Source organism: Scomber scombrus, chromosome 8 (genome assembly GCF_963691925.1).
Source record: "Scomber scombrus chromosome 8, fScoSco1.1, whole genome shotgun sequence".
Classification (NCBI taxonomy): domain Eukaryota; kingdom Metazoa; phylum Chordata; class Actinopteri; order Scombriformes; family Scombridae; genus Scomber; species Scomber scombrus.
The window spans coordinates 26,832,950-26,903,821 of NC_084977.1; the positions used below are offsets into that span (position 1 = coordinate 26,832,950).

Sequence of the window (70,872 nt, forward strand, 5' to 3'; positions counted from 1 at the left end):
TTAAATATATGCACCGTATTATTGTCAGTTTTGTAATATTGAAATTAGAGGTTCATGTTAGGTAGCCTAAAAATCAGAATCAAGTAATGGCTGACAAATCAGAAATGTGAGCTGCAGGATTCACAGATGTGGGGCAATCCTGATTCTCTGTTAGCAATTAGAGCAAATTGGTTTATGTATAGCACATGATTAGTAAATTAGTTTTACCTAACATTGAATAGGAATGGTGCCTCTATTGTACATATACTTTGTACATGTCCAGAACTTACTTAAATATTTGTGAAATAATATCCAACAGGTTTTGTTTTAAGTCCTAAATAAGCAGCTTCACTGTCTATCTTGGCCTCAATCTCTGAACTCTGACTCCTCTTCCTTAGAAAAATGAGATGGATCATTTTGGCTTTTACAACAGCTAAACAGACACTACTAAGAAACTGGAGTAAAAAAGCATTCACATCTTATAAAGAATGGGCTACAACAATTTAGCTGACCGGTTCACTTACATGAAGAGGTCAATTTAGGATAACCAAGGGGCTGCATTGCTTAACCCTGGAGAAGATGTCAGAGTTTACACCTGATAGGTCTCTTATTAAGTTAAGCGATCCTTGTTTCTGTCTATGTTCCCTTGTTCAAACCTTTAATAACATGTTTAGTATTGTTTTTAACAATGAAGTGATATTGTGTCTCACCGGTCTGAAAAGTGGCTGAGGTGGTGTTCACCATGTTCTTGCAGCCCGCTGACATGGGCGTCACATGCACAACGTAGTTTTGGGCACAGTTCAGTTTGGTGATCTGACAGCTGGTGTTCTGGCTGGTACACATCAGTTCTGTGCCGTTTTCGCTGATCGCCGTGGCCTTGTAGGAGTCGGCACCAAACACTGACGACCAAATCACTGTGACAGTGTGTGTGGTGCAGCTGTAGTCCACCGATACTGCTGAAACCGGTGTCAGCTCTGCAAATAACACAGTTCAAAACAGTTTTAGTTTTACAGGTGAAAACAAACACTTTTATGAACTTTACCATCAGCTGGGTGATAACCCTGATTTTAGAGATGGTTTTTGAGTCAAAGATGTTCTGTTCTTCTTGAAAATATGACATTGAAATATCTCATATTCCAAATACTGTTAAAAGACCTAAATAATCAACTTTGATGTCTGTTTTTCTCAGGTTTATGTTTACATGAAAGCTTTAACAACAAGTATGTTTTCAGGACATCCTTTTCCCCCTGAGGATCATATTCTGCATGTCTGAAAGGAATGCCTCAGAGAGAATAGCTGACCTACATCCTAATCGTCAAGTTATTGATATTGGTTTGGCTCTGCCGACTCACTGTTGGTGGTGTATGTGTAGTCTGATGGCTCGCTTGGCACCAGGAACTTGCTGTATGACGACACTGATATCAGGTAGGTGGAACATGGGAGAATGCCTTCAAAATCCAGCTTGGTGTCTGTAACGTTGTAGGCAGATGGTCTGCTGTTGGGTTCCTCAGTATCTCGAATGGTCACGTAGTACATCAGGACGTCTGTCACCGGCTCCCATGTCACCCTCGCTGAGCCTCGGCTCGTCTGTGTTGCTGTGATGCCCCCCGGAGGCTGTCTCACTACAGGCAGATGAAGACACTTAATTAGGGAGGATTTTTTTTGCTACACTAGTTTGAAACAAAGTACTGTGGCCTCTTTGATCTCAGGTAGCCATTCGATTTATGAAGTCTGTTTTGCCATTAAAGCCAATTACAAGTCAAGCAGTATCACAAAAATACTGTGCATATAATCTTATTCACCCATACTCTCTTCGTAGCCTTGCTGATAGTTTTCTGTTTATGGTGAGGTTGAACATGAACAATTAAACTGAAATCTATCTGCATTGTATAACTACTGTGGCACTGTTGGTGATTTTGGTTGAAGTGCCTCTTTAATAAAAACCCCAAACACTGATGGTTGATAAAGAGACATACTGTAATGTTTGATGCCCCTCAAATCATATTTAGACTGATCCTGAAAATCAAGACACACATTTTAAGGTGTATTTTACAACAGTATTAATCTGAATCAATGAGTGTGTTTACATGTGCAGTAGAGTCCCGGTTTTAAGTCTTATCCTGGTTTTGATTATATTCCTTTTATTTACATGGAACATGAGAAACCTGGTGCAGTTGTGTCTTCATTTCTCACCATCTCAGCCTCCAAGTTCTGCATCAACAGAGGGTGTTATGAAACCTGGGTGACGTCTTGACATACACCAGGTTTCTATCAGAGTATTCCAGCTAGCATATCCAGGTTTCTCAAAACCCTTTGCCTTATCTAGTAAGGTCTTATCCAGGTCCCTGAAACCAGTTTACCTGTTTACATGTGGAAGACATAACCAGAATGCTGAGGAAAAAAAACCTCATCATACTTGTGTCCATGTAAACAGTCATTATTGTGGCATTGTAAGTGATTCTTTGGTATGCACTGTAAGAGTATAATTCTTATTGTCAAATGGATGTTGTTACTGATAATAAAATACACTATAAATAAATCCTTTGAAAAATTATTACCTTGATCGTGTTACTTGCAGGTTTTTCATTGAGGTTTGTATGTTACTTCAATCAACTCAATTGATTGGTGAAGTAACAGTTCAATCAAACTCAATCATCTTTCATCATTGTGGACTTTTTTTAAGATTCTGATCTGCGTTTGCACACACACAGACATGTCCTCGGGGGAAAAAAAACTTTCCATTTAAATTTTCTAAGCTCCAAAGAAAATGAAACTGGCGACTCACAGGTGGTGATGGTCTTCACTTTGCCTCTGCCTCCTATGCCGGCCTGGTTAACCGTGTAGACGTAACAGTCATAGTTGGTAGAGGGCTTCAGATTTCCCACCACAGCGGTGGAGTTGGTCGTGGTCAGGTTGAAGACTTCTCCAGAGGCCTGAGAGGTGACCTGCAGGTAGTAGTGATCAGCGGAGGGCACCGCAGTCCACTCTACCATGATTGAAGAGCTCGTCAGCCCCCGGCCAGCTTCTATCTGCGAAGTGTCGGGGACTGAGAGGAAAGAGCAGGGGAGAAAGCATTGTTTAGGATGCTACATAGATGCGTTGTGTAGCTTACGTACGTAATGTGTGTGCGTAAAGGCGCAGTTTCAAACTCAGATAATGCATTATTTGCTATTCTGTTAACTCGTTTGGGAGCTCGTTTTGTGAAGATCATTTTAAAATCCAGTATATATATATATATATGTGTGTGTGTGTGTGTTTATCTTTATTTGTATTAATAAATGCATGTGACAATTTGATATCTGTGCTTGCTACCCAAATACAAATATTAATCCAAATAATTAACACGTTTGAAAAAGTTGTTACAGCGTATTTAAGTTGTTGTGTGGACCGTCTTCCTCTTTACCTGTGGACGCCTCAGCTGTATCCACACACTCCACGAAATAAAACTGGAAGACTTTGAGAGTCACCCTATAAACTGTTCCTGGTCTCAGACCCTGGACATCCTTCTCTGTCGTTGTAGCTGGCAGGGTCACCACAACTGGTGCAAAATCTGTATTGTTTTTCACCCGAAGGTCTAGGAAATAGTTTGTTGCTCCAGAGTGTTTTGCCCATTTTACCAGAATTGATGAAGGGCCTGAAGGCGTTACTGACAAGATTTGGCACCCTGAAAAAGATGGAAACACATGACACTGAAGCAAACTTTACTGAGTAGTAAACATTACAAACACACACACAAAAAACAAATATCTGTTGTCTAAACAACTCGCAGTGACCTTCAAAACACATATGAGGTCTGAAATATTTTAAACCAAATGTCCTTGTTTACTTACCTTCTGCACTATGAGGTATCTGTAAATAACAAAAACAATTTAATCAGAAAACATGCTGTTAATATTTTAGTAATAAATCAGACCAACAGTTTTAATTGTCACAGGTTTCAACATAAAAAATGACATTTACCTGAGTTAGAGATACCAATGCTAAAGAAAAGCCTATGGCTCCCAACAATCCCATCTTTGACATTGAGTGCGGGATTACAATTAGTTTAGTATACAAGGGAGTCAAATACAAAAGGTGATCTGGATTCTTTTGAGCTATAGACCAGGGCGCGTGAGAACCAATCAGTATTTCCCAAATGGGGACAGGCTGTCCCACCAACAGCCTCAGGCAGTCAGAGCTGCCCTGAGAAGGAGGAGGAAGGGATGGAGGGTGGGAAGGAAGGATGAGAGTTTGGTAAATGTACCTGAAGTCACAGATGACAAGAAGGTCTCTCTCCCTCTCTTTCTCTCTCTCTCTCTCTCTCTCTCTCTCTCTCTCTCTCTCTCTCTCGCTCTCTCTCTCTCTCTCGCTCTCTCTCTCTCTCTCTCTCTCTCTCTCTCTCTCTCTCTCTCTCTCTCTCTCTCTCTCTCTCTCTCTCTCTCTCTCTCTCTCTCTCTGTCTCTATCAGTTTGTATAACCTCAATCAAGGTAATTGTGTGTCATCACTGGTGTTTCAATGTGTTACTCTTATTTCTGAAATGTGTAAACTTGAACAAGTCTTGTCAGTTTTGAATCTAAATATCCAAATACCCCATATACTCATATATCCAAAGGCCCTGGAGAGGCCACACTTATCAATGTTTTATCTATGTTGTATGTAATGACTTCTCCTTATTCTATGGCAGCTGCTTATAAACATGATTTTGGACTGATGGCATGTTTCAGAGGTCCATTAGAGAAGGATATATTGCTTCTGCTAGGGGTCTCAGAGATCCAAGCTGCTACATGTTTGATTGGAGTAGACTGCTGCACACACTCACACTTACACATACATGTCAGTTGTGTTTTTAATGTATATATCTATATTTAGTTTATATAAGTGTGAATGAAATATTTCCTTACTTTACAGTAATTTACATATTTGTCAACTTCATTAAATGTGCAGACCCAGTTTGTGGTGAAAGAAAGGGTTAACATTTTGATACATTTCTACATATTGAGTTTCAATATAATCAGAAGAAAAGCAAACATATTTTAAATTTAAATTATCATCATATTTGCATCAGTATTGTGGTTAGACACTCTGGAAACAGTCAGTACTGTAAGTGAACTGTGAATTTGTCAAATTATCATTTCTAAAATCAAGAATGAACTGTCAAGCTCAGTCAGATATTTTGCATTTAAAATGAGCACAATAAAATACGGTTATGGTGTAGTAAAACTACCATTACATTTCCAGGGTTTATATAAAAATTATAACTCAACAACTTTAGATCATCACAGAGAAAATGGAAAAAAGCTCATGTGGAAAAATTGCACATATTTGTCCATACTTTTAATTCTATCTCCAAAGTCAATCAATGTAACACCAGCGGAAGTAATTTTTGGGACACATGGACTCAAGGGGAAAAGGTATCTGATGATCCACTTTTAACATCAGTGATTCAGTTCAAACTGATCACAGGTGCCTGACAAGCGTTGATCTTATCACAGCAATGTCATAACGTCTTTATTCAGAAGCCACAGTTTACATGCAGCTCGAACTTTCCCGACCTACTAACACAACCATTGTGTCATTGTGTCAACCCAAGCCTGACATGTAGTTCAAGTATGTCATCAATTTCTCTCTTTTAATGTCATTGTTATAGTCAGAAGTCCACACATATTGTTTTTGTCTTTTAATCCTTCACCCATATTTTTTACTGTAAATATCACAAATCTGAACTTCACACATGGCCGTGTTTCTGCATTTGCTGGGTTTTTTTTCAACCGAGTAACAATGCATGAGAACAGAGATAATGACCTGAACCAAGGAGATAAAAGCTTGGGAGGGGCCGCCTGAGCAAAGGAGACAAGTGTCACTGAAACCAAGGTCAAGAATGCAAACTTGAGAATTGGGACTACATTTAAATGGGGTGTACTGTACGTATAAAACACATCATGCTAAGAACGGTTACTAAGTTGGGTCTTTCTCAGCTTAGCTTTTGAAGGTTTGAACATGTTTAGAACTTGATTTCGATGAAACCAAAGTTTATTTCCTCTTAGACTGACTAATCCCCAAGCTGACAGTATGTAGGCTACAGTACATGCTCAAAGGGATCTTTTATCACAGGAGAATAAAGGACTATCACCCATCGTGTATTAGAAAAAAAAGGAAGTCAACATGAAAGCGGATACGGACCATAAACCTGCCAGGAAACTTTAGCCGCCCCGCTTAAACAATAGAGCAATTTTGAAGTGCAGTGAATAAGGACAAGTGATGACCTTTATATTTCATTGTATTTTCAAGCAGCTGCGATACCGTCCTGCCATAGACACTGTTTCAGGTCACAGGTATTAAGCATCTTATGATGCAACAATGCATACATTTCTCAACTCATTTAAGTAACAGCTCTGTCGGCACCTAATCCAAAAATAATATTGCAAGACGACAAGGTTAAGTGGATTTTTGTCTGCTGACGTCTCTGAAGCATCATTATAAAACAAATGGGACATTGTCTTCCGAACACTTGAAGATGTGCTGGGGACACGTTCCCAGTCAGTTTAAAAACCTGTTGCTGCTGTTTCTAGATGAATAATGATAAAGTCTAAGTCATAACTGTAGAGGAAGGTACTCAGTAAGTGATTTAGGGATTCACAGGGCAAAAGACTTTAAATGATTTTTAGATGGGTGAGTCAACCTTTGTTGACACCCTCATATATTACATTAAAACGTGTTTAGCTGTGAAATAACACGGTTACAATGTGAAGCAGGTTTACTTTAATTATGTTTCAGGACTGATTGCTCATTAACAGGATATCTAAAAAAAAAAAAAAAAAAAGTTATAATAATAAATCATTAATAAAAAAATCGGTGGAAAGTTTGAACTTCTGCAAAGAAACAAATGACTGTTTTTTTTAATCCACATTTGTGTTATTTTCTCAGCACCTACTGCACTAATTAAAATGAAAAGAAATACCTACTTTAATTACACACATTTCTACTATTAAAGAATAGTTTAGATTTGGAGACTGTTCAGTTGGTAGAGACCCAATTGCTTTCCTATTTAGAAGGACAAATTCTGAAAACTGTGAGGAGTTGACTTATGAGAATTTAGTCCTGAGATCATGAAATTGAACAAATCAGTGCAGTGGGAGACACCAGCTGGCAAACCCACTATCATCCACCCCCCCTGAAGTCCTGCCTTAAAGCCGTACTCCACTGAGCTCAAATATTTGAAATAAAGCTAAAAAAAAAAAGCAGTTCTCTCTAAAGTAATTTAGATCACATTCACAAGAAATACACCAGCATTTTCTCAGCATTTGCACTTTGACAAAGCGATTTTCACAACTCACAGTGACGACATCAGATCAGGTCAGATACACTTGATAAACCCTCAGGAGACAGTCACTGGTCAAAAGTGGGTTAAAAAATAAGAAGAAGAAGAAGAAGAAGAAGAAGAAGAAGAAGAAGAAGAAGAAGAAGAAGAAGAAGAAGAAGAAGAAGAAGAAGAAGAAGAAGAAGAAGAAGAAGAAGAAGAAGAAGAAGAAGAAGAAGAAGAAGAAGGAGAAGAAGAAGAAGAAGAAGAAGAAGAAGAAGAAGAAGAAATGGGGCATCCTGGTGATGAACAGACTAAAAGGGGTCATTTGAGCCATTTGCTCTCATCTTTAGTTTGGTCTTAGTTGTACTACTTTCCTGAAATAGTGTCATCAGTGTGTGTTGTCTTTTATTGTATACAATAAATAAAAATCCTCAAAAAAGAAAGACATTTATGTTTGAATATATGTGTCTGTTTATTAAGTTCATTATATACATTTCAGTTGTTGGAGAAAGCCTGCACGTTGTCATTATATAAACATTCTCATAGTGGTAGTTTTTCCTACAGTGATATGTTATGTTAAGCTGCTAAAAAAGAGATTTGTATGCGGAGAACTCCAAAAGCTATGCGTCTCAAATAAATCCTCCCTCTTTGGCTGAGTCATATTCAACATTTTAGCTGTGAATGGCCATTATTCCCCACAGAGAGCCACCAAAGTATCATTATTGACAACCAACACTGTTTACTGTACACTGGGAATAATGGCAGGGCCATCCCTTTTGTCTTCAGAGGGGCCAACTGAAACCTGTGTCGTAATAGAAGGGGCAAGGCGGCACATGTTTCAAATATGGTTGCCCTGTGAAGCTAGTGGCTGGGTGTTTTAAAAGGCAAGTAAGCACTGCAACATTCAGACATATTTTCATTGTCATTAGGTGTGATTGGCTCATTGTGAAAGGGAAGTGAAGGTTATGAAAAGTTAAAGCACAAATGCTGGCCTGTCTTTCCATCATAAGTGGAAGCAATGTGCTGGATAGGTTAAGATTGTGCATAATTATGTTTTAAGAAGGAACGAAAAATACAAGATAGACAAGATAAACAAATATGTGTATTGTCAAATTGTCTTTGGTAGGTGAGTGATGATGATGAAGATGGTGGTGCATAAAGACGGGTTTGGTTTTGTACCCTACATCATTAATAGCAGTTTTATCAGAGACCCTTACAACGAACAATGTATTTAATAACATCTAATCACACATTAAATATTCCTTTAAGAATCCATATCATAGTGGCTGATTATATGTACTGTAATTTAACCCTTTCATGCATGGATTATGATAACTTAAGTGGGGATTTGTATTAAGTGTATTTATACAAGACAAGGCATGAAAAAAACATTTGAATTGATTTGCCATCAAATTACATTACATTACATCATAATAACAGAAATAAACTCATTTGCAACCAAGAAAGTTACTGCAGATGAAGTGGTAGTGTATGGGAAGACGCACTTGTGTCCACTGTGGTGGTTGAAGTGCAACTATGCCATCAAAATCCATTCATACATGAGAAAAAAGCTTTTGAATTACTGTCCACTGTAGTGATCACTATGCATGAAAGGGTTTAAACAAGGTGCGAGATCTTGTTAAATTAACATTATGACTGATCTTTAAAACTCTGTTCCTCTTCTATTATTTAGTAAAGTTAATGTGTATGTGCAGAATAAAAAACAGACAAAACACAAATATGATGAGGGGAATTCTTTATTAACAGAAATCAGAAACATGCATCAGGTTCACAAAACCACAGCGACACATATTCCAAACTGTTAAATTCATCCTGAGAATAAGCAACAGCACACTCTGTATACTGTAGACAACACATGAGGAGAAGCTGTCATCACTCATCCTCAGGAGGCTTCCTACTTGGGGCCAGAGCTATAATTGTTTAAATTATTATTTTTTTAATTTAGTGAGCTGTCCAATTAATAATTCTCAAAATCAGGGGCAAAATGTTTTTTTAAATTGATTAAATTGACTGCTGGGGTACTGTTAATGTTACTGAATTGAGTTTTTTTTTGTCAATATCAGGTATATAGTATATTTGTATGTTTGTTTTTTACCCAATAGCTCAGTTATATGCTCTTTTGGAAATTAATTTGCAAGTGCACAAATTAAAGAGAGACAATATTCTCAGCACAATGTATAAATTTAATTCTTGCTGTTTGCAACTTTTTTTTTAATTTAACAAATCCATACCATGTTTTTTCCTCATGATAATTGTTATGATTAGTACACACACTCATTCACACTCATTCTTGTCCTTTGTCATCTTTAAGTGCTTGATCATGGTTGACTGATGGTTTTATTTGGCCTCATTAAAGGGAGTCTTTTTCCACACTGAATAACTTCTCAAACACTTTTTTGTCATTGCTCGTCATGTTGTCACACTGTGTGTCATTTGGTAGATTATCATGTGTGTATCATGGTAAAAAATACTGGCATCTTTTTATGTTTTCTTATATTTATGGCGTCTATCAGCCTGGCTTCATTGTAGAGGAGCAGGAGTGATGCAGGAGGTACAGGAGGATGAAGAAGATGGAACTTGTGTTACGTGACAGAAGGCTGTGAAATAAAACAAAACAATGATTTAGTCAGATCACTAAAGATTTAACATTTTGTGTGTTTTAATGTTAATTTAATATGTTAATTGATTTATAAGTGTAATATCTGCAAAGCCATGAATCAATTTGAGATTTATCAGCAGAGGGAGACACCGCAATACAGTTAGGATGTTGCTGTGAAAGAAAACAATGAGGGAGGATAAAGTCTAAGTTTCTGCCATAATTTAAACATCTTTCATCAAACACACCAATAAAAACATCTTTTGGGGGGACAATGTTGTTACTGAGAACAAAGTTGTTTAAGAAAACTTTACATTTCCTCTTTTCTATCAACCACTATGATTATAAATCATCAAATTAATTAATATATCAGTATATTTACTCACCATCTGCTAGTCCAGACTTCTCTTCCCTCTGTAAATCACTGGAGAGGAGGTTGAAATGATATTAGATAAATCATCCAACATCAGTTGTTATATTTATCATTTAAAATAGTTTGCTGCAGTCTATTTTGTTATTAGAAATGATTAATAAAGAATATAACTAAGATGTGCCTACATTACACCCTGCACATTGAAGGAAATTAATCATACATTATCCAAATTGTGTTGGCATGGTTTTGAAGTAGAGGGGACACTGATGAGCTGCTGTTGTCCTCAGTTCTCTTGTCAGTTTTGGTCAGATGTTACTAGAAACTTGTCATGCTTTTTCAATAGATATCTGGTCAGTTTTATAATAGGTGTGAAAATGGTCATTGTGCAACCAAAAATTGTACATTGTAATATACCACTGGCCTTCCTATCAGCCAAGCAGATCATTTTAATTAACTTGAAACAACGTAAACCAAACTGGTTCAGTATGGAGAGCTAGTGTGAGGACTTGTTATCAATGGAGCACGCTGCGATGATAGGCCTATGTCTTGAGAAAGATTCAACAGTTTCTGTATTATTGAATCTCAATTGCCATATTCTCTAATCTCCCCCCCCCCCACCCTATTTTATTTGTTGTTTAAAAAGCTTTACATACATTTATGCAGATTGAGAGTTGACGATTTTAAGATACTCACCTGTTCCAACGTTGCCTCCTAAGCAAGTGACTGAAAAAGCAGAGATAAAGGCCAAATTAGCCAAATTTAGCCAAAATGTTTTATCCATAGTCACAATTTATAATTCAAACAGTTCTAAAATGTCCTCATTGCTTTGCCACAATACTACGCTTTATTCCCACTCAAATTCCCAATGAAGGTGAATTTAAATCCTACATAGAGGCAAAATCTGAGGTTTAGCCATTGTAACTGTAATCAAAGGTTAAAGATTTATATAATTACCAGATGCTCAGAGGAGAATATTACCAACATACACTCCACTTTTCATACCTGAGTACACTCTCTGAGCACAGAACAGGACTTTGCTGCCCTCTGGTGTCAGCGGGGCCACCACCACATGATACACGTCCCCACACTGGACGGTGCCAACATCACAGCTGCTCTCCCCAGGAGACGCATTGCAGGTGTAGTTGTTGTTGCTTCCCACCATCTCTGCGATGTAGCTGTGGCTGCTGCCAGCACTGCGCCAGTACACCCGCAGAGAGTTAGAGGCCATCCTGTACAGTTTAACACCTGACGGACAGCAGGCACCTGTGACAGAGAGAGAGAGAGAGACTGAAGAGGTGACCTGTGTCTTTCTTATCTGAATTCATATTTGCTTTGTGCAAAAGAGGCATGATTTTGTTTGTGTGTGACAACTTGGAAGACAGTGGATACATGCACTTTTTTTCTTTTGGTTTTGGCCTTATAACTGCATACTCCCATAGCTCAGGTTGTACTGCAAACAAAGATGTTAATTCATTGCCTGTGCCTTACAATTATTAATCTCTACATGTCTTTATATATATAAACACAACATTCATATAGTAAGAGATCCATATTACCAGCATCAGGGAAACATAGCTAAAACCCTCAGAGGAGGATTTAATTTGTAATACTCAATAAACAAATAACTATGTCTATTTCATTTACAGTAAGTCTGAATCCTTAAATAAAATATAATTTTGGTTACATTTCTGGTACATATTCCCATGATTTTCTCATTATAAGTGATAATCCACGAGAAAAGTAGTTTTATCTTATAATAAGGTATGCCTTTTATTTGTATATTGTGAGAATTGTACCATTTTAAATGCATAAAAGTGGCCACTTAGTAGACTTTTTATATTTCACAAGATTACAGTATTCATATTACATTTTTTTAAAGTCTCAGTTATGGGAAGAGCTCTTACATTGCTATCGTATTGCAAGGAGCATATTGAATAGCTGGATAAATGAAGACAAAATAGTATGGAAATATTAGAGATAAGTAAATCCTTTGTGTTTCTCTGAAGCTGCATTTATACCCATGCAACATTAATTGCACTCTATAAAAACCACTGTATAAATTGTATAATCTGTTGAAATAATTTGAACTCTGCTTCCTTCTCATTGGCTGAAACAATCATTACTCACTGGATGAGAAGCCCTGATAGGTGCAGCTGGAATTGCGCCCGCTTTGACTGAACGCCTCCATGGTGACGGTGTAGTTTGTGCCGCAGGTGATGCATCCCATGAGGCAGTGGGAGTCCTGTGTGTGGCAGCGGGCGTGACCGCGCCGTGATGTCAAAGAGGTGATGAACGTATGTGCACCTTTGGCGTGAGACCATGAGACGTTGGTCATGGCCTGAGTGACCTGAGCCACTGTTAGATTCACCGGACAACAGGGTTCTGTAACAGAAGATGATATAGTGTGAGTTTTAGGGTTTGAATTATAATTAATATAGCTGCTGTGAAGTGGAATGGAAATAAAAATGAAGACTTGAAGGGTTTAATTAAAGGGACACTCCACAGATTATACTCCACACATGAAGTTCAGCCGTCACTCCTTATAAAAAAATCAAAATTGCTGTGAGTGTCTTCTTTGACCTGTGTTTCAAACTGGAGGTGTATGGTTTGAAAATAGAGATCATTTAGGATGCAGGAAGAGTCTAATGAAAAACACACTATCCAGTTGCATTATGGGAAATGTAGGATTCAGTGTGTTGTTCATCTATACAAGGGGCTAAAAATCCAGTCGTCTTGGTCTCTTCTGCTCTTCTGTACTATAGTACTTTGCAGTTATTAATTGCTATTAATTATTTGTAATTTACAAATGAATTTCAATGTCAATAATACATTATATATAATGAAATCTTTTTTTTACTGTCTTTTGCTAGCTTTCTGTAGATAATGACATGCAGACATGTGACAAATAAGACAAAATACAAGACAATGGTTCACTCAGTGGTTTGAGGGGCATGACAGTGAAGTTATCAGATCTTGATGTATTTGAATATCTACGGGATATTTTGAGGGTGAATTGGTAGCAAATAGAAGTCACACAAATAGTGTTCATCCCTCCAGTGAAGTTACAAAGATTTGAAGCACTAATGTTTTTTTATTTAACTTGTCATCCATGTATGTTGTTAATTGAATGGGTCAAACCCAAACCTTTGACTGCTCACCTGTTTCCAGAGAGTCAGAGTAGCTGGGTAAGCTCTGGCCCGTGGCGCTGGTTGCTATGACGCTGACTTCATAGGTGGATCCACAGGGAAGCTCAGTGAGGTCACAGCTGCTTCCACTGGTGGTACAGATGTGTGTGCCGTCATCACCCGACGCACTCACAGTGTAAGTAGCGGCGCGGTTGTTAGCTGTCCAGCTGACACTGATGCAGGAGGAGTTTTTCGGATTCAATGACAGATTTGTCGGCATGCAGGGAGCTGGCAGCGAGGAGGGAGGAGAGAAGAATACTTTTTAGTGTCACATTATTACATGGTTGTTTATATACTGTTCAAATGTTTGGAGAACTACTAGTTAAAGAATGATGAAATGATTAGACATCATTCTCATATACCCAGAATAGTTTCATTATATACACAAAGCAGCCAAAACTGAGATAGTTGATTTCATGAATTAATTTAACTGAATGAATATTTAATTACTATACATTAAGAAGCGTATTAAAACCTTTGTAGTTATTAAATTTAATGAGAAAAAATCAAGTCAAATGTGTGCTTTAGTAGTGAAATCTTGGCTAATTTGAATATCTACTATACAGTTGACTCCTAATACAATAAGCATCTGTATTTTCATCTTGTAATGTTTAATTTCAATAAGATACTTTTTGTTCCTATTCCCTGCTATTTTTCTTAGATTATGGACATTTTTAAATATTTTGATTAGATTTTATTTATGGATACAGGAGACAATGAATCAGAGGAATAACATGTAAAAGTGAGGACACTTGTTTCCAACATGGTCCCTGAACTATTTGTATAACTGGCACCGCCCAATTTGAGTGTTATCTTTTTTTATCTGAAACCTGTCTGTAAAATTGTCTTTGTGTGTGTTTTCTACCTGTTTCTTTGGTGTGAGCTTTGCATGCACGGTTGCATCCACTGATATCATTGCAGGGTGTCACCACCACACTGTAGGGACTGTCACAGCTGAGGTCAGACAGGGCGCACACAGGTGCTGTGTCGTTACACAAGATGACTTCTGAATTGTCCACAGCCCGAGTTTCATACATCTCTGCCCCTCGTGAGGCTGTCCACATGATCTCCAGAGTCTCAGTGCTCACCAGGGAGACGGACACATTTTGGGGACAACAGGGCACTAAGGGATACAGAGGATAAACACACATAACCACAAAGAGAAGTAAATCAGGCTAATAATGCCTCAAAATCTTAAAACGCATCCACTCTTCTACTTACCGGTGGTATGGTTGAGAATCTCCCCTTGAGGGCTGCTGCCGGCTTCGTTGAGGGCGAACACAGACATCAGATATGTGTAGCCACATTGGCAGTGGAAGGTGCAGTTGTTGCTGGTGGTGTTGCAGGTTTCCTCACCGCCATCACCTCTCTTAATGTAGGCTGTGTACGCGTCAGCATGAGGCACCGTGTCCCAGGTCAGCGTGCAGTTTCCTTCTTCCGGCTCCTCGAGAGCCAAAGACTCTGGTTGGCAGGGGACTGACAGTACAGGACAGCAGTGAGGTGACTCTCAATCACAAACTGACAGTGCTCTTAATGTTGCCCAGTGCTGTCTCATTATGGATACAATGCCAGGTAAAATTAGAACAACATTGAACTGTTTTCCTACTTACAGGTGATGAACACCTCAGGGTTGGACGGGTATCCAAACCCGGCCTCGTTTGAAGCTGTGACCTGGATAGTGTGCACCTTCCCACAGTCGACTGGAGACAGGGTGCAGGAGCTTGAAGTGGAGTTACACATGAGGTTCTGGTCACTCATCACATGGTACTGAATGGATCCATGACCGTCCTGCTCGATTTCCCAGGACACAGACAGTCCAGCCACACTATTACTCATCACCACAGATACACTGACAGAAGCTGGTGTCGGAGGTCCTGTTAATAGACAAAGACAAAATATAGTGGCACACTGCATAATTCACTAAGTTCATCTTTTTATTTGAGAATGTGCTTCTCTACTGCATTTCAATGGAGCATACTGTGTTCTTTATTACATATATTTGCCCATATGAACATATAAACAGGTTTTCCTCACTGCAATCATTCCTCCTGTTCATACTGGCTATTAGAAGATCCCTCCATATGTGCTTACAATGTAAGTGATGGGGGACAAAATCCACAGTCCTTGTTTTGAGCAAAAATAGATTAAAAGTTTATCTGAAGATAATATGAAGCTTCAGCAGTCTGAGTTAGATATATTATGCTGTTATATTCTTAAACAATGGTCTTCCCTGTGTCTTGAAAGACAGTAGATATAGATAGAGATACATATTTTCCAGTTCAGCTGCTCAGCTGCAGTGGAAGGATAATAAAAAGAGGAAATTTAGAACTAAAAAGACTGTAACTTTGAAAGATATTGACTTGATTTGACTACTGAAAGGCTGAAGCTTTATACTAGCTTCAAAACAAACATGGAAGGAGGACTTTGTCCCCATCACTTACACTGAAAGTGCTTTATGAAAGGATCTTCTAATGGTCAGTATAAACAGGAGGGAATGATTCCATCCAGAGATAAAAACTGAGAGAATAAAAACTGTCTGAGTGCTTTCTTACGTGTTGTCTGGTTGATGTACAAACTGCCCTCTCCTTGCCGGCCCTCGGGGTCCCAGGCGAAACCCCTGATAATGTAGAGTGAGCCGGCATCCAGCCCAGAGATGGTCAAATTGGTGTCGGAAGTGTTCTGCTTCATGTCAGTGTTTGAACCAAACTTGTATATGGACAGGGTGTACTGGACGGCGTTGGCAACGGGGGCCCAGGATAAAACAATGCTGTCGTTGCTGGGAGAAGAGGCGGAGAGCTGAGGAGGAGGCAAAACTGTGGAGGAGAGCAAATGTTTGACAAGTTTTACGTGAATGAGGTACTTTGAGAGCCCACTTTTTTATGTTAATAGATGTAATGTAATGTAATAGATATATGTAATGGTAGTTTCATGATATGCAGATAACAAATAACTCCTCTGGGTTGTAGTTAAAATCCCTAAAAGTTTCATTAAAGATTATCGGCATGTCTGGATATTTTCCCTTGAGGTGAAAATGTGCAGTAGAGTATTTTATAAACATCTAAAAACATGTCTGGAAGAGATCTTTAAGAATTGAAGCCCAGTTTTCATGGGCTTTATGGTTTCTTCATTTTTGTGACTCAAGTCTGACTCAAGTCTCATATTTCAAGGTTTGTATGTATGTGTTTTTGGTTTCTAACATGTGACTGAAAAGCATGTCTTTATATTCTGAACATGTAAGAATACAAATAAATGAAAGTAGTATGATTAGGGTCATTTGAATCTACCATAGAGTATTTAGCAAATGTTCCTGAAATAAGATGAAATCCAGAGATGAACAAAGAAAATACTGAACAACAACAAAAACAACAAAAAAAATGGTGAAACTGATTACTGTTTGTCTTTTTGGCTCATGTGGATCAGATTTGTCCCCTGCGGTGGGGGTGGTGGGGTAAGAGGTGACAGCTATGTATTCATGATGAGTTCAACTCTTGTGTTTTACATAGAAGGGTCCGGTATAGTTACCATTGATACAGGAGAGGCCCTGAGGCAAGCTGATGCATTTCTCATACAATAACCTGGATTTGCATTAACACTAAGCCTGGGTTTGACTAAAGATGTGACAATGAAGCAGATCAAGTGACTTCTGCAAGGAATGAGGAGTGACGAGAAAAGTACTCAGTGTTTCGCAATGAAAGTGTGACTCACTTCCACACATGAAGCAACCATTGGGTGTAGCTGTGGAAGTGGAAGCATTGTTTATAAAAATCTAACCTTCTGCTCGCACATACTGTGATGAATAACAGTACCTGTCTTTTCAGTCACAAAAGGTGACGGCTGGCTGCGTCCTCCACTGTTCACAGCTAAGGTGCTGAGCGTGTACTCAGTGTAGGGTGTGAGGGACTTGATCTCAGCGGGGGAGGAGGACACTGTGTCTTCTCTGTAGAAGCCATTGGCACTCTGGACTCGAATGATGTAATGAGTCGCCCCGGTTTTCAAGCTGAAATCTAGCATCAAGGTCTGGCTATCCTTCGGCTTCACTGCCTGGATAGCATCCATCATCTCGGGAGCTGAAATAGTCACAATCAGTTCTGATCAGAGATGATATCTAAGCAGAAGACACACATTATAACATCTTACCTCGTATGGGGACATTTGATAAATGAAGGAAGGCTGTGGCTCATCATGTTAACTACAAACCAATTTGTAACCAAGATTCTCCTGTTAAGATATTTTCATTACATTTCAGAGGTGCTAAAATGTATTTTATCATGCAAATCAAATCTAATGGAAAGACAGTGACTCCTATGTGGTCCTTTGCTCAGTGTACATTAGCAACTATTTATCATCAGGCTCCATTTTTAAAATAACATTTATAGCATAGTACTATATAAACAATAGTTTATATAGTACTATGCAGTACTGGACTTAAAAAAAAAATTTAAAAAAAAGGTATATCAAGATAAAATCAATAATATTCAAGAATCTGTATCAAATACTCTTTGTTTTAGAAATATGAAAATAATATGACAATGAATCATTAAATAAAACATTCTGCCTCTCAGCTTTTAAACTTCATCTCATTCATAAAATGCTAAACAGCACAGTTGTGGACAGAGGTGTACCTCACCTGTTGACGACTTAATATCTACACTGCTCAGTACTCCTTGGGAATTATCCAGAGCTTCGACTGAGAAGACATACTCGATGTTCGGGGACAGAGAGTTGACAGATCCCATCACTGTGTTTGGACCAAACTGGGCAAAAGCAATTGGAGTGCTTGGTGAGCTTTTAGCGGCGACTGTGATCTTGTATGAGCTGGCTCCAGAGTACCTGGTCCATCTGAGAATCGCAGTCTTGGATGTTACCGAGAACACAGATACTGTAATATCTGATAAAAGAGATAAAAGGATTTTAAGGTTATCATAGCATCGTGGATTTGATTACACATAAATGTAGAATAACCATCAAAGTTTGTAACCCTTCACCCTCATATACTGCAGTGATACAAAGATCTACAATGAAATATATGATAAAAGTGAACATACACTACCTGATTGAGCTGCAGCCTGTAAATTTCAACAAGAAGAAATGATTAAAAATGATAACATTTTATAAAAAATGCAAATGTTATACTATGTTGATTCTCACCTGTTAATATTATATAACAACATATACTATGTCCTTTGTCAATTACATTTAATCTTCTTTTTTATCAGTAAACTTTTGTGTCTGAATTTGAAATAAACTAGTCTATAGCTCATAAAAGTTTTGCAATTTTTTACCTGTGAACATATGCCCAGCAAGCTGAAAATCACCAGCCACTTCATTGCGCCCATTCTTCACGTCTATCTGTTGAAACACTCCTCTCACAATTTCTCACACTTGACACTTAGTATGTGATGTTTTAAAATGCTTCACTCTTAACTGTTTTACCTTTTCTTTAACATATCTGGTGTATGTGTTGGTTGAAATACCTGTATCTGGACCCTCCCAGTGGATGCAAGTGTCCAATCATGGCAAAGCAGAGACATGCACCTTGGGGCAGGTGCAGGGTAGCATGGGAGGGAAGCAGACACCTTTCTAGCTATGGGCTAGATATTCTATATTAGAGGATGTAGTTAAGACACCGTAAGATGAGGAATGTATGATGATGTGACAAAGGAGCTGGACTTTCCCTAGCTAGAAGCCTTAAATGACACCTGAACGTGAAATTATGAATTACGAAATTATTTTTCATAATTGTGGAAGCTTATTTCTGCCAGGAAAGGGGGAAAAACCATCAATATCTCAATATAATAACTTATTATCTCAAAATGATGACTTATCTCATTTTTTTGAGAGACTAAGTCATTATTTTGAGATAGGCCTACTACATCATTATGTTGAGTTAGTAAGTCATTATTTTGAGTTAGCCTACTGTTATTATTTTGAGTTACTTTGTCATTATTTTGAGTTACTAGCATTATTCTGAGATAATAAGCCATTATTTTGAGTTACTAAGTCATTATTTTGAGATAAGTCATTATTTTGAGATAAGTCATTATTTTGAGTTACTTTGTCATTATTTTGAGTTACTAAGTCATTATTCTGAGATAATAAGCCATTATTTTGAGTTACTAAGTCATTATTTTGAGATAATAAGTCATTATTTTGAGAACATTTCTCATTATTTTGACATACAGGATCTCTTGTTTGTTTGTTTTTTCCATCACATTGGCGGAAATGGTCTTCGATACGATATAATCTAAATTATAAACAAAAATGCCAGAAAATAAACTAACTAAATACACCTTGTTACTTTCCACCACTGAAAGGAAAAGGCAAAAAAAAACTATATGAGGTATTTTAGAGAAGCTGCGTTTGTGGACCAAAAAACTACAGCGCACTTTAGTGACGTTGTTGACGTCAGAGAGCGTGGACGTAACACACGGGACAGGAAGAGGAGACCCAAAGAAACAAGATGGCATCTGGCTCAGATCACGGGCTGAAAAGAATAGTTTGGAAAAGTAAGTGGAAACATTTGTTGTAACGTTACATATTGAATCACCACAACAAGTCTTAATTCATAACGTAGAGTCTTCTAACTTCTGTGTTTTATTTTATTTTCTCTTAACACAACTGTTGCTATCTTTCTGACCTACTAAACAAAACAAAAAAAGAAAAAAATAGCAGATTGAACTCACACTTATGCTGTATTTATTGATATTGTTTTGTGTGGCTTTAGCTTGACTGACATACACTTGTTTGTGCTTTTTTTTTGTTTTGGGAAGGGTATGAATCCTGAGTCTGAGGTCACTTTCTTTCGCCTGCAGCCCCACCTCATATCTGCTGCAGGCTAAAACACTGACACCAAAACACTGACTCAAAACTTTAACTGCAGACTTTTAAAACATGATGTTATGTCTTTTAAGCATGCTTCTCCGTCGTTAGGTGGTGTTGTTTTTGCTTGTTGTTATTTCGCTGGGATGACTGGTTGGTGTTACAGGAATGATTCATAGTTTTTCCAAGTCTCATCACAGTTTTTCCAAGTCTGCCTTAAAACCACAGTCCGGTGTCTATATGAGACAGCTCTTCCTTAAAGTCTACTTACACACAAGCTTATACATTTTCAGTTTTTTGTTAACATTGTCTAAAAGGTCATAATTCTACTTAATGTTTATTACTGATGTTGTAAGTGGTAGTGACGTACTACTGGGATGCATTATATTGAATGGTGTTCCTGTTTATTTTGTCCCACTCTCTCTCACACACAATTCATGCTCAATTCACAGTTTATATTGCAGCTGTACATATTATATTATATTTTGCCCTCATGTATATTCAGGGCCTTACATTCATTTCTAAAAATCCCGTCCTTTAATGCTTCACATAGTGGGGGATTTTACTGTGTAGAGGGGGGATTACAGGTCTTACCATGTCCTATTCCTACCGTAGATTGTATTATGTCGCTCTCCTTCTATTTAAGATGATCTCTGAACTATATATCTATAGTAATTAGTTATTTTGTATATACTTAAATAGTTATAATCTCTTAACTACAGTCACTGGCCGCTTCATTAGGTACACCTGTGCAATCTAAGTCAATACAATACAACAACTCTGCTATAAATTCTACTTTTATTTTTAGGTTATGCAGTCTTAGTTTTTGTTAAGATTGTCGTAAAGGTGATAATTTCACTTTATGTTTATTACTGAGGTCGTACTAAGTGATGGTGGCGTACTATTGGGTTGCATTACATTGACTGGTGTTTGTAATATTTTGCCCCTCCTCATGTATGTTAATGGAGTGGACTAACTATTAGGGAACACCATTCAATGTAATGCACCCACTGTGACCTCAATAAAAATGTATAAGCTTAATGAATGTGGAGTTTAAAGCAGAGCTGTTGTATTTGATCGCATTGGACTGCACAGGCGTACCTAATAAAGAGGCCAGTGTGTGTCCTCCTGTTCATACTGGCTGTTTAAAAGATCCCCTTCCCGTCAAATGTGCTTTCAATTGTAACTGATCGGGGGCGGAAATCCACAGCGTCTACACATTTTGTGCCGTTTTGTGCAAAAAATACCCTTAAAAGTTTATCTGAAGGTTATATGAGGTTTATGTATTCTGAGTAAGTCTTCTTGCAATCTTTAGCATCAAATGATGTCTTTGTGTTTCCTTGTTGAGCTGTGGAGGAAGTACAATAACAAAAAGAGTGACTGTGGCACTAAACAGACATTGAAAGATGTCTGTTTGATTTGACTTATTCAAATGAAGCATCATATTAGCTTCACATAAACTTTTTATTTGCACAGAAGGACTTTCTCAGCACATTATGAAGGTACTTTCTAACTATCTGTATGAATAGGAAAAATGATTGCAGCTAGAAAAACCTGTTTGATTGTTTATTTGCACGCCTCTCTGTTTTAACACATACTTGAACATTGTGAACTTTCTCTTTCATCAGGTACACCTATTTAGAAATAACTTAGATATAACCACAACCTTCATAAAGGGTATTGTGTTCAGTTTCAGACTCCAAAAATGACCCTGAAGTTGAATCGACAGCTCTCTACTGAAACTGTGCAAATATTGTCTGCAGGAAGGTAGAAGCTATTAGAGAGGTGTTGCATTAGACTGCTTTAATTTTGGCTATAGGTGTGCCTAATAAACTGGCCACCAAATGTAAATAGATAAAGAAACAGAAGAAACAACAGCCTTTATTTTTACACTCTTATAAAACACACACTGGAAAGGATAACCAAAATGAACAACACAGACACCTGTTGCACACACATATGTATAATGTTACTGCTGATATTCATCATTATTTCCAGTAACTATTAGGTCTGTAATTTGCTAAAAAATACACCAGTTACTTTTCTGTATTTGATTAGCGGCTGTAACTTATAAATATCGGTATGTTTTGTTTTAATTTGATCAATGTCTAAACTGATTAGATTCAGATTCCTTTATCTATCATTTTTATGCTCCACATAAAAACCAAATTGTGTCTCACACATCCACTAATAAGTAGTTCAGTGCAAACTTTAAATTTTAAAAATATAAGCTAATAAATGAACTAAGATTACGCTAAAATAGAATAAAATAGGTGGTTTTAATAAAATAATGATTGTTGGATTCTCAATGTTATGATCACATTATTTTCTGTCTGTCACAAGCTTTTCTTTTAAGCACTAAAACCAAGACCCAGCTCAAAAAATGTAGCCCAGCTTAATTCATGTCTTTTGTGATATCTTCTGTCTCTTACAGGAATAAAAGAAACAATTATTGCAGACTGCAGAAAATCAGAAGTATGGAAGGTAAGACAAACCCACGTGTACTCAATAAATAGTCCCAATTCTCTTTAGACAGCTTCCACACGGCTACAATATTGTACTAACTATTACCCTCTTATCTTCTTTACAGATTTTAATTCTGGACCCCTTTACCACCAAGATCCTCTCATCATGCTGCAAAATGTCAGATCTGATGTCAGAGAAAATAACAAGTAGGCTATGTTTTACATCATAGGAAAAAACAACACATTTTCACTTTATTCTGCTTGTACACTGAGTATGATGTGGATTTCTGTAGCTACTCTCTTTAAAATAAATCTCTTGTTTCTTCAGTTGTGGAGGATCTGTACAAAATCAGAGAGCCTGTTCCAGAAATGAAGGCCATCTACTTCATTACACCCACACTTAAGGTTTGCCATGACCGCTCCGTGATGACTATATTATATATGCATTGCTTTATTTTTATTACCCAAACTCAGCTGTGATTTCTTTTTTTTTCTCTTTTTTTTAGTGTGTGGATGCCTTTATTGCTGACTTCAAGACTAAACCCAAGTATAAAGGAGCATATGTTTATTTCACTGACTGTAAGTAACTTCGAAATCACCACAATATCAAAATAACTGACAAAAATACATTTTAACTTATATTTCAAGATGTTTTTTTTTTTTTTTAATGATTTTTACATACACTAAAACAGTTTTTCTCCCTCAGACTGCCCCGATGAATTCTTCAACAAGATGAAGCTGCACTGTGCAAAGTACATACGAGTCTGCAAGGAGATAAACATATCCTTCATGCCACAAGAGGCACAAGTACGTGTTCACAGAAGTTGTTCTTTTCTTTTAAGTTCTTTTGTAATGCTCCATTTCCTCTTTTTTTTTATCCACACTGTGGTTTCTTACTTACTCAGGGAAAAAGTACCCTTGTTTTAGTTTCTTCAAGTTTAGGATGAAGAGATCTGAAGTGTTCTGACATAATCATCAATGGGTGTCACTCACTTTAAGTTGTGATGTAATGATTTCTTAAACTTTCTTAGCTGTTATTATGGGATTTTTAAAAAGGAAGGGTTAGAGTTTTTTTTTTTTTTTAGCTCTGTTTATATGATATTGAGGTATTTGGTTCTGTAGTGTGAAAAAATATTACACAACACATTCTGCTTTATTATATAATTACTTGCAGCCTCATCCAAAAGTTAAATGACAAAATTAAACACAAAATTTCACAGAAAAAAAAAACAACCTTTGACACCAGTGCTTTGAAATGTTCTTCAGGTGTTCACTTGTGATAATCCGGGAGCCTTCCGAAGCATCTACAGCCCCCACAGTCAGGACAAAAAGAAGACACTAGAGACGCTCGCAGACCAGCTCGTCACGCTCTGTGCCACGTTGGACGAGTACCCAGGGGTCAGATACAAGAAGTAAGCCACAGAAGATTTGGTTACTCAGCTTATAACATACCTTAGCCCCGAAGCAGGGTGACACCTTTTTATGAGGAAAGTTTGAGCTGAAACCATAGTCTATATTCCCCAACTGTGATAAAAATAGAGGCTTCAGCACTTCACTTTGCTCTCTTTTACAGTAGATTAAATGTGGCATTTATGAATTTATATGAAGCATGCCTTTGTTGATTTTCTTCCCAAACACCTTAAAAGTCAGTTTGACATTGGTATCAGTGCATCCTGGATATGTATTAACTTGACTGTGATAACTCACTGTTAACATTTTAAATCATAACTAGGGACAGCAACATGGAACACGCTAAGACCCTCGCAGAGCTGGTGGACAACAAGCTGGCCAGATACTATGATATGGATGACGGTGGTATGAAAAAGGTGAGACACCGACACGAAGAAGGTGTCAACAAAGAGTGTTAATAGATTAAACAACGGCTTAACGCTGGGAGGAAATGGCTATTCAAAAGTACCACGTGTCTTAACCCAGGTTACACACTCTGTCATGTGAAAGACAAAAATATTATAAAATCTAACGCTTTACCTTAAGCTGGTTAAAGTGTTGTTAGCCTTTGTTACAGATTTAAAAAAAGGCAAAAGTGAGATAATGGTTGCTCAGTAGCAGCTAAGCACAGTCAGAAAAAATGTGTAAACAAGCCAAATGTCTCTCTGACAATATCCAATGTTTTTACATATAATACAGTTTCATGTTTTATATTCTCCTGTCTGTAATCCCCCATCCTAACAGGCAAAGACTCAAGCCCAGCTGCTGATAGTGGAAAGAGGCTTTGACGCCGTCAGCCCCATCCTGCATGAGCTGACCTACCAGGCCATGTCCTACGATCTCATTGACATCCAAAATGACACATACACGTAATACAAGCTTTTCATACTGTCTCTCATTGTGTTCAGTCTTTCACATAACAAGCGATTTTACCAAATTAAACACAGTACTTGTGAAACCAACTGAATGTGTTTTTGTGGCCAGATACAAATCTAAAGATGGCTCAGAGAAGCAGGCCCTGCTGAACGAGGAGGACATGCTCTGGGTTAAACTGAGGCACAAGCACATCGCCGAGGTGTCAGAGTAAGTGTGGGACATCTGCTGGAGAGAGCTGGGATTGACTGAGGGTCATTTAGACGCTTTCTATTTCCTCAACCTTTAGTTTTACCTAAATATTTCTCGCACTAGACAAATCCCCAAGATGGTGAAGGAAATATCTGCGAGCAAGAAACAACCAGATGGAAAGGTACGGTGCTGTGGTTTATTCTTATTTGCTCTCCTGAGAGTTTGAGCTGTGAATTTCATTACCTGTGTAAACATTACAATCTTTTTTTTTTTCTCCCAGATCTCAATCAGCAATTTGGCCCAGCTGATGAAGAAGATGCCATCATTCCGTAAACAGATCACTGAGGTATGCATAACCCAGGAAACAGGTCTTCATGTGGTGTCTCTAAGCCCTGGCTCACATTCGTAATTTTGTAAGCTGTAATAATAAGAGTTAATTGATTATTATCGTTATAGGTGGGTGTGGTCCCTCCAAAGCCAGATATTATGTGAAGTGGACTTTAGACAGAAAGCCTTTATTGTCATTGTACAGGAATATACAAGAGAAGTGCTCAGTGGTCAATAACAAACAAACAATAAAAACAAACCAATAGGACAGAAAACATAATCATCATAATTGTTTTTAAATAAAAGGTATAAAAAAAATTAAGTTTTGCACTTAAGTAGGCTGAATATGGCAAATCAGGATAAATGGTCATTTTTTTCTGGCCACTGTATCAAATAACCCAAAAAGAAATCCTTTTGCAACTTGTTAATTGTTTTCTCTGTCTTCATTCCAGAAAACTGTCCATCTGCAGTTGGCTGAGGACTGCATGAAACATTTCTCAAACAACGTGGAGAAACTCTGCAAAGCTGAACAGGTCTGTCTGAGCTTTGGCATTTCTTTTGGTGGAACAAGTGTCAAATCTTATTGAGTCAGCCTTGAGATGGGAGAAGGCCTCATAACCAAACCTGCTCTGATGAGAGTCCTTTTCATCCAGAGAGATTCAGTAGATGTTAATTAGACTTGTCAGCTGCTAGATGTGAACCATGTGGAGGTTTATGAATTTTTCTCAAGGCTTAAAATGGTTTGTCACTGTCACTAGGACCTTGCAGTGGGGTCGGACGTGGAGGGAGCGAAGGTGAAGGATCCCATGAGGACCCTGCTGCCCGTGCTACTGCACCCGTACAGCACCTACGACAAGATCAGAGCGGTGCTGCTCTACATCTTCAGTCTTAACGGTACAACAATGAACTTCTTCAGCAGACTATTTCCTTTTTCTAAGGCAATAAGAAGTAACAAGATACATTTTATGAACAGAGAGGCAGTAACAATTATTTGATTGCAGTGAGAACGGGGATGCAATATTTCCAGTTATGGGAGAGAAGCTAATTCCTTACCCAAAAAAAAAAAGTGCAATTATTTTTCAAGTCGACCAAGACCCTCAACCCAAAACCCAAATCTATTGTTTTACTAACAGGGGGCAGCCCAAATAAGTCATACTCAGATTTTCTTTCTCTGGTATTTTGTAACAGGAACAACAGATGAGAATTTGAACAAACTCATCCAACATGTAAAGATCGAGGACGAACGGGAGTTTATCCTGAACTGGAAAGAACTGGGAGTCCCCATCATCACATCGGTATGTAGAAAAGCATAAAAACTGATTGATTTAATGCTTAGTTAATTGCAGAGAAAGATGCTACAAAGGATTAAAGCTGATGGCAGGAATTTCTACAGGGTTATGTTTTTTTTTTTAGTTCTTTGTGTTCTCAACTTTTCTTATTCTAATCAGTCCCAATTGATTCCTGGTCATTGTGTCTTCTACTCTTGTCTCTAGCCCAGTTTCTTCTCACGCAAACCATCCAGACGGGATCGTTCCCAGGACGAGACATACAACCTCTCCAGGTGGACTCCTTGCATAAAAGATGTGATGGAGGTCAGTAAAACGAGATTAATCTGTTTTTTAAAAACTGTATTGTCTCAGCAGCTATCGTTTGTGCATGGTCACATGACATTAAGATCTTTATTTTACCCAAAATACACACTGCTCTTTGTAAACTCTTTGGCTGGATTTGTATTTTTTTGCTTTCTTTAACAGGAAGCTCTGGGAACTATGCATATTTAATAGGTTAAGGAGCGTAGCTCAGAATAAAGGACTTGGGTGCAGTTAGGAAGCAGCGATTTCAAGCACGAATTATATAGATTGGATGTAAGATAGGAAGAAAAAACAAAAGAATATCCGGCATGAACACAAGTTATGTTTTTCATATCTAAACATGTAGGTAGATGTAGGTCACTGCTTCCCCCCTGTGAATGACATTCGTGAGAAAAATGATGAACAACACTGAATGTACGACAAAAGGTGGTTATCAGATTCAGGTCATCTGATAGGCCGTGTCATCTATATGTTAGTGTTGTCCTGTAGTGATTTATCACGTGTAAAAGACAACATCTTAGCATCTATAAGGCTGTTAATGCAGCACTTATGTGTTAAGCCCCGGGGCCGATCTTTTAAAACCTTCAACTTTGTTTTGAGGCTTTCGATGTGCTGCACTGATCCTCAAATGCTTTCATTGTATGTTAAATGCTTTCCATATAAGAGGTTATAATAATGAGCTGAGATTATGTTTTGTGTTAAAACACAGGTAGGATGTCATTGCCACCTGCTTTCTTGTTTGTATTGTAAAAAGAGGCATATCACACATGCAGTGCTCTCATTTATATTTTCACTCTGTCTTGTGATTAAGTTTGCTTGTGGCTGTTTCTTTTGAGCCTGGTAAGTTATGAGCTATTAAACACAGAGGAAATAAAGGATCAGGTCTGAGGCTGTCTGATGTAAAAGTCTGCTGTTGAGTCCAATTCTCAGAAATTGATGCGGAACAAATAGACAGAATTACTCCAGTGTCCTTTGGTCGTGAAATCTAAATTTACCAATTTATTGAATCTCAGTTCTGTAATTCAACAGATTTGAATTTCCACATTTTGGTAATCTAATAGAGAGTATCCAAAGAAGACTGATGAAAGGGGAAGAGGAAGTTTTGACCACAAAGAAAGTTCAGATTGTCTTTTTACAAACAAGATCTTAAAGGTCTGAGTTCATGGTTGTGATTTGTAGCTAATTGAATATTTTAATGGTAAAAAACACATATTGTCACATAATTAGTCATAATTAGATAAATGTCAGTTTCAGATAAAAATGTCCAAAAAGGGAAGAACTGGCTGATCTGTAACAAACTTTTGAGTTTCTTCATTTTTACTTTTTCTTTCTGTTTTTACATGAAGTGGTTTACTGAGCTGTCTTCACCGCTCCAGCACCTGGTTCACTGTGAGCTGCGGTGAACTGTTTCCTCTCATCAGCAGGAACTGTGTCTGTTTCCTGCTGAAACAGACACAGTTGTGATGTGTGGGAATATAACATCAGGTTGAAATTAGTTAAAACCACCAAAAAAAATCCATATACCTTTCAGCAACAAAAAAGATGAGCCTTATCTGTTGAGAAACTGTTCTCAAATGTTAAGTCTGAGACTGAGAAATTGACAACTTGACAGCAGATTTTTCTCCAATCTTAAAACCTTTTTAAAATCCCCTCATGCATTTTGTAGATAGCAGAAATAGTTATTTGCTTTCTCCGTAGTGAAAGGATCGTACCTACAGTTCTTAGAAGAGAAGAATGGCACCAAAATCAAATTTTTCCTGTTTACTGTAAACACTGCAGATTAAACTTGAAGTCTGGTGGGTGGAGGTGTCTTCTACTATTTAAAATCCTCCTACAGAAAACACATCACACAGAACTCTCTGAACTTTGAGATCATTTTGGTGCCGATCCTCTCAAATCATTGGGTATTGTGATCACTGAGCTATTAAACTTTGGTCTCCATCAGTCTTAATCTACAGGTTTTCACACATAAATGACACATCTATTGCTTTCAGGACGCTGTGGAGAACAAACTGGACACCAAAGATTGGCCGCACCAGTCTGAATGTCCGGCAGCCTGGAACGGCTCCGGTGCTGTGAGGTGGGTTTTTATTGTAATGTTTACATTAGTACAGGATCAATACTGTCTGTAAATAATTAATGATATTCTGCTGGAAATACTCTCATCAGAGTTTTTAGACCTGATCCCAATGAACAATTGTATGCCATTAGAGTTGATATGTATAACTTTTCTGTATATTTCTTTCTACTGCGTATTACTCAGTACTCAGTTCACCTGGAGAAAAAGGTTGTTGTCTCCCTCTGGTGATGCCTTAGAGCCACTGCATTCAACTGAAGTCCTGTTCATTTACGGCATAGTGTTAGTTCTCAGTGAATAACTCAAGGAGGGTCCCACAGCCCCTCCTTGTGTTTTTACCCTTTCCATATTTTGCACACAAGGCTCCCACTTTTTCCTCTTAGAAAATGTGTATTTGTTTATTTACATTTCCTTCCATCTTCTGCTCCTCAGCGCCCGTCAGAAGAACAAAGCCAGCACTCAGGACGAACGCCGGAGCGGCTCGCGCCTCATCATCTTCGTCATAGGAGGAATCAGCCACTCTGAGATGCGCAGTGCCTACGAGGTCACCCAGGCAGTCAAATCCTGTCAGGTCATCATAGGTAGGCATTTAAACAAGAGTACACTTTGATTTGTCTTTGAATCTCCTGGTGAGCTTTTACTGAGCCACTAAATGTTTCTGTTTTTATTAAATCTGGTTGGCAAAAAAGATGATTTAGTGACTCAGTGAGTTGCTGCTATTCAAATTAACTTAAAAATGCTCTGTGACGATGTTGTAAGCTTAAATTTAATTGGTGTTTTTGCCCAGAAAAGAGCCTTTTAAATTGTCAACAGACATTAACTGCTTGTTCTTATTCCATGCTGCGTTACACCCCCTGCTGGAGCCAGTCAGAACTGTGTATGGCTTTTATTTTGTCATTTGTGATCTAATGATTGTTTTTTGCTTTGATTTCAGGGTCTTCCCACATTTTGACCCCCACCAGTCTCCTGGATGACATCAAGGCCCTGAGCAAAGGCCCCATGGAGACGTTTACAATAGACGAGAGAAGCAATGCCTGAGAAGTATTTCCCTCCCCAGCTAACAATCTCTCTGAATCCCCCCCCCTCGCCTACCTGCATCTCACATCAGTCAGCACAACTTCCTCAATGGAAAACTGAAGGGAATTTACCGTATACTCATCTTTATGTTTTCTTACTATTTTCAAAATCTATTGCACATTTACAGTAGGCTTGAGGACACGTTCACCTTTAAGTTTGGGATCATTTCTGGAGACAGAAGTTTGTCACAAGAAGTTAGCCTGTACATGGCTTTTATAGTTTGATATTGACATTTGTTGATCAAATTAAAAGTGAAATAACCTCACCCTATTAGAATTGTTTTCGTTAAAAAAAAAGTCTAACCTGCCTTTTTGTGTTTGCCTTTGTTCTGAAGAAAGAAGATATAATCTGAGAAACTTTCAGAGACAGAAAGGAGAGGGAAAGTAGCACAAAGCTCATGTATATAATGTATGTAAGCACTGAATCCCTGCTCTGCTATTCTGACTTATTTGTTCACTACTGTTTGTAAACACGTTATGTAATTTGAAGAGTGTTTTAACAAAGATTATTTACTTTTTGTCTTTAATTGAACAACTGACTAATAAATGGATGAAGTGGTTCAAATCATGTGTATGTTTTTTTAAATTAAAATTCATTCATTAACAATATTGTTGGCTTGTTTCTGGACTTTCTGACATGTTTTTGTTACAGGTACAAAAATCACTTCTGTTTCTTCACTTGTTTCTAAGCTACTGTGAAAATACAGCAAACAAAACAATGTAGGGACATCATTTCATTACCTGGAAAATCTTTATGAACTTAAAAGTATCTTAATTTACGCATAATCACATTGGGTCAACTCGCTCCGACTCTGATCCAATATACAATGAAGAATTTTTGTGTGTGTGTGTGTGTGTATTTGCACAGGTTGAACATTTTGTGGAAAGAATTGTGGGTAAAGCACTTAATAACCCTAGTCCATGGGAACAGCAGTAACTTAATATTCTTCACCTGAAAAATCTCATCTAGGCTCTTGGTAAACAGATGGCCATGTACTCATACTGGTGTCCGATGATCATGCTGCATTCAGACCTGCTGAACAGACAATAGGGGAACCAAAAGGTATGTGGCTTCTGTACTGTTATAGATCAAATGTGACCTACTTTCCTACATGCATTATGTTTTACTTACAGGACATTTAGATCGTTAACTATATTCAAGACTCTACACGATACAGAGATGTACATAGTGTTTATTTCAAAGGGGCAAACATGAGAGGGGTGTTGTATCCTGTATGTGTGTATGTAGGTTTTGTACTGTAAGTAATTGGACACTGTACAGTAAGTACACTGAATAAATAGGAAATGAATGGGTGGATGGATTTACTGGTAATCCAAATTGTAGTCCAACTGAATAGTAATAAAAGAAAAGAGTGGAAAGAAAGACTTCCAAAGTCTTAAATTGCTAACTAGTTGGGTAAAATGTAAATATATGTGATTTTTGACTTTTCTTTTTCTCACACTTATCTTCTATCTTCATGAAGACATCCGGCATGACATTGTGATGATAACTGTGTCATCCACCAACACAAAAGCTCCAACACTTCCACTGCAGCAGAATCCGTCAGTCACAATAAGTGTCAAGTGTCATGTGAACACACACATACTCAAAGGGTGGTCCTGCTTCACTGATCCGACATAGTAGGACACTTACACCCAACAAGGATGATCCTGCTTTGTGACTGTGACAAAGACCTACTCTCATTTTCCACTCTTATTTATATTTTATTAGGCCGCAGCATGCAAGGTTGATCTTATGGATCTTCAACTCCTTATTTCACAGGGGGAAATGTAATAAGCAGAGGTGGGACACTGTTCTTAAGTAGATTTTCCAGGTGTTTGTACTTTACTTGAGTATTTATTTTTTATTTTGTCTTTTTACTTTTACTCCCTACATTTGAACACAAATATCTGTACTTTCTACTACTTACATTGTCAAAACAGGCTTGTTAATTGTTTATCTATCTATCATAATAATAATAACATTGCACACATGTTAACAATCTCAGAAACTTCAGCATATTGCACATTCATATATTGCAGATTTATTTGCAAAGAGATTGTTTATGGTATGGATTTCTGCGACTTTATCGGTCGATAAAAGTAACTTTAACCTGGGGAGGTGATCTAATCAAATGAATGGGAATAAAAACAAACCTTTCCTACACGTCGTCTGCGCATGCGTGAGAGCTCATCACAGACTCTACCGTCGTCATGACAACCAGCGCTTACGGGAAAGTCAAAACTCAAATCTGACCTCTGAGAGTTGAAGTTTTCTCCTCTAGAGTAAACACATTAGTTTTTAGTGTTTATAACTCACCTGGTTATAAGAAGAAGTTGTAGTCAAATGGATCCAGGTGGGTTATCTTGACGGACGTGCTACGGCCCCCGGTTTAAAATGCTGTCGACCTGCGAAGGTGTTGCGGCAGCTCCGGAGAGAGGTGCGGAGCCGGGGGCCGGGAGTCATAACAACGGCGTCACAGGAGCTCGAGTTTGGGGAGAGAGACGAGAAGGAGTCGGTGTTCAGGAGTGGCCCGATGGATCCAAGTATGAGGGAGAGTTTGTTAATGGGTTCAAACACGGCAGAGGAAGGTACACCTGGAAGAACGGAGAGGTAACGTGATTTTAAAATGACAAGAGTCAGAGAAAACATGTTGTGAGAGGCTTTTTTTTTGCACTGTTTAGCTAGCTGTGTTCACTTTAGAGATTTATATTTCTTCAAAGAGAGATAATACTAGAAGTAAATCATCAAATTATAATGTGTGGCAAGTGTATGAAAGGCAAACAAGCCTGTTCAACATAAACAATACGTTTTATTACTTTCCCTCTCTATTTGTCCTTTGTTTAGTACTATGAAGGCTCTTTCTACAAAGACTACAGACATGGTGATGGGGTGTACTGCTGGCCCACAGGCCACAGGTTCATTGGCAAGTTCTACCTCAACAGAAAGGAAGGATATGGACGACAGCTGTTCCCTGATGGAGCCACATTTCAGGTAAACTGGAGAGACAGATTGTTTTAGTTTATGGGTCAATGACATGATGCAACCCAGTCTCAGGTGTTATATGTATTTTTTCATAGAAATCCGATTATATACAGGAAAATAGCTTTAATGTGGAATAAATATAATCCACGTTTAGCAACGCAACACTATGTTTAAAAAAAAATAATTTTTTTTTACATAATTTCTCAAAACTTATTTAGAAAAATTGTTGTTTTTTGGATACGTCCTGCTCAATATTGACAAAGTGTTTTAAAATAAAGTAATTATTTGTATAAGTACATAGTATGTAAGTAAGTAGTAAATATCAAATATTTGATATTTATCATTCGTATGTGGTTATACCATTTGACATTTTTGGGAGCATTCCGTCTTACTTTTGGTAAAAAAAATGGTGCAAATGACATAAAACCAACAAAAATATAAATGTACATTTTAACAAACCTGATGGTGCTTTTAAAACAATTTTTAAAGATATTTTTGAATTGCTCATCTTGCCAACCCTTATTAGTCACTGACCCTTATAGATAATAGTGAATATCAACGAGCCTCTCCTCTCCTCTCCTCTCCTCTCCTCTCTTCTCCTCTCCAGGGTTTGTACCACGCTGACCAGAGGTTCGGTCCAGGTGTGGTTAGTTATCCAGACGGGTGTCAGGATGTGGGTCTGTGGCTCGGGAAGCGCCTGCTAAAGCTCTGTACCTCTGTAGAAGAAGGTTTCAGCCTGAAGAGCTTTCCTGAATATGCTGCCTATATGGAACCGGTGGTCACCACAGATTCTCAGAGCCAGGTAAAATAATACAACAAGCTAAAACAATTTAATTTTCATACTTGTTTATTTTATTTTTTTAAATCATTTTCATTGTAGTTAAAACACAGTTGCAATCACTTGTCCAAAACCATCTTTAAAACAACTTTGAGATGCAGAATTTTGGTATTTTGAGTGTGTTTTAAGCTTCACTGATTTATTTTATCACTTATAAATCCTCCAATCGTCTTTACAGGACAGTATAAGACAAACAATATTGTATTAGGGAGAAAAGCCTACTTCATTGGAGACTTTTCACACCTGTAAATAAGTGGCGCTTATACAAAAAATGTCACAAAAATATTAATACATCTTCTCTTTTTCTCTCTCTACTTATCAGCCTCCCATTCTTTCTAGTGGTCTCCAGACCAAGGCTAGTACATACTCTGAGGTAACGTATTTTTTATAATTAATACTGATTTATGACTTTATGCAAAACTTAAAGCAATCTATTACAACTAATTCATTTTTTTTTACCATTCCTTCATGTAAAGGACATATTTTGTTGGAGCACAAATAACCATTTTCACTTCATTAGATTCACATTTAACATGGGAGACAAGCTGTTACTTTTCACGAGTCTTCTGTGGACACTACACTTCAATACTCTCCATCCTCCTCAGGTAGACACAGACAGACATCTGCTGTCAGATGAGAATTTTATCCTTCCTCCTGGCCTGGAGAGTTACTCGACGAATGGTGACCACCTGCCGCTGCCCCCGGGCCGTAGAAGAGAGTTGGATCAACACTTTTATGGCGAGCTGTGGGAGGCGGACGCTCACCCGTACCAAGGCTATGAGCGAGACCCACTCTCTGCTCTGCCCTTACAAGAACGCATGCTGGCTCACATACACAAACACAGGTCAGATACACATAAAAAAAGTATTGTTTGAGTTTAGCAAAAGTGTTTGTATTGAGAAAAAGAAAAATACATACACATCATTTCAAGGTTTGACTTATAACAGTATTAAAAGTGAACGTTTGCCAATGTTTGTCTCTCTCAGACTACAGGCTGAAAATGTGGACTGGGATGTTGCAGCAGTTCTCGCTCTAAACAGGGACAGTTTTGGCCCTAAAGGCCCTTTGGAGGTCAGTTCAGAGATGTTGATTCAGCAGGCCACCAGAGGGGAACTGCAAGAGGTTTCACAGATTCTTCAGATGAGCTGTGTCCACCCTGACGTAGCAGATTCACAGGGACACACTGCACTGATCGCTGCCACAGTAACCACACTCAATTTATTTCATTTTTCACTATTTGTTTTGTTTGTTGATTTCATTTGTTCATTAATTTGATCTTTTATTATTATCATTTAACAAGAAAATCCTTTGGAAACCTGCACTTTAGTCAACAATTACAGTTTACAATTATAGTAAAATCAAAGGTTTCTGTCTCTGTATTTATGGTTAAATGTCTCTCAAAATCAGGTAAACTGCCACAATGATGTGATCCAGCTGTTGTTGGATATGGGCGCTGACATTGACAAGTTGAATTGTGAGGGCATGTCAGCCCTGGCCGTATGTCATATCCTCTACTACCCTTTTCACTCTCTGCGCACCACATCGACTGGACAACTAGACAAAACACAAGTAAGATTCTGCTTTATATATTTTTTTTCTGCGTTACCTCATCGCCTCTAGTAGTGTAGCGTATATGCATGAAAGCTGTGTTTTGAACAGGCAATTTAAATGAAACAAGCTCACATATACTTTACATTTATATTGACGTTTTTGCACTATAATGTGTCATTAGGGTTTAAGGTCTCAATCAGCACGGGGGAACAGTCCTCAGATCAGCCCACTGGACCTCACGACACACACAACCAGCCCTAATAGCAGACCTCAGACCACTGACACAGACCTGATCAACCAGAGTCACCCCTCTGACCAGTAAGGCTACAACTAGAGTAATATCACCTCTGTTACATGCTATTAGTGTTTGGCTGAAAATGTATATTCTATCTTGTTTGGAGCAGATGTCTCACATGTGAGAAGCAGGACAAAACACAATCACTGATACTTTTAATTTTGTTAAATAATTAAGTTTTTAATCAGTTAAACTTAGCACTTGCTGCAGCAATTACAACCTGTTTGACCACCTGTGAAGTGTGCACCATAAACCTCTGTGTTAATTTGGGTTTCTTTTTTTCAGGGCAACAGAAGAACTAACTGAGCACATCTCACATCACAGCAGTAAAGTGTCCAATGATAGTGAGCTTACCGCTGATTTTTGCATTAGCCCGAATAAACCTGAGACCCCTGCAGACACTGAACACCTTCAGGAGAAGGAAAGAGGAGAGATAGTGGGACAAGGAGGGGAGAGAGACAGCAATGAGACGGAAAGAGTGGAAAACGTTAGAGAGAAGGAAGTGAGGAGCAGAAGGGAAGATGGGGAGGAAAGAGAGAAAGAGGGAGAATGTGATCAAATGTGGGAAAGTGAGGAAACAGAAATAAAGGAACTGGAAAGACATTTTAATGAAAGAGAAACTAAAGAGGTAGATGAAGAGTTTGATAAAGAGGAGATTGAATATGGTGTAGAAAAGTTAATAACAGATTTTAATGAAGATGATTTAGAGGAGAGAGAAGAGGGAGGAAGCCATGATGTGACTGGCGTGGAGCGCTCCATTCAGGTGATGGATGGTCACATTTCACTGGGAAGTGTACAGTGGAGGGATTGCCGACATAAAGCAGTAGGAAGACTTCAGGTAAAGAGCACAAAAGTCCCATCCTGTAATTGATTTGAAGACTTTGTAGATCTTTCACTCTTCAAATCCACTGTTGTCGACTCATCTGTCTGTCTGTCTGCAGCAGGGCAAAGACAATGATTTCACCCCGAGAGAAACCTTTGACTCTGCCCGCTCCATCAACAGCTACGACATCCAGGTCACAGAGGAAGTGATGCAGCGTTCGGCAGAAGCTCTGAGTCACACAGGGATTCCTCAGCGCTTGGACACGCAGGAGACTGTACGCAAAATGGCTGCCATGAAAACTGAGTTAGTTGGTCTTGTTCCTCACTATCATCTCTTTTCCTGCGCTGCTTGTTTTGTTCAGATGACATTAATGCTGATATGTATACTGCATATGTCCCCTTGTATGTGCGCTAAATCTATATTTTCTGTTAGGCACCGTGTTCGTTTGAGCACGCTGAAGCTGTTACTGGAACGGGGAGCTGACCCCAACGTATCCAGAGTCCCCATGCCTGTCCTCTTTTTGGCCATTATGGCTGCTGACACTGAGGCTGTCAGGAGACTTCTGCTATGTGGAGCTCGAACTGACATTCCCCTTCCACCTGAGGTAGCAGCCTACTTTTTACTTCCTTTTTTTGTGTTTTAGTTTATTAGAAAAATAGGGAAGGGTGGGCGATAAGTTTTATTTCCTGTACTGAAAGGGATTTTAGTATACTCACATTTGTAGTTTAGAGTTGTTACACTTTAATGCACCACTGCCTTGCACAAGCCACACCAAAATGCAGATGTACCCAAATAAACGTTTCAACCTGTTTTGACAGAGGAAAGGCCTGTATCCCCTGCATGTAGCTGCATCACTGCAAGGTCCAGCAGGGCCCAGAATCACAGAGCTGCTGCTGCACACCGCTACTGACCCAGACGCACAGGCATGCGACCAGGATGAGATCTATGAACAGGATAAGGTGTGTATGTTCCTTAACCTTTATCAGAGTACTCTACTAGTGGTAATAGTTATGGGGATAGATGAACTGGTGAGAAAAGAGTTGCAGTTTGAGTCTTTTACAGATTTTCATGAAGGGCCAGAAATCACAGAGCAGTAATGAGAGCCTGTGTCCCAGAGAGGGAGGACGAACGGCTCTGCACGTGGCTTGCCAGAGAGACAGCGATTACAGAGTGAGTACATATTGTATAGGCACAGTCAAAATATTCAAAAGGGCGCCTGTGGCTCAGGAGGTAGACCAGGTCGTTCACTAATAACAGAAGTTGGTTGTGCAGTCTCTGGCTCATCCTCTCCACATGTCACCTTTGGCAAGTCTTTAAACACCTAATTGCTCCCGATTGTTCTGCCAGCATGTGTGTGAATGAGTGAATGTGGGTGGCAAAACTTTACATGGCTGTTACATCTCCAAAATGTTACCAAGAACCGCAGGTGGTTTAGTGAAAGTGAATCACAAAAATCACAAAAAGCGTCCTTGTTTTTTTTGTTTTTTTGCAGAATGCCAGCAAGGTGGTAGCCCTCCTTCTCTCCCACAGAGCCAACGCAGACCTCCTCTGGAGTGGACACTCACCTCTCTCCCTGGCAATAGCAAGTGGCAATGACCTGGTAGCCTTCCCTTCAAAGACACACACAGATTCACACTTATTTATATACGTGCCAACTAAACCTCACTCTGACCTGGACCTGTTCCTTTTTCTTGCTCAGGCAGTGGAAGAGCTGTTGAAAGGTGGCGCAGATCCCAACATCCCTTTGGGCAGCAGGGTGGGCAGCGCCCTCTGTGTCCTCGCCAACATCAACTACCACTTAGGTGGCAACAGAGCTAAACTGGTACACACCAATACACACATTTACACAGACCAGTTGTCATGAATAATCCCGAATACTGTTTAGAAGAACTTGACAGCATTAAACTCACATTTATAAGTGAAACACAAAATAGCTCCTGCATGCTTACAGCACTCACAGTCCATTATTATGAAGCTTACATTTTGGCACAGTATTTTTGATGCATTTAAAAATGTAAAGCTGATATCTAGTTTCTTAATAAACTGATCACTTGTTTCTATGCATGTGTGTCTGTGTACAGGAATGCAAACATTACTCTTCACTGAGAAAGTAAATCTCAGGGACCCAAACTCTTGTATAATAACACAGAAGACTGCTTGCTTGGCATCTTCATAACAGTCAACCTTAATCTAACTCAGAAACCACCACTTAAATAGTTATAGGCCTCAATGTATGTGTCTCCATATAGTAAGCAAAATTGTATTATTTAGATTTTCGGTGTGTGTCTCTGATGTAGTTGGACATGTTAGCAAAGGCCGGTGCCAACATCTTGATGCCAATTAGAGTGGGCGATGTCGTGGGAACTGCAGTCGACTTCGCATACTACTCCTTCAACCAGGTAACACACCTGCCCTGTACGAACACTGTATACAATTCAACTGAATTCAAAAAAACTTAATTAACTTTGTGAGAATTTTAACTTATAGTTTGTGTTGAGACCTGTCAAGTGTCAGAGATGTATTTTTGAAGCCATAGTTACAAGTAGTGGTGAAGTTGTATTGGATTGTACTACATTGTGAGGTGTTTCTAATATTTTGTCCCCCCATTTATGTAAATGGTGGTAGACACATCAGTTTCTGGAATATTATAAACAAAGGTGTTAATAAAAAGTATGAAAAGAAAATGAATATAATGTATAGATGCATTTATACACAGTCAGAGGAACGCTTTCAATTTCGATTAATTGTTTTGAACTAAATGTGTCAGTATAGTAATGTAACATTGCTTATAATGTATTTATTTAATTTTATATGTTACTCTGTAGGACTTTCGTATTGCCAACACTCCCTTCCATGCTCTGAACATGCGGGAGAGGGAAACATTCAAAGAACGGCGCCAGCTGCTGAGCCTGATGGGAGATTTGCTGAGACAGACTGCTGCCCAGAGGGAGAGAGAGCAGCTAGAGGGAGAAGAAGTGAACAGTGAGCCCAGTCCCAGCTGTCAAAGTCTACAACACGTAACAGAAAAACACCGGTAAAAAGCACACACATGCACACACACGCATTTATGTACTGCACCTGCAAATTGTCTATTTCTTGTGAACATGTACTTAATCCACCATGGAGCCCATTTCCAACTCTGTGCATTTGAATAATTTCCCAGGACGCCGTTGTTTAAGTTCTGCTACCACTGCGGTCGCTCTGTGAACGTGAAACTGACCGCTTGCAGCCGCTGCCACAAGGTGTTTTACTGCTCTAGGACCTGTAAACTGAAAGCATGGGATGAAAGGCACAAGGACGAGTGTATCCGGGTGTCAGGTGGGAATCAGGACCTCTCCTTTCAACATTTACAACAGTAAACAACACCAGCCCCCAACCCCTACCCCTCGACACTGAAGTTCAGACCATAAATACTATTTAATAAGCTTATAATAAAATAATAATGAGTAACTTTGTCACAGTGTTTTGAATCTGTGATATCTAAAGGATAAAGTTGAACATTTAAATGTACAATATCTGTAAAATACTCATTTGGTTTTTATCTTTTGGAGCGTGTAAACACTTTGTCTATCTGTCTCTCTCAATCCAGCATCTGCTGATGGCCTCCAGAAGAGTGTTGTGTTTAAAACCCAAAGAGGCCCCAGGCCCTTGAAAGTCATGTTGAAATCAAAAACAGTCCCCAGGCCCTTGAGTGTCAAGTTGAAATCCCAAAGGGTCCCCAAACCCTTGAGCATGACTGAGAAGGTCTTGGAGAGCCAAGTCGACCTGAAGGAAAACTACAGCTTCAACTGACGGATACAAACATTTAACATGCTTATATAACTGCTAAATGACATTATCTACCTAATATAGTAATGTACTTCTGTAACAGCACTTCTTTCTCTGACTCTTGAGTTTTAACTTTATATATATTTGGATTAATGGTGACAATATTACTACAATATTTAGTGCCATAATCACTTCTCTTTGGCAAGTATTGTTGCAGTAGTATTAGAGTATTAATAGTGGAATAATGTATTTTCTTCACAGTGCTATTGCCAGGGAAAATGAATCACATGAATTATTTTATACACAAACTTTGTGTAACTTTATCACTAATGCTATTATTGTTTTTTTAATTCTTCATTTAACAAAACAACAACAGTGCTAGACTTTGGTATTTGACTTTTTGTATGGGAAATGTGTCTACATTTCATCACTAACACTATTATTATCATTGATTTTCATCTATAAAATATTGTCCTAGCTGATTTTTTGATGGCTAAGTTTCTTTTGAAAGAGATATAAGAAAAGTGATACACACATTAAGCTAGTTTTTATTGTAATAAAATGTGCCTTGTTGCTTTTTTTGCGCTGGTTTCAGCTGATTGGTCACTCAGACAGTCGGTCCAATGCAAGAGTCCCTTTCATCCAGATTGCAACGACATTTGTGATGGATAGTTATGGTACACAAAGTTTGAATGGAAAAGTAATGCTTTTATTGACCCTGTGACCTGTTCATGATGATCAAGTTTTCCACTTGGACACCCAAATATCCAAATCCAGTTTACTGACCACATTCCTTCCCCACAAAATTAATAATTTTCATTTATTTGGACTAATTTTCTGTTAGCCCTTCTATAGCACCACATGCAGGCCAAAATATGTCAACTTTACACAATCACAAAATGGCAAAATCCCCCCATTTAGCATTTTAATAATAAAGTTAATAAGGATCATTATTATTAAAGCATTATTTGTAATACTCTTTATAGGAGAAGTCATAATTGTTGACAAATACTTACATCTGCTAGCCTTATAGTATGTTATAAAGCATTTATTAAATGTTTATATGCCGCTTATAAATGTTAAACAGTGGGAACAGTTTCATCCTTCCAGTAAATCTTGTGCTAATTTATGACACCACCCATAACCTTTCCTGTAGCACCACCCTCTGGAAAAACTGATCTGTAGTACTGTACAAAAAAAAAAAAAAAAAGAGATTAGACTTCTGGTGTTTTGTTGTGGCCCACTTACTGAATGATACGCAAATGAAGTTATGTTGAAAGAGGTCAAAGCGGCAAAAATACTTGAAGTATAAAAAACAACTTTATAATGAGATCAGTGGATTTCAGCTTGTAGCTTTTGACGTTCATCTGGGTCTACAGGCTGAAACTCATTCAAAAATTACCTTTTACATTTTTACTTATGTCGCACATTTCAGAACTTCAGAGTCTTTCTTTACACAAATATCTGTATGTACAGTACTTCTACTTAATTAGTCATACTGAATGTGAGCAGCCTACTTTTGCCACCTCTGAATGAATAAATGTTGTGGAGTAGAAGTATTTAAAGTAGCAGAATACTCATGCAAAGTACAAGTACCTCACAGTTGTAGACTACTTAGTTACTTGTCCCCACTACTAAAAGCAATAAAGGTGTTTGATATCCTAAACTACTCTCAGGTATTAAATCTTACTTCTTTCTAGGCTGACTCCACCTTATATGACCTGACCAATTTAAAGTAGTTTGGCCTGTTTTCCATGACGGCAGCACTGCTGGCTGGTTGCTGATGTATATTACCTCTTGCATCACACACAGATGAGTCAACAGTGGGCCGGGCAATCCTGGATTAATTACAGCCTCAGTGAACAGCGAGGATATGAATTAATAGGTTATAAACATAGCCTAAAGCCACAAAGTAACTAAACCATCTACATACAAACATCTAAAGCAGACATTTAATTTGGAACAATCAGCTTTTATTTGAGGGATGACTACGGACTTGGAAGAGCAGGAAGAAGAAATGCTGGCCCTCCAGAGTATTTTTGATCCGGAGGAGTTCGTCCGGAATGAGCCGAAGTCTGCCGGAAAAATCCGAGTGTCTGTAGAGCTGCCTGCAGCTTTCACGGTGTCTCTGAGAGAGGGTAAATATGTCAATTAGAACTTTTATTTGTTGCATTTTGACATATCTTCTACAAAAGTGTGTGTTTTAACATTATTGTCATGTGATCTGTCAGGGTTGGGTCAGTCTGATACGAAGTTAGCTGTTGTTTCGTCTTCAAAACTAAATGAATCTACATAGGTTTTGGAGTAAGGCCATCAATAAAAGCTGTAATGTGTAAAAAATAAGTTCATCACTTCAATAATTATTTGAAATCAAGACTTTTCTAAAGCTTTATTAGTCGGAAAAGCTAAACAAGTCCTATATAGCCTACCCATATTTTTAAAAAACAGATAAAAAGGAAAATGCTGGTATGTTTGGGTGTTCATATGTAGCAGTATTGTATGTTTGTAAATTGTTTTATTTTTTAAAATAAAATGAAAGACTGAAACCCCAATTCACAATATTGATTGATGTTTATGTGTGATATGTGATGTACTTTTTTACTTGTTTATGTTGCGTATGTGTAGATTTCCCCATTGTGGGACTAAAAAAGGAATATCTTATCTTATTTTCCTAAGGTGAAATGTTGAGGCAGTATGAGATATCATTCCTCCCACCTCTGCTTCTGACCTTTGAGCTCCCAGAGAATTATCCTTCCTCCTCCCCTCCCTCCTTCACTCTCACCTGCAGCTGGCTGACTCACACACAGGTAATCTGTAAAAGCCATTTGAGTCAATTAAAAACTGTGGGTGTGAAAGATTATTTTGGATTGCAGATGTTCCGTAAAGATTACACCAGCAGTCTCTTTCCTCTTTTCTCCATTCAGCTGTCTGCATTGACTGCTCATCTCATCGATCTCTACCAGACCACTGGAGGCGCTGTGGTGCTCTTCTCCTGGGTACAGTTTCTAAGAGAGGATGCTCTCAGATTCCTGAATATTGATTCTCGGCTGGAGCTACCCTCTGATGAGCACAACACCCGGAACTCTAGCCAGGATACACAAAGTTGTAATGTTTCTGCACCATCCTCTGAAGCAGACCCGGGTAATGCTGACTCTCAGGGAGCTGTGGCATCAGATTCCTGCAAAAATGACCAAGATAATATTACCTCGAGCCACAGCAAACTCAGCCAGAATGATGTAAACTCAGAGCCAAACAGGGATAATCAAAACACTCTTCCTTTACAGACCAAGGTCCAAAATATATCTAATAATTTTGACCAAATTGCACAATCCTCAGATGTTTGCAAGCCTGGACATATCTTCCAAACCCCAGAGTTTAGGGATGACCACCACAACGACCTGTCCTCGGAAGCAGAAGAAGCTTACCCCACAGAACCCCTTCCAGACAAAACCCAATCCCCCTCTAGTCTCTCCCTCACCCCAGCACAAGCTCTCCAGTCTCAGCTCTTGATCTACGATGCGGCCCAGAAGCAGAAAGTGTTTGCCAGCACGTTTTTTGACTGTGGTGTGTGTTTTATGGGTTGGCCCGGTTCGCAGTGTGTGCAGTTAATGGAGTACGGTCATGTCTTCTGCAAGGCTTGTCTCGCCAATTTCTGTGAGGTCCAGATAAAAGAAGGGAACGTCCAGGGTGTCACCTGTCCTCAGGCAGACTGCACTGCCACCCCGGCACCTGCAGAGGTACTGCACACGCTTGGCTGAATATCCAGAAACATTATATTTTTCCATCACCAAGAAAATGCAATTTATTGTCAAAAGAAACATCTGAAACTGGATTTAGTGACTGATTTCTCTAACAGACTTGCTTTTTTGCATATTTCTGTCCTTTTCTATTCTTTATTTTTCCCTCTTTGGAAGATAAAAAGTCTTGTAGGGGAGGAGCTGTTCAGCCGCTATGACCGTCTCCTGTTACAGTCCACTCTGGACAGTATGCCTGGTGTGTTTCTCTTATATTTTGTCAAAACATGTGTACCTCCAAATGATCAGAGATCTGGTAATAATTAAGAGTAAAGTAATTTGTCTCAGAGAGCCAAATAATTTAACTGAATTTTATATTGGTCACTTCATAATAGTGTATTAAAGTTAGTTTTTTGTTTCATTTCATTTTGGTTTTCAGCTGATATTCTAGATCCAACTGTGAAAGTAAGACAAAGACACAGATTTTTCTTCTCCCTTCATCTCAGATGTGGTGTACTGTCCACGGCGCACCTGTGGATCTGCTGTCATTCTGGAGAAGGGCAGCAATGTGGCGATTTGCTCTTTATGTAACTTCGTTTTCTGTGTCACCTGCAAAAAGACCTACATTGGAACAGGTGTCTGCTGTAAAAAGAAGAAACAGACAGTAAAAGATTCACTTCAAGCTCATGTAGACCTCCCACAGTCTAAAGGTACACAAGGGTGTGTGTGTGTGTGTGTGTGTGTGTGTGCTTATTTAGAATCATAAAATCTCATTAAACTTAAATCTCAGCATGTATAATATTGAAATGATTTACTTGCTTACTGCCCCATTTCTGGATTGGTTGATTAGTTTGTGTCTCCATGAAGCAGTGTTGGGTTGCTATGTGTGTCTCAGAGGGTTTGATGGCTCTGTGGGACGACTACGTCAGTGGCAGCAAGCAGAGGCAGCACCTGCTGGAGAGCAGGTACGGCGGTAATACCCTGAATGTCACTGTGGAGGGGTGTCTGACTGAAAATTGGTTGGTTTTGAACAGCAAGAATTGTCCTTACTGCTTCTGCAGGATACAGGTATGCATTTACATTTATTTTACTATATAAGATTTACGAATTTACTTTTTTTCTGGGTGTTGTATTTTAAATGTGTCTGATTTGCTTATACATACTGCATGGTGCTGTGTTTTGTGTTGCAGAAAGACAGAGGATGTAACAGAATGATTTGCTCTCAGTGTAATCAGCTGTTCTGCTGGGGCTGTTTGGCTAAAGTGAAACCATGTAGCAATCACTTTCGGGACTGCACAGCATAGCAGTACTACCCGACCTAATTCTTCAACTGCTACAATAAACAAATTACTACCTCTTTTGTTGCCAATGGCTGTGCAGTCACCAAATGTCACTCTGCTCTTGGTTCATTAGTGTTGCATTTGATGGAAGCATCCACATTCAGATGTTTTTATTTCTAAGTGCACTTTTAACAGACAGATGACAGACCACATACATGCAGATATTTTTTCAATACAAATATTTTTTTTAAATCATGAAAGTGTAGCAAAAGTGTTTCCAAATAATAATAATCCCAAAGAAGATTAAATAATTAATTTCTACTGAAGCCTTAGTCATTCACTAAATCACACACTCTGTCAAACTGTGTAATGACCACTAGAGGGAGCTAAATAACAAGAATGCCAAGAGCCTGAACTCTGGCTGCAGCTGCTTCACTAGAGATCAACTTTGTCTACACTATTAATCAGTATTTAATAACCAGTTAATTATTATTATTAATATACCTTATTCTAAGCGGTCATGTGGCATGGCATACGTATTCACAGTTATGAATATAAAGATAAATAATCTGTAAAAGAAAATGTCCCTGTGTGCCTTTTTGAACAAAGTCAAACCATTCCTACCTAACTCATGCATACTTCCTCCTCAGGTATGGTTAGGATATCCAGGGAATCACTTTTTAAACTGTTTCAACTTACATTTTTATCTCACAGTTACAAATTTTCTTTATTGAAACGCAATATTTTTTCTGTAGTCATATTACAAAACTTTTAATTAAAATTGTAAAAGCGAAACATTTTCAATCAATTCCAAAATGGGACAATAAAAAGAGTGAATGTTTATATGATGCTCGTTTTCTTGGTGATTTTGTGAACCAACAGATCTCATATAAGTACTTCAGCGTCACAGTAACTTTTGAGCACAGAGGTAAAAATGCAGATTATTTTTAGACAGTCACAGTCCTCGGTTTTAAAGACTTCTGGGAAATCTTCTGGCCTCTCCTCCCTATACTTTAACCTATTCAGCTCCTGCTCTTCAGAAATGCATCATATATACACATTTTCATTCCCTTCTATGGCAGCCTGCAGGTAGTTATTTTCCATTTTGCATTTACTACTCGCTGATTGACTTCCTGTTTTTAAAACGTCTCCCTCCCTTCCTGCACTCGTCTGTCATAACAGTGGAACAAAGACCACTGTTGCACGTCCCCAGGCTGTCCAAGACATGATCGGAAATCTACAGCTGTCTCTCATATTAAGCCAAGAAATACTGTCTCTCTCTCTCTCTCTCTCTCTCTCTCTCTCTCTCTCTCTCTCTCTCTCTCTCTCTCTCTCTCTCTCTCTCTCTCTCTCTCTCTCTCTCTCTCTCTCCCTCTCTCGCTTTCTGTGTGTGTTTGTGTGTGTATCTTCCAGGAAAAATCCAGTTTCCACACAGGGGTCATCACTTCCTCGTAAAGAGTCTAAACAACTGTTTTCCGAAATGACCTTCAGTCCTCTTTCAGGATCTGGGGGACTGGGCATGTGTTTATGGTTGTCAAGCTTCTTTGGAACTGCATATGAGATATAAAATACAAATGAAAGATTAACATCAAGGAATAAAGCACAGCAGCTATAAAATGCCTAGAAAAAACAAGGTGTCATTAAGCCAGTTAAAGTGGGATTAAGAACAGATGAATGTCTTATTAACGGCCAGTAAGCTTTAAATTCACATTGTATTGGGGAGCTTTTTGCATAATTGTCAAAAAATGTAGCAAAAGCTTTTAAAGTTGCACCAAAGACAGACTGGCAGTAATACTCAGTGCCATATAAGGACTGCCAAAGTATCTGGTTTAAACTTGAAAGGTCTTTTATGTTAAGCCACAATGAACCACATGGGGCAGAGCGATCTATCATCTGTCAAAGGCAAAACACCTGCAGTGAGATCACTCATTGGAGCATGGCCAAAGGTGCAACACGAATCAACCCACAGAAGGCAGTACGGTGGCAGTGGTTGTTTTTATATAACCTAGTTGACTTCTTGCAAGATTCACTGCCAGATTTGACTCTGGTTAACACTGATGGTGCATCGACTGAGCCCGGTCATGTAGTTGTCACTGCAACAGATACATTTTTTTGTCATTGTAAGAAACATACAGGTGTAACTACTTAAAAAAGGCCTATTAGCAAGTGTCTCAATGGTGATGTTTCTCCAGAATGTAATAATTATATAAACTAGGTCTTATAGAAATAAAACAAAGCATGTTTGAGAAACTGCAAAACAGATTTCTGACCTCAAATTGGTGGGATACTGATTTTATGTGTCTGTTAACACAAAAATCTGAACCAAACACCAACGATAGCCCAGAGTGATGTGTTTCCAGTCAGCTTTATAGGAAAGGTTCATGTTGTCTCAGTGAAGGAGAGAGCTGTCAATCATCTTGAATTGCCTGTTTGAAGCAAATATTTTGTGAGTCTTGCTGGATCAAAATGATGAGAACATTTTGAGCTGGTGTTGCATGGATAAAGGGAATAGTGATGGAAGTCTTTTTAATTTGAGTACAACAAAATACTTATTTGTAATATGAAACACTGATCATGTGTGTGAATTATCAAAGGATTTACCCCTGATAACAGACCATCATGAACAGAAGATCTGAGGGAAGTGCGAGCAGAAATATAAGCTCTTATCCAGCAATATTTCAACTGAACCAGACCACATATTGTACCAAACATAACAGCTGCACATGGTTGTTTGTTTTAACACATGATACTAATTACATGATTAATGTCTACATTTATTAGAAAGTGGGTGTGAGTAATAAGTAAAAATACTGAAGAAACTGAATGTGCCAGCACTACATCCCAGGGAATATTTGACCAATTCGAACAGCTGGTTTCATTGTTATGGTTTAAAAAAAAAAAAAAAATCTAAAGGTGGAAATCCAAGTGAAATTTAATAAGTTAGACCTGAGGCCAGCACACCACATTTCAGGCAATCTGTTCATAAGGTTTGTGAGATATCCTGCTGATAGACAAACAAACACACTACCAGAGGCAAAAAAGCAGCCTTCTTGGCAGAAGTAATATCAGCAATAATGAGTAACGCTTGGGTATCAGTGCAGTGGAAACTAGGCTATGGAAGCTAGGCTTCTCCCTGTGAGCCAATTACAGCATCAGCTAACAGAATGGTTATTTCCCCCGGAGCAGTAAGAGTCGAGTTGTGGTGGGAGAACACGAGACACACATTCGTTGTAAGAATCATCAACTCATCTCAGTTATTAATATCATCTGCACGTTTATTCATCTGTCAGAAAACACACACACGGCCTCAGAAATCACAATATCAGTCATCCATTCAGTCAGTCAGTCAGTGGTACATTGGCAACATTGTTCAGAGGCACTGAAAGTGTGCTGAGGTCTTCACAGAGTGTACAGGAGTACATACTGTACTGCAGGGGCGCTGCTAGGAGGTTTGTGGCCCCTGGCAGTCGATGGAGGTGGGGGGTCCTGAATTTTGTCAGCGTACAACACTGACTCAGTCTGTAAACCAGGATACATGGGCTTTCATGTGAGGCAAGCAGAACCTACTGTATAAATTGTTATTGAGTAACAATATTAAAAAACCAAAGTAGCTGCAGCTCACAGGCATTTACAGTACGTTTGACATTTTGGGAAATTAGGCTTATTGGCTTTCTTGCCAAGACTTAGATAAGATGATCAAAACCTCTCTCATGTTTGTGCATTAAATATGGAGTTAGAGCCAGGAGGTGATTATCTTGGTGTAGGGGGAAACATCTGGCCTAGTTTTTTCCTAAAGTTCAAAAATACACCTCCCAGCAAAAGATAATAAAAATGACAATTGATGTTTTTACAAAGAGTTACGACAAACAAACTTAATACAAAAGGTGCTATCGGGTGTCGTTTTAAACTTTTAGACAGAGCTATAATAGGTTAGTGGTTTCCCTCTGCTTCTACTCTTTATGCTAAGCTAAGCCGAATTGTGCCTGGCTTCAGCACCATACTCCATTCAACTTACAGACATGAGAGTGGTATCAATCTAATCATTTTATTTTTGGCACAAAGGCACCCATCTTTCAGTTTTTTGCTTTTCAGCATTGCAGCTTATCTGGGGCCAGGTTGCGGTGGTAGCAGACTGAGTAAAGTCTGCAAGAGAACATATTTCCACAAATGCCAGACTAGCGTATTTACCAAAATTCCTTCATGCTACTGTGCAAATCCTGCTATAAAAAACAGACATTTCGTCCCTGATAAACCCAAATAACTGGACCTGATTGTAGACATTTCGCTTCTTCAGTTCTAATTGTTGAGAACTTGATAGTGACTTAACATTTAATACTCAATGTGTCCTCATTTTGGGTGGTCATGCCCTTCTGGTGGTCATGGTCACCTCACAGGAATAAAATAATACAGGCCAGAGTTTGTTTCTCTGTCAAACTGATTCTCCTTTCTTAGGGCTTAGTTAATTTTAGTCAATGTAGAAACACTGGTTGGAGTGACAGTAAGATTGGGTTGAGGTTTTAAGCCTCAAAGAAGATGTTTGCTTTAGTACAGAAACACACATTGATGGGGAAACACTATTCCTCATACTTAACACGTCTTTTGTCCTCCAGAACTCCAACCTCATTAATTCAGATTCAATTTCCTCCAGAAATCTAAAGGTTAATATGAGCACCCAACTATTAGCGAATGTTGGTCCATTTGTTTGTGCCAATCACATATTTAGTAGAAATTAAACTTGTGTCCTTGAACACTCCTCTTATCAGCAGCTGAAAATCTTGTTTTTTACTGACCTGCAGTGGTTAAACTCCTCACCCTGCTGCAGTGATGTACACGTTTCTCCAGTGTCAGTGCACCGTGACATCACTGTAGCTGTAGGTGCTGTAGGTGCAATAAAGCAACCTTCTGTCTGCACACAAATTAGAAGTGAAACAGACTTAAAGCTTTCAACCACAGATGGTAGTAAAACTGAACTTTACAGCCTGGTTTTAAGTTACTCTGAAATGACAGCTACAGTCCAATCATTGAAATGATTTTAAAAAAAACACCAAACTCCTTTTAGTTTAGTCAAAATGAGACCAGTAGTGTCTGATTTCATTGCAGTGAAACAAACATATACAGGTTCCTACCTGACCTCGCAGTATTGCCCATCTACCCTGGTCTGATAAGTCCAACAGTGCAACACATGGACAAACACACAGTTACAAATATGATACACATCCATAACAGCTTCAACTTCTCACCTTGTAAACATTAGGATAAACATTATTATTATTGAGGCAAATAATGACAATGGTAGCAAAGTCTTCACTTAAACTAAACATCATATGGTAACATAATTGTCATTATAAACACCAGTGTCTTTTTTTATATACTCATTGCAAAATAATGATTCTTTCCGATACCTCTTGATAGATACAGCACAGCAAATTATAATCATTTCCAACCTCATAAAAAACATTCATGAACAGCGTCTTCACTGTCATATATTCTGTCTACAGTAGAAACATTTCAACAGATATTAAGTATGACATGCACAAAATAAACCGGGTACAATTTATACAGTGCAATATGTAAAACATCTCTGTCATTTACAACAAAGCACTGAAGCGAGTTCAACATATAACTTTATGGTGCTGAAACACATCAGCGTTCAGTTAACAGCATTGGTTAAAAACAGTGAAAGCAATAATTATCAGTATACTATAGCTATCGACTGTCATATTCTCTAACAAATAAACATAGAAATAGAAACAGTAGCCCAGGTATTTAAACTATTTCAACATGTTACCAGACTAAACAACAACTAAACAACCCTTTTTTTTTAATCAACATTAATGTCATCAAATCCATTTTAGAGCAGAGCAAAAGTGCTCTTTGATGAAATATTAAGTCTGTAAATGACGACAAGGTCATGAAGATGCCTTTATTTACCACAGTGTCTCATGATTTTGTTGGCTTTCGACTGCTTTAAAACATTAGTGTTACAACTGAAGATCCTCAGATGCAGTATAGTATTTCACTGCAACAAAGTCAATCCAAAAGTATCACTTTAAAAAAAACTACTTAACGAGCAGTTTACCAGATATTTGATATGTTTTATGTCATTGACTACAGATTGTGTAACAATCCCATTACCACATTTTCTTGAATCAAGTCAAATTAATCAAGATATCTTGTTTATAGGGTTGTAGATATCAATCTATTTATTACACATCAGCTTCCCGAATAAGAAAAACTGTGAATAGAAACAATTAGATAGAAAGTCCTTTTTCATATTATATATATTTCTTGTAGTGTTCACTTTCAAGCTCATTCAAAGCAGGAAAGAGTCTTTGGTTCAACCTTTCAGTACATGTTTAAAAATCCATGTAAATTGAATGTTGTGTAAGTCATCTTATGGCCTCCTGCGGTGTTCTGACTCATATGGTGACAAGAAACAAAACCAGTCTACAACCACAATCTGCTGTTATGGTTGTGATATCTGGATTAGAACAATGCTTTCCAACCTGGGACAAGATTATTTCAGGACTAAGAAAAAAACGTTTCACTTACACAAAGTCATGTTTATTTTTTGGCAGCCTTTCTCTAAATGTTTTGCTTTTTCCTTTTGAAATCAAGGATACTTTTCACCTTTTCTTGGCCTCTAATTAACCTATAAGGTTCCTATTGAGTTCAGTCCATCAGGCAACATCAAACTAAACATGGCAATGAGATGTCGCCTCATTTTAATGGATTAGAAGCCAAACAGATTGGGAACCACTGGTTAAGAGGGTCCGAATATGACTGCACAGTGAAAAAAAGCAGGTTCAAGACTTTTTAGATGATGCATGATAGGAGTCTGTTAGTTCCCGCGAATCTACTCATGTTCTTCATTCCTTTACTGTGTATTATTTCATTTGATGAAAATGTCTATGCAGTAGCTGTATCGGAGTGTAATTCTAGTTTTGAATCCAGGAGCCTGTAAACATAACAAAAGGTTATGTTACCTATGTAAGACAAAGCATGTTATTTTGAGGAGGAGGGGGAGAAATGCTAATAACAGATAGTAATGCCATCTAAAGTAAAGAATTCATAAACTAGCTGTGTTGCACCCACATCTCTGCTTTCATCAGCTTTGCCCGTTTTGATTAAACTGTACAGCACACTGAACCTGCGTTCTCTCTCTCTCTCTCTCTCTCTCCACCACAGTACCTTGTCTTCACAGTGCTATTCTCCTGAGTGTCCTCATGTGTGCGATCAGGTGTGTGTTTGTGCTCTAGAGACAAGTGTAAGATGTGAACAGCTGCCTCTCCCCACAGCTAAATATGCCAAACCAGAGAGAAGGCCAGGATATTGCTTTCATTTCACTTTACAACACATGTAATTATGTGACCTGATCTGGCCTTTGACTGATTGAATTATATTTGAGTGTGTGTGCACATCTGTGTGTGAACCGATTTAATGCAGGCAAAGCTGGGAAAGCAAATTTAAAGTGGAATAGAACTGGACACACAGCGGAAAATAAGCGAAAACACACGAAAAAAAGGAATCATTCATACTATAACAAATAAGTGCAAATGAGTGTATTGAGATAGTATGAAGACCAAAGTCTGCATGCTCAGAAAAGTAAATCCTCAACTAAATTCTTGTGAACTGAAAAGGTGAAAAATGTCAGCATCTCTGAATGTATCTGCAAAACCATTTTTACTGCTACATAAAATATTTTGATGTGGAAAAAGGACCAAAGAATTTGAGTTTCACACAATAAATAGGTTGATTTTTTTTTTACCCTCTCAATGTCTTCTGTCATGCAGCATTGATCACAGCGAACATTAAAGGCACAGTACACTCTTTTAGTCATTTTAAAGTATAACTGTAGAACTCCAAATGCCTTGTGACTGCACTGTGTTCAGCTCAGCGCCAAGACACCCGGGCACAGGAACAGAAAATCACATAAACACAAAATCTAATTTGATGCCAATTACATAACTGATCTTTTCAAGATGGGCTAAACACTGAAAAACAGCTGGACCTGGGTCATACGGGGTAAAAAAAGAAAAGAAAAAAAAAAGTCACTCCTACTGCAGCTGTTTCACACTGCAGTAAAACCTGGTTACGTCCTCCATTGGGATTCTAGATTGAGTGGGAGAATTGAATGATATGTCTTACAACCAGAAACCTCCACAAACTCTGCGCACTTTCATTTGCAATTTGCAATCTAATTAGAAGTTTGGAGTTAAATGCTTCCTGCTTGCACGCATCACAATGAATTTCCGACGTGTTTGCACATTTTTGCCTCACAATGCCTGCTTGGCTGGTTGTCAGGGCAGAGATTCAGTCTGCCTCAAAAGGAAGTTTATTTCAGAGACAACCACTCCTGGCATGTGGTCCTTCTAAACAGTCAAAATGATGAGACTAGCAGCTTTTAACTACACACTGTTACTCTAACAATGAACAAACAAACCACCCACAGAGGTATGGAGGGCTTTAACAGTAAAATCCACACACAAACATACAGTGCTGATAGGTAGACATTCAGTCAGTGCACACTTTGTACAAGATTCCTGATAATCATTAAATAGATTATGAATATTTACATTATACGATAGGCTAACATTAACCAAATAATCAATAGTATTTGTGTATATTACTCTATATTTACATCTAAAATGTAATTTGAGGATATTTACATAACATTTGTGTGGATTTACTACAGGGAGAGAGATGACACAGAATATAGAAAATCCCAAGATTAGATTGGTTTCCACTACATTGCCAAAATGGCTAGCCAAAGCTTACTCTTTAGCGTAATTCCCACTAAAGGCACAAACAAGGCTAGCCAGGGGTGTAGCCTTTAGCCTGATACAACAGATTCATGTAACACTGTTTCTACCAGATGATGGTGGTTGTGCTTTGTCTTCAGATCAGCAAATAGTGCTTCGGATTTTATTATCTGTATCAAATTATAAAGATGTTGAATTCACTCTTTTGTGTCCTGCGTGGCTTTATAAGTGGCCCTGAAGTCCCTAATGCAGGGCCTGTAAAAATACACGTATGGCTGTTTCACAGACAAGATTTGAAAAGTCTTAAGCTAAAACTTTGTACTCAGTGATGATTATTTTGCTTAGAATGAGACTTGTACTGACCTAAAAGTATTTGGCTCTATGTCTCTGTTCCCTCTCAGTGCTCAAACCCTCTGCATGATCTTCTACTTTTGTGTTATTGTGTCTCCTCTCTTTTCCTGTTCGCTCTCTGTACACCCGTCTAGTGCTCTCTCTCTTTAGTCTGAAAAAGCTTAAGATCTTCTAGCAGTTCATTTGTATTTACAGGATAGTTGCTCAGAAACAGTGTAATAAAAGGTGATGGATCAAAAATGCTATTTAATACATTTAAAAACAGACTTAGAGTTTTTATTTTGCTTTTATAATCTGCTTAGGATTTTGGAAAAATGTAAAGTTGTATGCTAATATCCATCATTCACTGCACACGTTACATCCTGCTTTGCTTCCACTGACTGAATTTCAGGAAATGGGTAATACCCAGATCAAATAAATCCATCAAAAAAGCTTCATACGATGGAGCAATAAGTCAAATATGAGGATTTAAATGTTTGATTCATATATCAAATGGATTGCAACAAGATCTTGAGGCCATCTGACTAATCTCCTCACTAAAAATGCCTCTAAAAAAGTATTTGCTTCCCTGCACTTTGGTCTTGTGCTGTCTCTCTGCCCTTTTCTGTCCCACTTCTTAGTCTGCTAGTCTTCATCTCCCCTCTTCCACCCCCCTTCCTCCCTTCTGGTGTCTCTTAGCTGTAGCCCAGGTTCTCCATCTCGTTGCGGTATCTTAACTCGGATACTTTAGCTTTGTGCTGCTTGCTCTCCAGATGTTGCCTGAAGTCTGTTTCCTGTTCGGCCCCGCAGTTGCACATGGAGCAGTAGAACTGTCCGCTGGGGGTCACGCACATAGCTAAGTCCCTGGGGATGCGCTGCCTTGGTCTGGGGTTGTAATATGGCCCTTTGGGGAGAAATAGAAGGACATGAGAAAAGAAGTTAGGAGAGGCGATAAAGAGGCTGATTTATACCAGACTTATCAATCATGACAGCTGGATGGATACTATAATATAGTTATAAGAAGATGTAAGATCACATTTTTAAATGTTTAATAAGGTACAGTATTTGTTAACAATTAAAACTTTTCCTGTGAAGGCATATTTTGTAACATCACAACTATGTTTTACTATATTGTCAGTCATTACATTTATGGGTGCCCACAGGAAGAGTTATAGTTGTTGGCAAATGCATTAGTTAACACTTAAAACTATTTAAAACTACATTGTAGTGTAATATAAACCTTGTATTAATTGTTTATAAATTGCTTATAAATGCTAAATAAAAAATTAACTGTAACAAACTGTTTTTTATTATCAGTTATTTATCCAAAAATATTCTGATTACAAACATATAAAGCCAGCAAATGTTTGATATTTTTCTTTGATAAATAACCTAGATACATTGATTGATTATTAGAATATATTGAACCACCAATCATTCTTTACACATGAAATTTCTGTCGTACCCAAAATCACATAAGAAAACAGATTCAAATATAGAGGAGCAGAATGCCTTGATGTATAACTGACAGGTGTGGTAAAGATACACAAAACCACTAAGTCATCTGGGATTACAATTAAGTGGATCAGTGGAAAAAATGAGAGTATCGCTTGTTAGTGTGAGTGTGTGTTAACACAGCAGAAAAACGAGACGAACATAAGGAGAGAGATAAAAAGACAGTGAGAAGGCAACCGCAGAAGAGAGTGCAGCTATTTTGGGGTTTGTCCATCAAGAAAACTGATTAAATCAGCAGAACGTTGTGGTGTGTGTGTGCGTGAGAGAGAGAGAGAGAGAGAGAGAGAGAGAGAGAGAGAGAGAGAGAGAGAGAGAGAGAGAGAGAGAGAGAGAGAGAGAGAGAGAGAGAGAGAGAGAGAGAGAGAGAGAGAGAGAGAGAGAGAGAGAGAGATAGACATATTGTAAGTGAGGGAGAGTGGGAGAGGAAGGGAACTGGCTTTACTGGATGATTTATGTTTTATCTTAAGCTGAGGGGCTAGTGTTTCTGTCTGTGGAGTAAAAGACGGCAAGGAAGAGATGGTTCTTTGACGTCAGTAGAAAGTCTGATGTTACTCTACTCTGTATCTGTTTTCACAAACACACAAAGCCGAGTGCAGGCGGTCACACCAACACACACAGGAAACATTGTGAAGCAAAAAAGTAGCTTTCAAACAAAAGGTTGGCACATCCTGCTTAGTATTCGGTCTGATGAAACATGGGTAAAATTGAATTTATAGAAATACAGTTGCTGATGTCTTGTGAGTCTTTCCAATAACTGGGTTGACGAGTGAGTATTTAGAGTTAGAAACTAAATCAAATTTCTGTATTTTGCGTGCAAAATTCTAATACAATACAGCACCATTGCTACAGCGAAGAAACACGCTCGAAAGCTGTTCATACTAATGTGTCTACTGGTAGAGTATGCTTCAATGAACCATTAAAATTGCAAGTAAAAATGTTATTATACTAATTATCCATATGTCACAGTCTATTTTTAGGAATAAAATGTTTCATCTAGTGTGTTGACTGCATCTTTTCAGCCAGCTGCATCAATGTATTTGCGCTGATGAATTCTGACATCAGTAGATGGAATAACTGCATATGATTTTTTATTTCTCCCTTTTTTTTCTCTATTTGCCCCCAGGGTAGCTCAGTCAGCTATCGGAGTTGAGAATTGCATTCTGGACAGCCAAGTAGACTTCCCAGCATATATAGGGCATTATAGATTATATCACACAGTATGAAACATCCTAGATGTGTGCCCAGTTGCACGCCATCCTGCACTTTCAGTTTCACAGTGGACTGATGCAGATGCTAGTGCAAAAGAAGCACTGGAGTGTGTCACAATTGAAGCTTTACATTTTTGTATATGGCCTAATATTTCATATTTGTTGTGGTCATGATTTTTAGAAGTGTCCCACATATGTGGTCTGCTATATCTGCTGGCTATATCTTTTTATTATTTTATTGCAGCTAAAACAGATTATTTTTGTAATGAAAATGATATCAGCATTGCCTTTTAATTGAATCACTTTTTAATGTTTTACCTGGCATGGAGGCAGGTAGCTGTTGGCTACGACGATTTTTCACCAGTCTGTACTCACTGCCATCTTTCCTGTTTCTTCTTGGGGTTGCTTCACTACTGCCTTCCCTGAAACAACACATCAAAATCACATCAGTTTGGTCTAAAATGTAGGCAAAACACACCAAATATTTAACTTCTGTCTCCACAAGTGGATTTTTAACACTAAACTGCCCTCTTAAATGTTTTAAGTCTGTTTTACTTCCACATCCACCATCATTACTGGGTGTGGTTAGAAGTGTGCTTTATTGCACCTGTAACAACACCCGACAGTGATGTCATGGGGTCCTGGACCTGTACAGCATGGTGCGCAGTTAAACCACAGAAGCCCTACATGTTGTTGGTGTTCTGCTGAGCCTCAGCGAGCCGTAGTTTCTTGGCATGGTTCTTGCCCTGGTAGTGGGCCTGTGCAACTGCCGGCGAGCTGAAGGAGGCATCACACAGCTTACAATAGTCGTTCTCTGTGGCCAAAATGACCCGTGTAGCCCCCTTATACAGCGCCTGCGGACACAGGACAAAGCAGTACAGTGTTTGTGGTGAGATGAGTCAGGGAGTAAACACTGAGAATGGCAAAAAAGAAATGTTTAGGTCTTGTGGGAGAAAGAAAGGAATTCCTTGCACAACTAAACTAGAAAATATTCACTGATAAATGTTAATGATTCATGAAATAAATCTCATCTAAACCATGTGATACTTGAGCACAGCACTGTAGTTCATGTTCAAATCATTTTACTTTTGGGTAAGGTAACTTGAAAAAAGGGAGGTTACATTGTGCATAACTCTAAATTAACTCTAAAATAGTAATAGTGCTTCAACAATATAGCAAAATTGAAAATCTAGTATTAACATCTTGTCCTTTTTTAATATTTATTCTGGACTTTCATAGATGGCACTGGAAAAAGGACACTGACAAAAGAAACTGTAAGTAAGTAAATGGATTTTTCTTTTTTAAGCAGTATTCTTTTAGTATAAAAGTGCAGCTAGAATGAGTGAGCAGGGACAGAAATTGTTCAAAAGAATGAATGTGCACTTCTCTACCACCTCCTCAGAGGAATATAACCTCTATCAGCAGATTGTCCACTTCTGCAGTACTCCCACCTCCTCAACTAGCACTTTATTTCTCGGTTGTTTGGTGCTGAAATGTTGAGTTTGTGCCTGACCTGCTTCCCAGTGTCACTGTCGGTGGACCCTGAGCCGAGGGCCGTCTGGCCATCCGCCTCGAGGACCTCTGGGATCCTGATGGCAGGCGGCTGTTGACTACCAGCGTAGAAATTTCTCAGCTTTTTACTGTGGTTCTTCCCCTATAGGGAGGGATAGGAATATTTGTGTGTGTGTATGCATGTGTCTTAATGTTTTACATGCATGTGTGTGTATGCTTGATTCAACTAACCTGGTAGTGAGCCTGTGCCTGCTGAGCAGAGTTGAGGGTAACGTTGCAGAGTTTACAGTACAGCGGTTTACACAGTTCTTCCAGCCCCAGAGAGTCCTCCTGCTCCTCCATGCCCAGCGGAGAGCCCTCGTCCTGTGGCTGCTCACTGGCTGGGGCTGCCTGACCCAGGAGAGGACCAGGTATGAGACCGGACACTGGGGCTGGGATGAGGACTGGTCCTAGGGGCCTTGGGGGTAGCTGTGAGTGGTCTGGGACTGGAGTGAGAGGGCAGGATAGGGGGCTGGGAGGGAGCGGGTATCTGCCAGCTCCGGGCGCCACTACAGGTGGGGGCATCAGTGCATGTGCAGGATTTAGAGGTGGAGGCCCCAATGGTTGTGTGAGGTCCATGGCTGAAGGCACCATTGCTTGTGTGAGGTCTATCGGTGGTGGCCCCAAGGTGTGTGCCATTGGTGGAGGCCCCAGTGGCTGCAGGGGAGCCATTGGAGGAGGGCCTAAATTGTGTGTAGGGGGAATAGGAGGAGGCCTTAAGGTGTGAGTAGCAGTGATTGGAGGGGGCCCAAGGGTCTGGGTGGGAGCCATAGTTGGGGGTCCAATTGCTTGAGCAGGGACCATTGGTGGTGGGCCGAGAGGCTGTGTAGGCGCCATTGGTGGAGGTCCTAGCTGGTGCAGACAGTCCATATGATGGAAGGGCTGCTGTGGATGGCTGAAGAGACTGAGAGGAGGCTTTAACATGGTCTCAGGGCCTGGAGAGAGAGGAGGGTATGCAATATATATACAGTCAACATTACTTCTGAACACTTTTCTTCAAGAAAATGTAACATCTTGATGGCAGTGAAGTCAGTAAACATTCAATTAAATTGCTGTTTCCATATTTTCTTTGAATAGCATGACAATATTTATATTTTAAGGCTAGATGGCCATAAAAGCTTGAAACACTGGTATGAGCATTAGTTGTATTCTATTTAAGGAAACTAGAAAGCAGTCATGAAGTTCATACAAAAATAGAACCAACTCAGATTTGTTTTACTGTGCATCTGGATCTGGGCCTGCATCAAAGTACACACAATGATATACAATCACCACAGATATCTTAGGAATATAAGGGCTCAGTACACAGATGATTTCTGGAAGTTCTTAAGTGTGTCAGAAAAAACATTTTCCAGACCTGTTTAAATAGGTTATGTACCAAATTTGGTGAAAATTGAATGGAACGTGTAGGAGAGGAACAAAATATAAAAATGGCAGGAAATCAGTTTTTAAACAGCTATTCTGACTGAAACAAGACATCTAGGAAGATTAATCTTTAGTTTACGCCTGCACAGTTGAAAGGTTTATATAAAAAAGTTCTTTATAAATTGCACTGAAAATTAGGCCATCATATCTCCAAATCTAATTTAAATCAATATAAAGTATATGTACATTTTTTCAGATGCCAACAAAGAAACAAACAAGAAACATAAAAGTAAACCAAAATATAACATCCTTTGCAAAGATATATATGTGATTTAAACTGGATTAGACTTGATGAATGCGTCAAATTTATATTGCGGATTTCATGTCTATAAACAGATTTTGACATTCAGAAGCAACTCCAATGACCAATATAAAGTAACATTAAGAGAAGGCATGTACTTCTCGGAGCCCTGCGGCTGGAGATGTGTAAAGAGATGGGCGAATGGAAACACATTCTCAGACAGAGGAGCTTCACACTCCAGTGGGCATCAGAAAGATTAAGCTGAGCCTGCAGCGCCTGCAGTCATGCATACGGGACATTACACACACATGCACACGCACACACACAAACAGAAACAGTGACAATAAATCCTCAAGCTTTTCTGATCAGAAGAGATCAGAGCCTGAAGTGTGACTGCTTGAATAGGCTGATACAGTGTGTGTGCATGTGTGTGTGTGTGTGTGTGTGTGTGTGTGTGTGTGTGTGTGTGTGTGTGTGTGTGTGCATGGTAGGCATGAGCGTGCGTGTAAGAATAACACAAAGATAAGAGGAATGGCACTGCACTGATTAGCATTTGTGTTTGTTTGTTCTGTGTTAATGCTCTATTTCAATGACAAACAGTGTGTGTCACTGTATGTGTGTGTTTATGTGTGTGAGAGAGAGAGAATGTGTGTGTGTTTAAGAGCACACATTGTTGGGTCAGTAATAGGTCAACAGCTGTGTCAAAACTCACTGTGCTGGAAGCTTTCATCTGGAATTCAATCGGACGCCCAATGACTGTGATTCATGGACCCAAAATAACACATTGGGGTGTTTGTGTTTCCGATTGCTGCTCGATGTCAGTATGTCTGTCCAGTCTGCCTGTCTGTCACCTGGCCTGGCTGACCTCACGAGAAAGGTATGCTGGGTGAGGCACTGACCTTACTATAGTTCTCTCAACTGCAAGATGAGACTGTGGCAGATTGTTTTGTCTATATGCAGCTTCGTACTACTCATCTGCATTGAATATCCCGCTCATGGAAGCTTTTACATTTGCTGTTTTTTGGAGCTGTTTCTCAGAGAATATTCTGTGACTTCCTTAGCAGGAAGCGGCATCGATTTAATTGTAATAAACAGAGAGACTGGATTAGCATTAAGTAGACAGGCTAAGAAAAGCAGCTCTAAGAGAATCTTAAGCTACATCAACAGAACATTTCGACACAGTTCAAGACACACTTTGAATGACATGTGATCTCTGGGAAAAGGACCGCAGAAATGCCACAATTACACTGGCTTATGGGACCAAAAGAAGACAAAATTATTAAAAAATATGGGTTTAATGCTTCAATGAACAAGAATCATTCAAATAAAATGACATTTTGTACACCTAAAAAGGTTAAAATGAGCAAAATGTGTAACTTCTTTTTCAGAAGCTCATGTTTTGCTGATGTTGAATCAGACCAGCCTGACCTGTCAAGGTTAGACACCTCCTTAACGCTTAAACAAACAACATTGAGATCATTCAGAAGCAGATTCACTCACATTACACATGTATCATCAATCTCATGAGCCACAGCCTCATGGGAACGTTCGGACCCCTGAGACAGTCTGCATAGCGGTTCAGAAACCTTTCTATAAAATCACTTACATGCAGAAAGAACAACTGACCCTTTCAGCCTCACATGGTCCATTAAGCAGTTCAGAGGACACAATGTGCCAGTGTAGTGTCCCCTGCACCAGCACACAATAAACATGACTAGGTATCAGTAAGGTAAGCTGAAAATTGTTGCGTTCAAATGTTTTCCTGACATAATCACGGTAAATGGTAAATGGTAAATGGACTGTATTTATATAGCGCCTTTCTAGTCTTAACGACCACTCAAAGCACTTTGCAATACAAGCCAACATTCACCCATTCACACACACACACATCCATCCACTGATGGCAGAGGCCGTCATGCAAGGTACCAACCTGCTCATCAGGAGCTTTGTAGTGTTTCCTCTCCGAAGTGCCCCAAAGTGTTTCTAACAATCATATTGCTGTAGCTGCTGGTATTTTCACTTGAAATAATTCATCCTTCTGTGGAAGGATTACACAGATACCAGAGCAAATGAGCAATAATTGCTGCACTTTATTGACTAACACTACGCTGCCTATACTGACTTAGTCATGATTATGTTTAAGTGTTTAAATAGCAGTGATGACTGTAAGTACGTTTTTTTTTCCTTTTCTTTTTATTATGTATTATGTGTGTTATTATGTGTGTACCAATCTGCTCTTATTATGATACCCTTTTATCATAAAGGCATGCATTATGAACAATGCCTCTTCATCGGATTTGGTCTGAAGAAAAATTAAGCTTAATTATGATGCTCTTTTGTCACTTTTTCTAGCAGGTGTGAAAATCTTCCAGTGAGAGCCCATAATTGCCAACGATCTGAGCAAAACATGTCTTTAATATCTAGTAGAAGTCCAAGAAGCTGCTACAAATCCATTTATATCTAATGCTTAGTGTATTGCATTTAGTTATAAATAGTTCTATGCACACAATGTGGTGAGGGAAACTATCGGTAAATATTCCTCTCTATGATGTGATAAAAAACTGGATCCTCACACAAGAACATCGCAGCTGAGCAAACACTGTAGCTTTGATTATACCACTGCACATATAATAAAAGACAAAATCTGTTTGTTTGACATTACTAAGACAGAGATGTAGGGCTGCTACTAACAATTACTTTCATTATTGATTAATGGTTCACTATTTTCTCCATTAACTGATTCATTGTTTGGTTTATAGTCCACAATCCAAACAATTGTAATATAGTATTTCAAATTTAAGAAGACATAGAGAATTTTCAAAACAGTCAATTAATCAGCTAATCATTGCAGTTCTACAGGGATGTCAAAAAAATCCACAATTATTTGACTTCATTTTGGATGTTACTCTGCTCTAGTTTGAATCTACTGAAGCATGCACTGAATGTAGATAGGCCAAGGTCAGTTTTGTCCTCTTCCTCAGATACCCAGATCCATGCCCACAAAGTCCTGCCTACAGTGATGAAGCACATGTACGCACACGTTGCCGCAGAGTCAAAAAACCTTTGTTGTTTTGCATTCAATGTTTTGAAAAAAAGACGCAATCGACTTTGCAAGTCAAAATCAAGCTCATGTAATGTTGCTCTGAAACAGGAGGAGGCTGGTGATCGGTAGATTTACAACACAGACATGCCCAACATAAAATCTAAGAATACTTTTCTAACAAGTCTCTAAAAATCAAAAGGAAAGCCTGCAGCACATTTTCTCAACTAGAAACTACGTCAGAAGTTACTTCATCCCTTGTCAGATTTTTTAGCTTGACTCAAGTGTTCTTGGTTTGCTGTGAGACACACACACACACACCCACACACACCTACACACACACACACACACACACACACACACACACACACACACACACTAAAACGCCCCGTCCTGTCCTGCAGCCTGATAATCTCATTGCGTCCACTGAGAATCTCTAAATAGGCCAAGTGTTCATTTTCTCCAGAGCTTCTCTTGCTATACTGTGTTGTGTCACATCAATTATGGAGCGATGAGAAGCACGTGCCTTCTGCACTTATTCCATCAGCTTCAGTGGCCATTGGATGAGCGCAGAAATACGTTATGGTGTACTTTGCGCTTCACGTACTGCACTGTCACAATTAAATCTCTGATCCTCATTTATATCTCAATGTCACCAAAGGTTCAAACGGTGCTCCTCTGCTGCTGATCTTATTAATGGAGTTATCTTTTATCATGGGATTAACTTGATTTATTAACATAAAGTATGCAGTATTCCACTTCAAGGACTCTGAGCATTTTTCACCTGGCACCCATGCATTAGACTGCTATTTCTCGATAGATTGGTAACTATCCACTCTTCCATTTATAGGTAACAATTAGCAGGTCCCAACTCATGTTCATCAGTCTGAGCAAATAGATGCCTCACAGGGAAAGCACAGTTTTTTCCCCTATTGTTGATTGTTTTTTTGATTTTTAAAGAATACAATTCATAAATACTAATAGACAAAAGCTGATCCTGTCCAAAACTGTGTCTTAAATTGTTGTTTTAAGCTTCCAAAAAGTAAGTAAATTATGAAGTATTCAGTTCATAATAAAAAAAGCAGAGAGAGGCACACAGATCCTCATGAGTTAGAGCTTAATTCAACAAATGTTTGGTATTTTCTACTTCCTAAATGAGTTAAATGATGAATCGATAGATGTTCTATTGACTCACAAACTGATTAATCAGCAACTTTTTCAGCACTATACATGTATTTACAGTTCTTTAGAATAACTTTCATTCATTTTCAAACTAAGACTTCATTCAGTGTACACTATTTTATCATGACAGAGGCTGAAATCTGAGGGATATCATGAGGTGACTGGATCAGGGTCATGCTGTAAATATGGATCACCTTGCACAACAACACATACTGGCCTCAAGTCCTTAAAAACCCCTGGCAGCAACTGTGCAGATGCAACGAATTAGAAACACTTGAAGCAGAATTGCTCCATGTCACCATCAGCTGTGCATATTGACCAGAGGAGCAAAGCAAACCAAAGCAAAGGAAAAGCGGAATGAACAGACCACTTGATTGACTGCCATACTCGAGAGATGAAAGGGAACATTGCATTGAGACTGCACACTGCTTCAAATTACAGTCAGACATCAGCTCAACCCAGGAGTCTCCCAGGAACATACAGAGCTCCTCCACAGTATAAGATACCATTAGAGTTAAATCGACAACCTCAGCTTTTGGCATCGCAGCATCCAAATGCTTTCTAAGCTGCACAGAATGGTGGCTGGTGCACCCCTTTACATGACATTATGATGATGAGGATGATGATGTGGATGATGTGGATGATGATGATGATGATGACAGCAGCACGGGGCAACCGGCTTCAACATCCAATTTCCTCTGTACTTAGTGCAGATGTCTCTGGTTAGATTTGCTCCATCCCTGCACATTAGCGCACAATAAAAACCTGCAGACAGTCACTCAGGGGGGAGAACCTGTATGGAAAGCCTCTCCTTACCTGGCAAACGGGGGAGATAATGGCTGCTGTCACCATAGCTGACAGGCGGCGAAGTGTAATTTCTGCAGTACTCTGCACTCTGGTAGTACGCTGCATCCCCGTGCTTCAGCTGTAGCGCCATCATTGCAGTCACATCCCTTTGCCAACTTCTTCTCTCCAATAAACCGGGCGGCCGGGCAGGATGACAGTCCCAACCACACGCTCAGACACCGCGGTGCGCACAGGAGGGGTGATCTCCAGAGGACAGCGAAATGTGGAGAGTGGCAAACAGCAACTAAACACGCTCACCCCCAATTTTTAAACATATGTCCTTCCTTTTTTATATTTAAAATCAATAAAATTGTTATCAGCGCAGGATTTTTATTTTTATTTAAAGAGATAAACGCTGCTGAGGTTTTCCGGCGTCCCTGCCCCTCCTCGTTGGTACAGTCCATTTCCGATGCCACCGCTGCTGATTTGCATGGGTGGCAATCATGACACATTGTATAAATATGTTACACCTCACTCCGATCACCCGTGTTGGCTATTTATGATAAATCTACTGGGAAAACAGCCGGTCTGGCCGTGTGATGCAAATGCTGATAAATATATTGGCAAATGACATAAAAGGCTTTAGGATTAGGATTAGACATGGAGGCTTACATTAATAAACTGCTATGTTATTTATTATAAGACCAATACTACTAATAACAACTAAAATAAATAAATAAATAAATAATGTAGTAGTGGTTGTAGTGGTATTAGTGGTAGAATTAGTAATGGTAGTAGTAGCAGTAGTAGGCTAGTACTAGTAGTCTAGTAGTGGTAGTAATAGTAGTAGTGGTGGTAGTATAAAGGGCATTCTTCTTCTTCTTCTTCTTCTTCTTCTTCTTCTTCTTCTTCTTCTTCTTCTTCTTCTTCTCATAATAATAATATAGTGTGCAATCTGTACATATTGTAAATATAACACTGCTATACATATTTGCATATATTTTATTAGGCCTAGTATTTATTACATCTATAGACGAGTGACGAGTGGAGGAACAATGATTGCAAACACTTCCACATGGGTTAATTATATGGTGCAATAAAGCAGTTGACATCCAATCTTGCTCTGTGGCATCATGTACAAGAAATGCTGAGCAGGCACAGTTGATTCTGCAGATGTCAAGAGGAAAAGATCTAAGTGACTTTGAAAGAGGGTTCATCGTTGGTTCATGGATGGCAGGAACCTCAGTCACAATGTTTCAGTATAGGAACAGTGACTAAAATGACATCTGCATTTAGATCTTTTGGAGAGACATCAATATATAGAGTTGGAAATTGTGGTCCACATCACACATTTGATTATTGCAATGCTTGTGCATTAGTGTGATATATGAGGAAAAACAGAAAAGCAACTCTCATTGAACCCTACAGTGAGGGGATCCCGTGCCTGTGTTATGCTGTTTAGGGCATTTTGCTGTTATAGTTAGGGTCCACTTGTCCCCTTAGAGAGAAAGAGGCACTACAAATCAGTACAAAGTTGTTCTAATTGATCACCTTTATCTATATGATGAAACATTTCTATCCCAATGGGAGTGGTCTCTTCCAGGATGACAATGCCCCCATCCAAAGGCCACGAGGGGTCAATGAATGGTTTGATGAATATGAAAGCGATGTGAATCATGAGCTATGACCTTCACAGTCAACCGATCTCAACCCAATTGAACACTTATGTGAAATTTTGAACTGGCATGTTAGACAGTGCTCTCCACGACCATCATCAAAACACCAAATGAGGGAATATCTTTTGGAAGAATGCTGTTCATCCCTCCAGTAGAGTTCAGAGGCTTGTTGCATTAATGTTAAGGTGCATTGAAGCTGTTCTGGTGGCATGTGGTGGCCCAACACCTTACTAAGACACTATATGTTGGTTGTTCCTTTAATTTGTCACATGTCTGTATATCCTATAGTCCATATAGTAAGCTACACTAAAGCTCTTCATTTGTGACTTTTAACAAGTTAATATACTATAATGACTGCATTCATGATTTTTGCACATACTGTATACGTCTTACCTATAGCGCCAATACATATTTTCACAATTCATTTATATTCTTTAATGAAGTCTAATGTATTGCAATGTATATATTGTACATCTTTGGTGTGGCATTTAAGTTCTTTTTTTATTGGCTCCACACAAGTAAACTCTGCTTTGAACAATAATGTGTGTCTGATATTTTTTTTTCCACAATAAAAGTATAATTGCCAATCCTTAAAAAGGCATCTGTCACTCAGTCAGTAAAAATTCAATATTTATGAATATTTAAATATTTTTATTTCAGAAATTGAACTGCTGGACAAAAGATCTCTCATACTTTCCCCACTGAGCGGGGAAATTAAATCAATGAATCAATAAATATAAACTAAAAGTGTTTTGCTCTCAGCTATGTGTGACCCCATCATCACCTCCTGTCAGACTCTGAAAAGATTCCTGCTCAACATCCTTGATGAGGCTATTACAGAAATGGAAAGAAAGATGCAAACTTTATCCAGTCTTGTACACAAATCTAGTGCGTTTCTAGAGTCCACCTTGTAGCGCCCTCTGCATGTGCTTGCTGGCACTGCAGCAGACAATGTGAGAAATGAAATTGTTGCAAAACCAATGTTGGTCAGGAAATGCCAAAATGTGACATACCTGTCTGCTGTGTGTAAACACATGCAGAGTTATAAGGAAGCTTTTTCCTGTGTTGCATAAATTGTATGTAATAGTTCTGGTAATTGGTGTGTCTCACACATCATGTAACAAATCCTAACTGCCCTTCATCACACCATGTTACATGAAAGATGATGATTGATGATCTTGGCCCATGAGAAATCAATATCAAATACCTCAGAAATCGATGACTTCGTTAGAATTTTTGCCAAGAGAAACAGGAGACGAGTGTTGTAGATAGATGGATAGATGGATATATAGATAGATATATAGTTACATTGAAGTTCTCTTTTCAGTTTGAGTTTGAATAAGACTCCCCTCTATTTCTGTAAATATTGGCTATGGTAAGAAGTCTCACCGCATTAGGTTTTAATTGTATTCGAGAACTAAGCGCATGCAATGAAAAAACTGTTCTGTATTTTATAATGACAGAGGCTGAAATCTGAGTAAAAATGACAAGTGACATTTTAATGACAGGGCTATTATGAGGCTCATGCAGTATATCTGGATCGTCTGGCCCACATAAATACATCTTTATCTGTTTCCTGATCTATTACCATGACTTTTCAGTGGATAATGTGACAATTTGCCTCACAATTGGCCTTTCTTATCTTTTTTTTTCTTCACACATCACATCACACTGTGGGCTTCTTTGCAAAAACAAGTAGGTGTCACGCCCATAAGCAGGGGAAGAGCTAGGGGGTGGCTTTTGGGGCTGCAGCCCCTAATGTTTTCTCAAAAGCTTTATTTCTTTCTATGTGTATTGTTTTTGGAAAATTGTTGATAAGGACAAAAATAAATGACTACTACTTCTACTTATGTTTACAGTAGTCATTCCCCCCCCCAGTTTCATATCACATTGAATATGATATGATATTAAGAAACAGACACATTTTTTAAAAATGCGCAGTTCAAGACACTAATCTGTGAAAAAAGGGACTTTGGGTACATTATCCTTGATACACAGCCTCTCTTAATGATTTAAAATAATATTTTCACTATTTCAAATTGATTACATTTGGCAATAACCCAACCACACATATCACATTCAAAAGCTTATGGTATATTTCTTGAGAAAAGCTCTGTTAAACACTGTTGTATGGAGCACCTGAAGTCCCAATGTTTACAGTAGTCATACAATGCAGTAAAATGTATGTAAAAAAAATAAAATAAAAAATGGCACTGCCCCTGGGCCTAATAAGCACTGAAAGATTTTTATTTATTTATTTTTTAAAATATTGCTAGACTAATTATTTGTGGACTATACTGTGGTCATAGTTAATTATGCCTACATATGGTCCCCTTTGAATATAAATAAATAGCCTATGGTTTGGTGCATTATTTAGTTCTGGCATTAATATATCACACCAATAAAACACACACACACACACACACACACACACACACACACACACACACACACACACACACACACACACACACACACACACACACACTCCCAGCCCATTATCTCTCTCTCTCTCTCTCTCTCTCTCTCTCTCTCTCTCTCTCTCTCTCTCTCTCTGTGTGTGTATGTATGTGTGTGTGTGTGTGTGTGTGTGTGTGTGTGTGTGTGTGTGTGTGTGTGTGTGTGTGTGTGTGTGTGTAGGAAGGAGAAGGAGGGAGGGCCCCAGCCAGACAGACAGCGTGGCTACATTGTCGCAGCAGCAGCAGCAGCAGCAGCAGAGATAACTTGTCCAGCCGACTAGTAGCTCAGCTGGCTCATAACATCCTCAATTTGAACCTCCTGCTGACTGGACATGCAGGTCTGTTTTTAATTTTTTTTAAAGCAGGAGAACTACTTACAACCCGCGGCAGAACAAGAGGGGTCTATCACCGATGTGGAGTAACAGCTGGCACAGACACTGACAGGCGGCGGATACCAGCCTGCTCTGCCCGGCGAAGGGAGCCACCAGCCGGCCACAGGGAGCTGCAGGGGACGCCTCCCTGGAGCTGGAAGTCTAGCTCACTAGCATTATCCAGGGAGAGCCTTTAAAAAATATAACATTTTCCTGTGTTGACAACTGCTGAAAAGGTCAGATATTATGCCATGTTATCCATATTTTAAGCAGATAAATGGGAATATATGTTTTCCACTAAAGGGGGATGACAGGCTCAGAATTAGCTGCAAGCTAATCTAACAAGAAAGGTAGCTACTGTGACATTAAACACCCCCAAATTGCAATGTGTTTATGCTAAGATTGAGCAGAAGTGGTTGTTATTTATATTAGTAATACCGGTGTTATATAGCATTAGTATTTTTTTTTTTAAATAGCCATCATCTCTGAGCTGTCATTTAGCTCAAGTTAGCCTGCTGCTAGTCACTGTGAGTCAGTCTTAAGTGCTAGCTGCTACAGATGCAGACTGAGTGCAATGTTATGTGTTTAAGTTTTTCTCCTCTCACATATTTCAGTGACATGGTGAAGATGGATTGAAACATGAAGGGTGGAACTGTCCCATCATTAAAATAGGAGGGCTTGCTCTCTTGAGGTATGCTTCACAAATTCCTCTCCCTCCATCTGAATCACACATCCTCTTGTTTTATT

General features: G+C 38.8%; 6 protein-coding genes across 6 annotated transcripts in view; 4 read left to right on the forward strand and 2 right to left on the reverse strand.

Moving 5' to 3' along the window:
• Window positions 1–10,268: 10,268 nt before the first annotated feature.
• On the reverse strand, window positions 10,269–18,770 carry LOC133985071 (fibronectin type III domain-containing protein 7-like). The gene is made up of 13 exons (XM_062424629.1): window positions 18,717–18,770; window positions 18,485–18,500; window positions 18,062–18,322; window positions 17,241–17,501; window positions 16,016–16,247; window positions 15,045–15,334; window positions 14,656–14,910; window positions 14,300–14,557; window positions 13,408–13,662; window positions 12,377–12,631; window positions 11,252–11,512; window positions 10,943–10,972; window positions 10,269–10,300 (listed from the first exon to the last, which is right to left on the reverse strand). The coding sequence occupies exons 1-13, from the start codon at window positions 18,768–18,770 to the stop codon at window positions 10,269–10,271; spliced, it is 2,460 nt and encodes an 819-aa protein (XP_062280613.1).
• A 1,080-nt stretch (window positions 18,771–19,850) lies between these two features.
• On the forward strand, window positions 19,851–30,913 carry stxbp3 (syntaxin binding protein 3). The gene is made up of 19 exons (XM_062424315.1): window positions 19,851–19,940; window positions 22,688–22,737; window positions 22,844–22,925; window positions 23,047–23,123; window positions 23,225–23,297; window positions 23,425–23,525; window positions 23,985–24,130; window positions 24,451–24,544; window positions 24,912–25,036; window positions 25,152–25,250; window positions 25,356–25,413; window positions 25,513–25,578; window positions 26,012–26,092; window positions 26,318–26,453; window positions 26,748–26,854; window positions 27,053–27,151; window positions 29,146–29,231; window positions 29,661–29,809; window positions 30,163–30,913. The coding sequence occupies exons 1-19, from the start codon at window positions 19,895–19,897 to the stop codon at window positions 30,264–30,266; spliced, it is 1,779 nt and encodes a 592-aa protein (XP_062280299.1). The 5' UTR covers window positions 19,851–19,894; the 3' UTR covers window positions 30,267–30,913.
• A 1,789-nt stretch (window positions 30,914–32,702) lies between these two features.
• ankmy1 (ankyrin repeat and MYND domain containing 1) lies at window positions 32,703–40,589 on the forward strand. Its single transcript, XM_062424853.1, has 18 exons — window positions 32,703–32,918; window positions 33,153–33,299; window positions 33,898–34,092; window positions 34,734–34,972; window positions 35,115–35,331; window positions 35,536–35,697; window positions 35,861–35,997; window positions 36,260–36,461; window positions 36,916–37,100; window positions 37,230–37,401; window positions 37,616–37,756; window positions 37,860–37,967; window positions 38,290–38,397; window positions 38,497–38,619; window positions 39,095–39,196; window positions 39,623–39,831; window positions 39,961–40,115; window positions 40,387–40,589. The coding sequence occupies exons 1-18, from the start codon at window positions 32,703–32,705 to the stop codon at window positions 40,587–40,589; spliced, it is 3,021 nt and encodes a 1,006-aa protein (XP_062280837.1).
• A 1,960-nt stretch (window positions 40,590–42,549) lies between these two features.
• LOC133985058 (E3 ubiquitin-protein ligase RNF14-like) lies at window positions 42,550–45,624 on the forward strand. The gene is made up of 8 exons (XM_062424611.1): window positions 42,550–42,703; window positions 43,242–43,372; window positions 43,490–43,706; window positions 44,010–44,302; window positions 44,480–44,558; window positions 44,806–45,009; window positions 45,195–45,367; window positions 45,490–45,624. Exons 1-8 carry the CDS (start codon window positions 42,550–42,552, stop codon window positions 45,601–45,603), a joined length of 1,365 nt encoding a protein of 454 aa, XP_062280595.1. The 3' UTR covers window positions 45,604–45,624.
• Window positions 45,625–55,366: 9,742 nt separating this feature from the next.
• On the reverse strand, window positions 55,367–65,773 carry zmat3 (zinc finger, matrin-type 3). The gene is made up of 6 exons (XM_062424854.1): window positions 65,650–65,773; window positions 59,138–59,880; window positions 58,908–59,048; window positions 58,082–58,248; window positions 57,713–57,816; window positions 55,367–55,575 (listed from the first exon to the last, which is right to left on the reverse strand). The coding sequence occupies exons 1-6, from the start codon at window positions 65,771–65,773 to the stop codon at window positions 55,367–55,369; spliced, it is 1,488 nt and encodes a 495-aa protein (XP_062280838.1).
• A 4,203-nt stretch (window positions 65,774–69,976) lies between these two features.
• Window positions 69,977–70,872, forward strand: part of LOC133985197 (phosphatidylinositol 4,5-bisphosphate 3-kinase catalytic subunit alpha isoform-like) — a 28,280-nt gene continuing 27,384 nt past the window's right edge. Inside the window, exons 1-2 of the mRNA XM_062424795.1 lie at window positions 69,977–70,361; window positions 70,740–70,816. The gene's annotated coding sequence lies outside the window, so the exon portion shown is untranslated. The remainder of the gene's footprint in view (window positions 70,362–70,739; window positions 70,817–70,872) is intronic.

What these genes read in the sequence shown, in the direction of transcription:
- LOC133985071 (XM_062424629.1), bottom strand. Translation starts at nt 18,770, where the DNA reads ATGGGCGCAATGAAGTGGCTGGTGATTTTCAGCTTGCTGGGCATATGT. An exon ending in CTCTGACTCTCTGGAAACAG is followed by an intron (nt 12,632 to 13,407) that starts GTGAGCAGTCAA and finishes CTTCTGTTACAG; the next exon opens with AACCCTGTTGTCCGGTGAAT. An exon ending in TGCTCAGAGAGTGTACTCAG is followed by an intron (nt 10,973 to 11,251) that starts GTATGAAAAGTG and finishes CTGCTTTTTCAG; the next exon opens with TCACTTGCTTAGGAGGCAAC.
- stxbp3 (XM_062424315.1), top strand. Translation starts at nt 19,895, where the DNA reads ATGGCATCTGGCTCAGATCACGGGCTGAAAAGAATAGTTTGGAAAA. An exon ending in CTACATCTTCAGTCTTAACG is followed by an intron (nt 26,454 to 26,747) that starts GTACAACAATGA and finishes ATTTTGTAACAG; the next exon opens with GAACAACAGATGAGAATTTG. An exon ending in GCATAAAAGATGTGATGGAG is followed by an intron (nt 27,152 to 29,145) that starts GTCAGTAAAACG and finishes TATTGCTTTCAG; the next exon opens with GACGCTGTGGAGAACAAACT.
- ankmy1 (XM_062424853.1), top strand. Translation starts at nt 32,703, where the DNA reads ATGCTGTCGACCTGCGAAGGTGTTGCGGCAGCTCCGGAGAGAGGTGCG. An exon ending in CTGATGGAGCCACATTTCAG is followed by an intron (nt 33,300 to 33,897) that starts GTAAACTGGAGA and finishes TCTCCTCTCCAG; the next exon opens with GGTTTGTACCACGCTGACCA. An exon ending in CATACTACTCCTTCAACCAG is followed by an intron (nt 39,197 to 39,622) that starts GTAACACACCTG and finishes GTTACTCTGTAG; the next exon opens with GACTTTCGTATTGCCAACAC.
- LOC133985058 (XM_062424611.1), top strand. Translation starts at nt 42,550, where the DNA reads ATGACTACGGACTTGGAAGAGCAGGAAGAAGAAATGCTGGCCCTCCAG. An exon ending in GCTGGCTGACTCACACACAG is followed by an intron (nt 43,373 to 43,489) that starts GTAATCTGTAAA and finishes TTCTCCATTCAG; the next exon opens with CTGTCTGCATTGACTGCTCA. An exon ending in CACTCTGGACAGTATGCCTG is followed by an intron (nt 44,559 to 44,805) that starts GTGTGTTTCTCT and finishes CCTTCATCTCAG; the next exon opens with ATGTGGTGTACTGTCCACGG.
- zmat3 (XM_062424854.1), bottom strand. Translation starts at nt 65,773, where the DNA reads ATGATGGCGCTACAGCTGAAGCACGGGGATGCAGCGTACTACCAGAGT. An exon ending in AGGCACAGGCTCACTACCAG is followed by an intron (nt 59,049 to 59,137) that starts GTTAGTTGAATC and finishes CCCTCCCTATAG; the next exon opens with GGGAAGAACCACAGTAAAAA. An exon ending in GCTACCTGCCTCCATGCCAG is followed by an intron (nt 55,576 to 57,712) that starts GTAAAACATTAA and finishes TTCTCCCCAAAG; the next exon opens with GGCCATATTACAACCCCAGA.